This window comes from Anomaloglossus baeobatrachus, chromosome 2 (genome assembly GCF_048569485.1).
Source record: "Anomaloglossus baeobatrachus isolate aAnoBae1 chromosome 2, aAnoBae1.hap1, whole genome shotgun sequence".
Classification (NCBI taxonomy): Eukaryota; Metazoa; Chordata; class Amphibia; order Anura; family Aromobatidae; genus Anomaloglossus; species Anomaloglossus baeobatrachus.
This window is the reverse complement of record NC_134354.1, coordinates 610,821,182-610,893,270: the sequence shown is the minus strand read 5'-3', so window position 1 is coordinate 610,893,270 and position 72,089 is coordinate 610,821,182.

The following is a 72,089-nucleotide window of genomic DNA, read 5'->3' as shown; positions in this document are numbered from 1 at the left end:
ATAGAATTATAGGCTTGCACAAGTCTGGTTCATCATTGGGTGTAATTTCCAGATACCTGAAGGTGCCTCATTCATCTGTACAAATAATTATACTCAAACACAAACAAGAATGGAACGTCCAGCCATAATACTGCTCAGGAAGGAGATGTGTTCTGTTACCAGCAATGAATGTGCTTTAGTCAGACATGTGTATATCAACCCAAAAAGAAAAGCAAAAGACTTTGAGAAGATGCTTGTGGAAGCTGGTAAGATTGTATCCTTATCCACAATGAAACGAGCACTTAATCTTGCTGAAAGCAAGAACTCAAGACATCCGCCAGGAACTTAAAGCTTGTGTGGAAATGTGTCTTCCAAATTGGTAATGACTAGAGTTGAGCGCAGTTCGTGGTTCGTGGTTCTCCAGTTCACGGTTCGAGTGATTTTGGAGGGTGTTCTACTTAGAACTCGAACTCGAGCTTTTTGGTAAAAGTTCGGCAGTTCGAGTTACGTTTGAGAACGGTTCTATCAGCAAAAGCAGGGCTTTTTACAGCTACAGTGTGCAGGGAGCCATCGCTGGCAGCCTCCGGTAAGCTGGTAACCAAGATAAACATCGGGTATCCAAGCAAAGCGCTTTGTTTAGTAACCCGATATTTATCCTAGTTACGTGTGCAGGGAGCCGACACTTCCCCGCTGGGCTCCGTCCCCTCCTGCACTCGGCATGTAAACACACACACACTCACACTCACACTCACCTGTTCCCAGCCATGCAGTCCCTGGCACTGGCGTCCTCAGCGCACATGGCCCGCTAGGCTTCACCCACTTCACACTCCGCCGCTCGCACACGTGGCCCCGCTAAGCTCCACCCACTTTGCACTCCGCCACCCGCACACATGGCCCCGCTAGGCTACACCCACTTGCACTCCACACACATTACCCCACTTGGCTCTGCCCACCTGGCACTCTGCACACATGGCCCCGCTTGGCTTCGCCCACCTGGCACTCTGCACACATTACCCTGTTTGGCTCTACCCACCTGGGACTCTGCACACATTACCCCGCTTGGCTCCGCCCACCTCGCACTCCGCACACATGGCCCCGCTCGGCTTACCTGCGGTGATGAAGTCCCGCCCTCCCGACCTCAGCTGTCACTGTCCTCCATGGCCGCCGCTTGTCACATCTCCTCCTCTCGCTGCCGACCAGAGACTGTCACTAGAGGTGACATCACAGGCTCCCAGGATACTTGGCTGTAAAGGTCATTGAAGTCAGTGACAGGTCTGCTATCAGCAGTGCCGAGATCAGCACAGGTAATGTACCTCGCTATGCTCCTGACAGCAGCACTTGTCATGCCCTGCAGTGACCTGGGCTGACCTATTGATGTTAGCTCAGGTCACTGCATCCCAGCCAATGGGGAACATTCTGTTCTTCATTGACTGGGACAGGGACTATGGTATGGATCATCATGGGAACCGCTTGGATTACAGCAGACCTGGATTTGTTTTTCTTTCTAATAAATTGGTGAAAGAGCGAATGTTTTGGACAGTGTTTTTTCAAATAAAAATGTGTTTGTCGTCTATTTTTTTTTATTACTGACTGGGTTGGTAATGTCGAGTATCTGATAGACGCCTGACCTCACGAACCCCAGGGCTTGATGCCAGGTGACATTACACATCTGGTATTAACCCCATAGATTACCCCCTTTGCCACCACACCAGGGCATGGGATGAGCCATCTAATGGATTTGCCACTTCCGGGGCACCTGCGGTCTGCTATTTTTAGGCTGGGGAGAGTCCAATAACCATGGACCTCCCTAGTCTGAGAATATCAGACCCCAGCTGTCCGCTTTACCTTGGCTGGTGATCCAATTTTGGGGGGACCCCCACATGTTTTTTTTAAAAAAAATATTTATTTAATTTTAAATAACAGCGTGGAGTGCCCTCAGTTTTGGATTACCAGCCAAGGTGAAGCTGCCAGCTGTGGTCTGCAGGCTGCAGCCGTCTGCTTTACCCTAGCTGGCTATCAAAAATGGGGGGACCCAACGTCATTTTTTTTTTAAACTATTTTTTTAAATAAAAAAAATTAATGGGCTTCCCTGTATTTTGATTGCCAGCCAAGGTAACGCCAGGCAGATGGGGGTGGCAACCCGTAGCTGTCTGCTTTAACTGCGCTGAGAATCAAAAATACCGCGGAGCGCTATGTCATTTTTTTTAATGATTTATTTTTACAGCACTGTGATGTCAGGCAATCAAAATACAGGGAAGCCCTTTTTGTTTTTAGTTATTTAAATAACTAATTAAAAAAAAATATATACAGTTAGGTCCAGAAATATTTGGACAGTGACACAATTTTCGCGAGTTGGGCTCTGCATGCCACCATATTGGATTTGAAATGAAACCTCTACAACAGAATTCAAGTGCAGATTGTAACGTTTAATTTGAAGGTTTGAACAAAAATATCTGATAGAAATTGTAGGAATTGTACACATTTCTTTACAAACACTCCACATTTTAGGAGGTCAAAAGTAATTGGACAAATAAACCAAACCCAAACAAAATATTTTTATTTTCAATATTTTGTTGCGAATCCTTTGGAGGCAATCACTGCCTTAAGTCTGGAACCCATGGACATCACCAAACGCTGGGTTTCCTCCTTCTTAATGCTTTGCCAGGCCTTTACAGCCGCAGCCTTCAGGCCTTCAGGTCTTGCTTGTTTGTGGGTCTTTCCGTCTTAAGTCTGGATTTGAGCAAGTGAAATGCATGCTCAATTGGGTTAAGATCTGGTGATTGACTTGGCCATTGCAGAATGTTCCACTTTTTTGCACTCATGAACTCCTGGGTAGCTTTGGCTGTATGCTTGGGGTCATTGTCCATCTGTACTATGAAGCGCCGTCCGATCAACTTTGCGGCATTTGGCTGAATCTGGGCTGAAAGTATATCCCAGTACACTTCAGAATTCATCCGGCTACTCTTGTCTGCTGTTATGTCATCAATAAACACAAGTGACCCAGTGCCATTGAAAGCCATGCATGCCCATGCCATCACGTTGCCTCCACCATGTTTTACAGAGGATGTGGTGTGCCTTGGATCATGTGCCGTTCCCTTTCTTCTCCAAACTTTTTTCTTCCCATCATTCTGGTACAGGTTGATCTTTGTCTCATCTGTCCATAGAATACTTTTCCAGAACTGAGCTGGCTTCATGAGGTGTTTTTCAGCAAATTTAACTCTGGCCAGTCTATTTTTTGGAATTGATGAATGGTTTGCATCTAGATGTGAACCCTTTGTATTTACTTTCATGGAGTCTTCTCTTTACTGTTGACTTAGAGACAGATACACCTACTTCACTGAGAGTGTTCTGGACTTCAGTTGATGTTGTGAACGGGTTATTCTTCACCAAAGAAAGTATGCGGCGATCATCCACCACTGTTGTCATCCGTGGATGCCCAGGCCTTTTTGAGTTCCCAAGCTCACCAGTCAATTCCTTTTTTCTCAGAATGTACCCGACTGTTGATTTTGCTTCTCCAAGCATGTCTGTTATCTCTCTGATGGATTTTTTCTTTTTTTTCAGCCTCAGGATGTTCTGCTTCACCTCAATTGAGAGTTCCTTAGACCGCATGTTGTCTGGTCACAGCAACAGCTTCCAAATGCAAAACCACACACCTGTAATCAACCCCAGACCTTTTAACTACTTCATTGATTACAGGTTAACGAGGGAGACGCCTTCAGAGTTAATTGCAGCCCTTAGAGTCCCTTGTCCGATTACTTTTGGTCCCTTGAAAAAGAGGAGGCTATGCATTACAGAGCTATGATTCCTAAACCCTTTCTCCGATTTGGATGTGAAAACTCTCATATTGCAGCTGGGAGTGTGCACTTTTAGCCCATATTATATATATAATTGTATTTCTGAACATGTTTTTGTAAACAGCTAAAATAACAAAACTTGTGTCACTGTCCAAATATTTCTGGCCCTGACTGTATATGGGCTCCCGCTGCATTTTTTGTATTGCTAGCTAGGGGCAATCCAAGCAGCTACTGGCTGCTAACCCCCACTGCTTGGTGTTACCTTCACTGGCAAAATCCAGGGAAGCATTTTTTATTTTTTTTTGCCAAAAAACTACAGAAAAATGACGTGGGCTTCGCCATATTTTTGTATGCTAGCCAGGTACAGCAGGCAGCTACGGGCTGCCCCCAACCCCCGGCTGCCTATTTGTACCCGTCTGGGAACTACAAATATAGGGAAGCCCTTTTTTTAATTAATTCATGAATTTTATGAAATTAAAAAAAAAAAAAATGACGTGGGCTTCGCCCCATTTTTGTGTCCAGCCGGGTTCAACTAGGCAGCTGGGGATTGGAATCCGCAGCACAGGTTAGCCCGAGGTTTGTGGGCGCCTCTCCTGCGAATTGCAGTCCGCAGCCGCCCCAAAAAATGGCACTTTCATAGAAGCGCCATCATCTGTTGCTGTATCCAACTCTTCCAGCAGCCCTGAAGCCGGGTGGCTTGCTGGGTAATAACGGTTAATACTAGCTTTGTTTTACTAGATAGTATTAAGGAACAGAATGTGTCGTTGCTTACCAGTTGAATAGAGAATTAGCAAAGCAAAGGTATTAAAATTGTGGTCACAATTAAAATTTAACTTTTAATATATGAATTTTTAAAAAAAGGAAATTATACCACACACCATAAATGGTTGTAAAACCAACCAGCTAATAGGGCTGTTGTTCAAGCCCCTATTATTACCCAGTCAAGGACACTGTGTAACCAGTAATAGTGGTTCTACTGGAGTAACACCAATTGAGACAATTGTCCCATAAATGCACATATAGATTAATAATCCATAGCATAGACAGATACTAAAGTGGGTATAATCCCACCATAATATCGATATTAGAGACTAAAAGATGTTGTTGTCTCCACAATATTCTACAAAAGCTGCAATCTGCAGCAATCAGTAACCAACAGTATGGTCAATTGAAACAAAAACTTGTTTTTAGTTGTCCAGTACCAGGGGGGGGCGCACCAATCCGCCTCACAATACCCCTTGGTTGGCAACGATCTGACCTGATGTTTTCTTTAGACCTCCCGACGCGTTTCTTAATTAATCTTAATCCTCAGGGGACTGTGGTCAAGAAATAACAACTGTGAAAATAAACAATACAGTCAGGCTTCAAAACAATGCACGGATTCATCATCAAGTTCGCAAAGCATTCTCAAATAGGCTTCCCACATACCTTCATTGAAGAGACGGACAGCCAACATACTGTGTCCGGGCTGGTAGTAAGCACTGGGCTTTCAAACTTGCCGCCCTTAAATATCATGTGGGCGGGATGCCCAAATTATCATAATTACCACCCCTGTGCTGAGGACACCGTCCCTACACAAAGATTGATCGGTCAAAAGCCAATCATCTGATAGTGGGACCGCCCACCACCATATTTGGGCCACGACAATAGGTGGCCGTCACTGAGGGTTCACCCTCGTTGACCAATAGGTGTATTGGAAGGACGTCCCCCAATTACATCCCCATGTTTGGTGATCATGTGCTCTCTGACATCACCACCTATCACATTCTCGCCACTCATACCATGTGACCGGAACTACAGCATTTTGCCGGCGCACAGAGCGGCCGGAAGTCCCGCCCATGTGACGTCCGATCATCCATGTGACCGCAGGCCGGCGTCATCCGATCTGTCCTGCACCAAAGTATAACCGGGGCTATGCGGCACACATCTAAGCCCCTGACATCCTGCCTACAGTGCTAGTCTTATTAATATTTGTATTGCCGTATAGCCGGAAATACAACAACGGTCACATGATCTGCCCATGTGACCGTGGGACGACGTCAATCAAATAACCGGAAGTGCGCGGAACTACAACGCGCGCATCGCGTCAGCACAACACCAGGGCAACCTCTAATCACATGACCTATCATAGTACCATTGCCATAATACATTTCGAGCGCCCATAATTGTACATAGACCGGAGACGCACAAACAATATGCCTGCGTACTCCCTATTTGTCACATGGACTCAAGTTTATCACATGAAAGAAAGTATGATGGCGAGTTGTGTAGATTAGATGGGGAGAAGAGGGTGGAAGTTGGGGAGGGGGTGGGAGGAGGGGGGGGGGAGTTGCGTCAGTGGGAAGGATTGAGAATGCTAAATGTCCTAAAAATTAAAGGACACAAAATTGGATTCAGGCAGGTACCCACAACGGGCACAATCAACACGGGCACGAGGCAATTGGCAGAAAGAATACCCAAATACCCAGGTAGGATTTGACAGAGGGGGAGGGGAGGTTTTTTCCCGTGCGGAGGAGGATTGGGTGCCCTAATGCATACCCTATTCCGCCCTGTCTTCCCCCTACCTACCAACGGAGTGTAACAACACCTTAAAGTACCGGGTGCCCCCGCTCCACGGTGGCTGTCCCTAAAGGACCCTATCATGGCCCTAGGGGCTATAGGAAGCACCCGTAAGTAAGTGTCTCATTGAGACCCCACGGGGTTTGTGTCTTCAATGTATATATCCATTTACACTCCCGCTGGAGGATCAACCGATCCCAGTCTCCCCCTCGAGTCGGGTAATTGATGAGATCAATTCCCATGAAAGTTAACCCTGAAATGTCACTGTTATGCACAACTTCCATGTGTTTGGCTAGGGGAGTATCCCTCTTGTTGACTATATCTCTAAGGTGCTCCCCCACCCTTCTCCTGAACTCCCTTCTCGTCTTGCCTACATATTCTAGTCCACAGCCACATCTTGCTTTATAGACAACCCCCCTCGAACGGCAGTTTATGAAGTTCCTGATGTCAAAGGAACAACCAGTCGCAGAGCTGGAGAAGGTCCTCCCGGTCTCGATATGTGGACAAGCCACGCACCCCTTACATCGGAAACACCCCTTCAGCTCAGTTCGTAGCCAGGTGTTGTCTTTTGGGCGAATAAAGTGACTGTGGACTACTCTATCACCGATAGAGCGACCTCTCCTATAGGTACATTTTGGATGGTTACCTACCACATCACCTATGTCTACGTCCATCTCTAGAATTGGCCAGTGCCGTTCCAAGATCTTACGTATTGCGGCTGACCCATTGGTGAAGGTGGAGATGAAATGAAATTTCCCATCTGTTGTCTTGTTCTTGTTATGCGAGGGGACTAATAGGCTGGATCTTTCCCTAGATTGTGCCGCTTTGTAGGCTTTAGAGAGGACATGGTCAGGATATCCCCTCTCCCTAAACCGGCTGCGTAAATCATCCGCTTGTCGGGAAAAGTTTAAGGGGGTGGAGCAATTCCGTCGTGCCCGCAGATATTGTCCCTTGGGGATACCTGCCCTCAGGGGTAAAGGATGATTGCTCTCCCAGCGTAGGAGTGCATTGGAGGAGGTAGGTTTACGAAAGGTGTTAGTCGATAGGGTTCCATCAACGTTTTTTGTCACCAGAATGTCCAGAAAAGACAACTCTCTTTCGTCACATAGGGCCGTGAAACCTAGCCCTAAAGGATTGCGATTGATCTCAGAGACAAACTGTAAAAACGTCTCCTTGGTACCCCGCCATAGCACGAATACGTCGTCTATGTAGCGGGTCCATAATACAATCCTATCCAAATCATAAGGGGAATCCTCCCCAAAAATAAGGTTCTCTTCCCACCAGCCCAGGAGCAAATTGGCGTAAGATGGTGCGCAAGGACAACCCATGGCCGTGCCCCTGAGCTGGTGGAAGAAGAACCCATCAAAAAGAAAAAAATTTTTTGTGAGACAGAAAGAGAGTAGTCTAATCAACCACGCGTTGTGTCTTATAAAGTGACAGCCTCGTCCTTTTAAGAAGTACTCCACCGCTCTCAATCCATCCTCATGCACGATCGAGGAGTACAAAGCCTCCACATCAATCGAGCACAGGATGGTGTCATTATCAAGCACAACATCTTCAATCTTTCTCAAAAAATCAGTTGAGTCTAACGTAAATGAATTCAATGAACTCACGAACGGCTTGAGAATATGATCGAGATAGGTGCCGATGTTCTGACAAAGGCCTCCCACCCCAGACACAATTGGTCTACCTTTAAGGGGTGTGAGGCCTTTGTGCACCTTGGGGAGACAATAAAAAGTGGCCAATGTAGGAAACAGAGGGAACAGGAAGTCATATTCGTTTTTATCTATGAGTCTGGCTTCCAAACCTTCTAGTAGAAGTACCTTAAGTTCTGCTTTAAAATCATTAAGGGGATTGTTCTTCAATCTCTTGTAGTTGTCAGTATTATTGAGGATAGCCAGACACATCTTCCTGTAATCCTCCAGATCCTGCACCACTATATTGCCCCCTTTATCCGAACTTTTTATTACAATCGAGCGGTCTTGTTCCAAGGTACGCAAGGCCATCACTTCAGGTCTAGTCAGGTTGAACACTTTATGTTTTTTCTGGCGAGCCAAATTTTCAAGATCCTTTGAGACTTGTTCCACAAAAACATCCACTGTGGACTGATCAAACAGATTAGGAGGCATACGACGACTCTTGTTCTTAAGCGACGTAAATGGACCTTCGCCACTAAGGTTAGGGTCTGCGTCTGATAGATGGTAAAGTAGCCGTATGTCTCCCAAAAGAGCCTCAGGTACTCCCAGTTCTTTGCTCGTGCGTTTCTCTTCCTTTACAAAATGCTTATGCCACTTCAGTTTCCTAGCAAATAAATGTAGGTCTTTAATACTTTCAAACAGCTGGAAATCTGAAGTGGGAACAAAGGAAAGACCCCTGCTCAACACACACATCTCTTCCGTACTCAGAACCCGTGAGGACAGATTCAAGACCTGTGGTTGTCTGTCTGGTTGGGTGGGCGCGATTGACTTCTCAGGTAATATCCCTGGTCTAAAAAACGCACTCCTGGGTTATCGTTGTGGAACCCCCTACCTCTTCCTCTACCTCCTCTACCACGTTGCCTTCCTCTAGAGTTCTTGTTACGCTTTTCACTATCTGAGGCCTCAGTGTCCGTTGAAGAAAAATCGGTTTCAAGGCCAATAGGGGTGTTCCTGGGGGCAGAGAAAGTATATGCCCTCCTATCCCTGAATTCCTGTAGATCTCGAACAAAATATCTGTGCTTCCTTTCCTTCAAGTGGTACTGAAACCTCTCCAACTGACCTTGTAGAGACGCTTCCTTAGAAGAGAAATCTGATTCACCAGAAAATTTTTTAGTAATTTCGATCTGCTCCTTCAATTGAATCGAAAGAGCGGATAGTGTGGATCTCTCTTCCTCCAATAAAAGCTTCATAAATTGTACAGAGCTATTCGTGGCCTCCCTTTCCCATTTATCCAACAATGTTGAGTTCTTATATCTGAGGCCCGGAAGGAGGGAGATTCTCAGATGCCGGGGGACAATATCTGATTTTATATAACTTTCAAGACTTTGAACCTCCCACCAAGACGTAATTTGGTTCTTGTATACTCTAGTGAGCTCTTTGAAGGCAGCCGTGTAGGTAGGAGTGTATTTGGGTTGTAAAAAATCTTTCTCCGAAAAAATATCCTTGGCCTCTTGTGCCCAGTTACCCGTGTCGAGGCCAGCCGTAAGAAAACCTGCCATTCCAATGATTAATTTAAGGAACAGAATGTGTCGTTGCTTACCAGTTGAATAGAGAATTAGCAAAGCAAAGGTATTAAAATTGTGGTCACAATTAAAATTTAACTTTTAATATATGAATTTTTAAAAAAAGGAAATTATACCACACACCATAAATGGTTGTAAAACCAACCAGCTAATAGGGCTGTTGTTCAAGCCCCTATTATTACCCAGTCAAGGACACTGTGTAACCAGTAATAGTGGTTCTACTGGAGTAACACCAATTGAGACAATTGTCCCATAAATGCACATATAGATTAATAATCCATAGCATAGACAGATACTAAAGTGGGTATAATCCCACCATAATATCGATATTAGAGACTAAAAGATGTTGTTGTCTCCACAATATTCTACAAAAGCTGCAATCTGCAGCAATCAGTAACCAACAGTATGGTCAATTGAAACAAAAACTTGTTTTTAGTTGTCCAGTACCAGGGGGGGGCGCACCAATCCGCCTCACAATACCCCTTGGTTGGCAACGATCTGACCTGATGTTTTCTTTAGACCTCCCGACGCGTTTCTTAATTAATCTTAATCCTCAGGGGACTGTGGTCAAGAAATAACAACTGTGAAAATAAACAATACAGTCAGGCTTCAAAACAATGCACGGATTCATCATCAAGTTCGCAAAGCATTCTCAAATAGGCTTCCCACATACCTTCATTGAAGAGACGGACAGCCAACATACTGTGTCCGGGCTGGTAGTAAGCACTGGGCTTTCAAACTTGCCGCCCTTAAATATCATGTGGGCGGGATGCCCAAATTATCATAATTACCACCCCTGTGCTGAGGACACCGTCCCTACACAAAGATTGATCGGTCAAAAGCCAATCATCTGATAGTGGGACCGCCCACCACCATATTTGGGCCACGACAATAGGTGGCCGTCACTGAGGGTTCACCCTCGTTGACCAATAGGTGTATTGGAAGGACGTCCCCCAATTACATCCCCATGTTTGGTGATCATGTGCTCTCTGACATCACCACCTATCACATTCTCGCCACTCATACCATGTGACCGGAACTACAGCATTTTGCCGGCGCACAGAGCGGCCGGAAGTCCCGCCCATGTGACGTCCGATCATCCATGTGACCGCAGGCCGGCGTCATCCGATCTGTCCTGCACCAAAGTATAACCGGGGCTATGCGGCACACATCTAAGCCCCTGACATCCTGCCTACAGTGCTAGTCTTATTAATATTTGTATTGCCGTATAGCCGGAAATACAACAACGGTCAATCACATGACCTATCATAGTACCATTGCCATAATACATTTCGAGCGCCCATAATTGTACATAGACCGGAGACGCACAAACAATATGCCTGCGTACTCCCTATTTGGTACTATGATAGGTCATGTGATTAGAGGTTGCCCTGGTGTTGTGCTGACGCGATGCGCGCGTTGTAGTTCCGCGCACTTCCGGTTATTTGATTGACGTCGTCCCACGGTCACATGGGCAGATCATGTGACCGTTGTTGTATTTCCGGCTATACGGCAATACAAATATTAATAAGACTAGCACTGTAGGCAGGATGTCAGGGGCTTAGATGTGTGCCGCATAGCCCCGGTTATACTTTGGTGCAGGACAGATCGGATGACGCCGGCCTGCGGTCACATGGATGATCGGACGTCACATGGGCGGGACTTCCGGCCGCTCTGTGCGCCGGCAAAATGCTGTAGTTCCGGTCACATGGTATGAGTGGCGAGAATGTGATAGGTGGTGATGTCAGAGAGCACATGATCACCAAACATGGGGATGTAATTGGGGGACGTCCTTCCAATACACCTATTGGTCAACGAGGGTGAACCCTCAGTGACGGCCACCTATTGTCGTGGCCCAAATATGGTGGTGGGCGGTCCCACTATCAGATGATTGGCTTTTGACCGATCAATCTTTGTGTAGGGACGGTGTCCTCAGCACAGGGGTGGTAATTATGATAATTTGGGCATCCCGCCCACATGATATTTAAGGGCGGCAAGTTTGAAAGCCCAGTGCTTACTACCAGCCCGGACACAGTATGTTGGCTGTCCGTCTCTTCAATGAAGGTATGTGGGAAGCCTATTTGAGAATGCTTTGCGAACTTGATGATGAATCCGTGCATTGTTTTGAAGCCTGACTGTATTGTTTATTTTCACAGTTGTTATTTCTTGACCACAGTCCCCTGAGGATTAAGATTAATTAAGAAACGCGTCGGGAGGTCTAAAGAAAACATCAGGTCAGATCGTTGCCAACCAAGGGGTATTGTGAGGCGGATTGGTGCGCCCCCCCCTGGTACTGGACAACTAAAAACAAGTTTTTGTTTCAATTGACCATACTGTTGGTTACTGATTGCTGCAGATTGCAGCTTTTGTAGAATATTGTGGAGACAACAACATCTTTTAGTCTCTAATATCGATATTATGGTGGGATTATACCCACTTTAGTATCTGTCTATGCTATGGATTATTAATCTATATGTGCATTTATGGGACAATTGTCTCAATTGGTGTTACTCCAGTAGAACCACTATTACTGGTTACACAGTGTCCTTGACTGGGTAATAATAGGGGCTTGAACAACAGCCCTATTAGCTGGTTGGTTTTACAACCATTTATGGTGTGTGGTATAATTTCCTTTTTTTAAAAATTCATATATTAAAAGTTAAATTTTAATTGTGACCACAATTTTAATACCTTTGCTTTGCTAATTCTCTATTCAACTGGTAAGCAACGACACATTCTGTTCCTTAAATTAATCATTGGAATGGCAGGTTTTCTTACGGCTGGCCTCGACACGGGTAACTGGGCACAAGAGGCCAAGGATATTTTTTCGGAGAAAGATTTTTTACAACCCAAATACACTCCTACCTACACGGCTGCCTTCAAAGAGCTCACTAGAGTATACAAGAACCAAATTACGTCTTGGTGGGAGGTTCAAAGTCTTGAAAGTTATATAAAATCAGATATTGTCCCCCGGCATCTGAGAATCTCCCTCCTTCCGGGCCTCAGATATAAGAACTCAACATTGTTGGATAAATGGGAAAGGGAGGCCACGAATAGCTCTGTACAATTTATGAAGCTTTTATTGGAGGAAGAGAGATCCACACTATCCGCTCTTTCGATTCAATTGAAGGAGCAGATCGAAATTACTAAAAAATTTTCTGGTGAATCAGATTTCTCTTCTAAGGAAGCGTCTCTACAAGGTCAGTTGGAGAGGTTTCAGTACCACTTGAAGGAAAGGAAGCACAGATATTTTGTTCGAGATCTACAGGAATTCAGGGATAGGAGGGCATATACTTTCTCTGCCCCCAGGAACACCCCTATTGGCCTTGAAACCGATTTTTCTTCAACGGACACTGAGGCCTCAGATAGTGAAAAGCGTAACAAGAACTCTAGAGGAAGGCAACGTGGTAGAGGAGGTAGAGGAAGAGGTAGGGGGTTCCACAACGATAACCCAGGAGTGCGTTTTTTAGACCAGGGATATTACCTGAGAAGTCAATCGCGCCCACCCAACCAGACAGACAACCACAGGTCTTGAATCTGTCCTCACGGGTTCTGAGTACGGAAGAGATGTGTGTGTTGAGCAGGGGTCTTTCCTTTGTTCCCACTTCAGATTTCCAGCTGTTTGAAAGTATTAAAGACCTACATTTATTTGCTAGGAAACTGAAGTGGCATAAGCATTTTGTAAAGGAAGAGAAACGCACGAGCAAAGAACTGGGAGTACCTGAGGCTCTTTTGGGAGACATACGGCTACTTTACCATCTATCAGACGCAGACCCTAACCTTAGTGGCGAAGGTCCATTTACGTCGCTTAAGAACAAGAGTCGTCGTATGCCTCCTAATCTGTTTGATCAGTCCACAGTGGATGTTTTTGTGGAACAAGTCTCAAAGGATCTTGAAAATTTGGCTCGCCAGAAAAAACATAAAGTGTTCAACCTGACTAGACCTGAAGTGATGGCCTTGCGTACCTTGGAACAAGACCGCTCGATTGTAATAAAAAGTTCGGATAAAGGGGGCAATATAGTGGTGCAGGATCTGGAGGATTACAGGAAGATGTGTCTGGCTATCCTCAATAATACTGACAACTACAAGAGATTGAAGAACAATCCCCTTAATGATTTTAAAGCAGAACTTAAGGTACTTCTACTAGAAGGTTTGGAAGCCAGACTCATAGATAAAAACGAATATGACTTCCTGTTCCCTCTGTTTCCTACATTGGCCACTTTTTATTGTCTCCCCAAGGTGCACAAAGGCCTCACACCCCTTAAAGGTAGACCAATTGTGTCTGGGGTGGGAGGCCTTTGTCAGAACATCGGCACCTATCTCGATCATATTCTCAAGCCGTTCGTGAGTTCATTGAATTCATTTACGTTAGACTCAACTGATTTTTTGAGAAAGATTGAAGATGTTGTGCTTGATAATGACACCATCCTGTGCTCGATTGATGTGGAGGCTTTGTACTCCTCGATCGTGCATGAGGATGGATTGAGAGCGGTGGAGTACTTCTTAAAAGGACGAGGCTGTCACTTTATAAGACACAACGCGTGGTTGATTAGACTACTCTCTTTCTGTCTCACAAAAAATTTTTTTCTTTTTGATGGGTTCTTCTTCCACCAGCTCAGGGGCACGGCCATGGGTTGTCCTTGCGCACCATCTTACGCCAATTTGCTCCTGGGCTGGTGGGAAGAGAACCTTATTTTTGGGGAGGATTCCCCTTATGATTTGGATAGGATTGTATTATGGACCCGCTACATAGACGACGTATTCGTGCTATGGCGGGGTACCAAGGAGACGTTTTTACAGTTTGTCTCTGAGATCAATCGCAATCCTTTAGGGCTAGGTTTCACGGCCCTATGTGACGAAAGAGAGTTGTCTTTTCTGGACATTCTGGTGACAAAAAACGTTGATGGAACCCTATCGACTAACACCTTTCGTAAACCTACCTCCTCCAATGCACTCCTACGCTGGGAGAGCAATCATCCTTTACCCCTGAGGGCAGGTATCCCCAAGGGACAATATCTGCGGGCACGACGGAATTGCTCCACCCCCTTAAACTTTTCCCGACAAGCGGATGATTTACGCAGCCGGTTTAGGGAGAGGGGATATCCTGACCATGTCCTCTCTAAAGCCTACAAAGCGGCACAATCTAGGGAAAGATCCAGCCTATTAGTCCCCTCGCATAACAAGAACAAGACAACAGATGGGAAATTTCATTTCATCTCCACCTTCACCAATGGGTCAGCCGCAATACGTAAGATCTTGGAACGGCACTGGCCAATTCTAGAGATGGACGTAGACATAGGTGATGTGGTAGGTAACCATCCAAAATGTACCTATAGGAGAGGTCGCTCTATCGGTGATAGAGTAGTCCACAGTCACTTTATTCGCCCAAAAGACAACACCTGGCTACGAACTGAGCTGAAGGGGTGTTTCCGATGTAAGGGGTGCGTGGCTTGTCCACATATCGAGACCGGGAGGACCTTCTCCAGCTCTGCGACTGGTTGTTCCTTTGACATCAGGAACTTCATAAACTGCCGTTCGAGGGGGGTTGTCTATAAAGCAAGATGTGGCTGTGGACTAGAATATGTAGGCAAGACGAGAAGGGAGTTCAGGAGAAGGTTGGGGGAGCACCTTAGAGATATAGTCAACAAGAGGGATACTCCCCTAGCCAAACACATGGAAGTTGTGCATAACAGTGACATTTCAGGGTTAACTTTCATGGGAATTGATCTCATCAATTACCCGACTCGAGGGGGAGACTGGGATCGGTTGATCCTCCAGCGGGAGTGTAAATGGATATATACATTGAAGACACAAACCCCGTGGGGTCTCAATGAGACACTTACTTACGGGTGCTTCTGTGCACTAGACCAGTAGGGCCAGCTAGGGGACAGCCCGGTCAGTCTAGGGAGCACGTGAGTAGGGGCGTCTTTAGGGTGTTACACTCCGTTGGTAGGTAGGGGGAGGAGACTAGGGTCTGATTAGGGTATGCACTTACGGCAGCCAATCTCTCGCACGAAAAAACCCTCCCCTCTGTCAATCCTACCTGGGTATTTGGTATTCTTTCTGCCAATTGCCTCGTGCCCGTGTTGATTGTGCCACGTTGTGGGTACCTGCTGGATGTCCAATTTGTGTACTTTATTTTAGGACATTTAGCATTCTCAATCCTCAGAATCACTACCCACTGACGCACTACCAACACCCCCTCTCCCACTTAACTGCCAACTTCCACCCTCTTCTCCCCATCTAATCTACAACAACTCGCCATCATACTTTCTTTCATGTGATAAACTTGAGTCCATGTGACAATAGGAGTCGCAGGCATATTGTTTGGTGCGTCTCCGGTTATGGCGACAATTATGGGCGCTCGAAATGGTACTATGATTAGGTCATGTGATTAGAGTGTAGCCTGGTGTGTGCTGCGATGTCGCGCTGCGGGTTAGTGTCCGAGCACTTCCGGTTATTTGATTGACGTCGTCCCACGGTCACATGGCAGATCATGTGACCGTTGTTGTATTTCCGGCTATACGGCAATACAAATATTAAGTAAGACTAGCACTGTAGCAGGATGTCAGGGGCTCTAGATGTGTGACGCATAGCCCCGGTATACTTTGGTGCAGGACAGATCGGATGACGCCGGCCTGCGGTCACATGGATGATCGGTACGTCACATCGGCGAGTGCGCCGCAATCTGCGTTGTGCGCGGCACATGCTTGAGTCGGTCAGAATGGTGATATAGCGATGGTGATAGTGAGTCAGAGAGCACATGATCACCAAACATGGGGATGTAATTGGGGGACGTCCTTCCAATACACCTATTGGTCAACGAGGGTGAACCCTCAGTGACGGCCACCTATTGTCGTGGCCCAAATATGGTGGTGGGCGGTCCCACTATCAGATGATTGGCTTTTGACCGATCAATCTTTGTGTAGGGACGGTGTCCTCAGCACAGGGGTGGTAATTATGATAATTTGGGCATCCCGCCCACATGATATTTAAGGGCGGCAAGTTTGAAAGCCCAGTGCTTACTACCAGCCCGGACACAGTATGTTGGCTGTCCGTCTCTTCAATGAAGGTATGTGGGAAGCCTATTTGAGAATGCTTTGCGAACTTGATGATGAATCCGTGCATTGTTTTGAAGCCTGACTGTATTGTTTATTTTCACAGTTGTTATTTCTTGACCACAGTCCCCTGAGGATTAAGATTAATTAAGAAACGCGTCGGGAGGTCTAAAGAAAACATCAGGTCAGATCGTTGCCAACCAAGGGGTATTGTGAGGCGGATTGGTGCGCCCCCCCCTGGTACTGGACAACTAAAAACAAGTTTTTGTTTCAATTGACCATACTGTTGGTTACTGATTGCTGCAGATTGCAGCTTTTGTAGAATATTGTGGAGACAACAACATCTTTTAGTCTCTAATATCGATATTATGGTGGGATTATACCCACTTTAGTATCTGTCTATGCTATGGATTATTAATCTATATGTGCATTTATGGGACAATTGTCTCAATTGGTGTTACTCCAGTAGAACCACTATTACTGGTTACACAGTGTCCTTGACTGGGTAATAATAGGGGCTTGAACAACAGCCCTATTAGCTGGTTGGTTTTACAACCATTTATGGTGTGTGGTATAATTTCCTTTTTTTAAAAATTCATATATTAAAAGTTAAATTTTAATTGTGACCACAATTTTAATACCTTTGCTTTGCTAATTCTCTAGATAGTATTAAGCCAGAGATTCTTAATGTCAGGCAAGTTTGACCCGGCCATTAAGAATCTCCAATAAAGGGTTAAAAAAAAACACCAAACAGAAAAAAAATACTTTAATAGAAATAAATACACAGACACACTTAGGGACTCCATGTTTATTACCCCCTCTCAGCCCTCCATGATCCTGCTCTTCTGCCTTCTTTCTCAACACATGCAGCTCTGCTACATTAGACAGCAAGAGAGAAAGGACGCTGTGCTCCATGCAGAAATCACTCTGTGAGAGTGACCAAAGGCTCCCGGCTGTAAGCGACGGGTTGCCATAGCAACGCTGCTCCGATCACGTGATTCCGGTGCCGCTGCATGTGGTAGCGGTGACGTCATCGTCACCGCTACCAAGTGCGTTGCTATGGCAACGGTGATCTCCGTTATTGACTGGCTGTGTCAGTCGGTCAATAAGGGAATGGGGAAGCAGAACAGGGAGTCGACCGTGTGCTAGAGCATGTCGCCGGTACACGGCGATACACCAACGTGCACCATGTACCAGAGAGATGAAATGACAGGTCCTAGCATGACACGTCATAGTCATGTGACCAGTCTGTAGCCAATGAGATAATAGACACGTGACTGCTCACATGGCTATTTTGACGTCATAATAGGTCCTGCATCACTGCTGGTTACCGGGAAGACGCAGCAATTACTGATGGAAAAGCGGCAGGAGACAGAGTGCAGGATGCATCCCAGGGACAGGTAAGTGTTATGGCAATGTTTATTAACTGTATGTGAACATTTATAATGTGTTTTTATGTGTTTGTGATTGCCTCCAATTGTTTCCTATGGGTTTGAGTGGTTCGCCGAACTGAACTCGAACTAGACCTCCGTTCGGCGAACCAAGCTCAAGCCGAACCGCGACCGGTTCGCTCATCTTAACTAATGACCCAAAGCATACTGTCAAGCTGGTTACAAAAGTGGCTTAAGGATAACAAAGTTAATATTTTGGAGTGGCCATCACAAAACCCTGATCTTAATCCTAGTTAACATTTATGGTCAAAAGCTGAAAAGGCAGGTGCATCCAAGGTGACCTACAAACATGGCTCAATTACACCAGTTCAGTCAGGAGGAATGGGCCCAATTTCTTACCAACTATTGTGAGAAGCTTGTGGAAGGATATCCAAAAATTTCAACCAAGTCATACAACTTAAAAGGCAATTGTACCAAATACTAATGAAATGTATGTAAACTTTTGACTTTGCAGAAAGTAATAAAAATGCCTTAAAACATTCTCTCTCTCTCTTTATTCTAGTATTTGGCAAACGTAAATAATTTTGGTTCTTAATTGACCTAAAATGGAAAAAGTTTATTATGATTTCTTCATGTTAGATAGTGAGGAAAAACCTGCATATTTATCTTTTTAGATAGTGCATGTAAACTTCTGGTTTCAACTGTAAGTATATCTAATAAAATGAAAGCATATCTTGAAATCACACAAATGTTTTAAGTATTATTTAGTTTATCTTTGTTTTTATGACTATTGTCATTATCTTCTAGTATGTTTTTATTTTAGATATAGTCTGAATACGTACCTTTTGGCAACAATTTTATAACCTTTTCTGGCAGTGTAATTTATCAGTTATATGTTGGAGCCTGTGATATTGGAAAAAAATAGCAAGCTTTATAAATTTCTGAAAAGAGTAAGAGGCAAATGTTTCAATTAGTTTATGATAATGAAGGTAAATTGTTTTTTACTCAGCAGCTTTCATTACCACATATGGGATACCACTGGTACACTTTAACCTCACAACATGTTCCAACGGCATCAGTTAAACTAGAACATATAAATTAATGGTAAATTGTACCCATCTCACTGGATTTCAGTAGGGGATTTCTTCAGAGAGTCGGGTGCATTCAAGTATATAATGTATGTTAGCATCTCATCTTAGAGAACCTGACCTTAGATTAGTTCAAATATTCAAGAGAGGTATTAATGTCTTCTCTATTTCAAAGCTGTTTATCTGGCTTACAAATTCATCGCTTTATATTGGAACCTTTACATGTCTGGATAAATTCTGTTCCAATTGTTGTTTTGGCCACAAGTCAAAGCTAGCAGCTGTACACTTGTGGGTTCACTGAACTTTACGTGCTTGTTGGCTGCCTCGCTGACTATAGGGATTAACCAATAATTAGAACATTTCAGGTCATCTTGAGAAGAACAGAGTTTTCTCATATTCGCAAAGGTCAGATAACCCTTCTTTCTGATTTTCCCAAATGTGAAGCCGTCAAGCAGTGAGCATAGTGCTGCATAAACAAACTAGGAAGCAGAACAGTGCAATCAGCATAAGAAGCATGACTTAAAGATAAATGTATTAAAAATTTAGCATTTCTTTATATTGTTGTTTGAACAGTCTGAATTGAATTTAATTATAAATTTAAGTTAATTTTATTTTTATAATGCCTAGAGAACAGAAGTAAATAATTTTTGTTTTCACTAAATTGCAACTCAAAGCTGAGAAGAGATTGCTTGTATATTTGGTACTTTCTTACTGATGATTTTCCAAGGCAATATGAAAATTATTTTACTCCCTGAATAAAGGGGTTGCTTACTTAAGACAATCCTTTTCTGTCACACGGGTTGTATTAGGATCATCTGGTGACTCACTACTTGGATTCTCAGCAATCCACTGTAATTTGTTGAAACCATTAGCAAGAGTTTAGTTTTCCCAGTATCTTTGATGGTTTTTCATTAGGTTTGTGAAGCAAAGAATAGATTCTGCTAGAGCTACTGTTGTGACCACCCTGATAATTATCAGATTTGGTTAAGAATTACCATAATAAATACCCAAATAACACAATACACTAGAAAAACCCTTGATAGATGCAGATCATGTAACAATGAATAGATAGCATACAAAGGTATAGCATTGAGATCTCGTAACTAACCTAAAATCATGCTTCTTTTCAAAGCTGGTCATCTCCTGCCATTCAGCTCAGGATATATTGAATCAAGTGTCAATGTGAGGAAGGACACATTAATATTGCACATTTTTCCAAAGATATAACCTGAAACCCAAGAACAAAAGTTATTCTTTAAGTAGAATTTAAATTTAATGACCCTCCAGTCCAAAATGGAAATTGCACAATATGTTTCCAAAAGTCATTGTCTCAGAAAATTAGATTATTATATAAGACCAACTGAAAAAAATATTTTAAACGTTGGCCAAGAATGTACAGGAAATCCAATCAATACTTGGTTGGGGCTCCTTTGCATGAATTACTGCATCAATGCAATGTGGTATGGGGGTGATCAGGATGTGGCACTACTAAGGTGTTGTTGATGCCCAGGTTTCTCTGATAGCAGCCTTCAACTCATCTGCATTGTTGGGTCTGGTGTCTCTCTTCTTCCTCTTGACAATTTAGGTCAGGCGAGTATGCTGGCCAATCAAGCACAGTGATACTGTGGCTCTTAAACCAAGTACTGGTAATTTTGGCAGTGTGGACAGGTGCAAAGTCCTGCTTAAAAATGAAATTCCCATCTCCAAAAAACTTATCGGCAGAGGGAGGCATGAAGTGTTCTAAAATTTCCTGGTAGATGGCTGTGCTCACTTTGGTCTTGATAAAACACAGTGTACCTACACCAGCAGATGGCATGGCTTGCTAAACCATCACTGATTGTGGAAACTTCACAGTAGACCTAAAACAGCTTGGATTGTGCACCTCTCCACTCTTCCTCCAGACTCTGGGACCTTGATTTCCAAATAAAATGCAATATTTACTTTCATCTGAAAAAAAACCTTGGACCACTGAGCAACAGTCCAGTACTTTTTCTCCTTGGCCCGGGTAAGAAGCTTCTGGTGTCATCTATTGGTCATGAGTGGATCGACGAAGGATAGTGACAGTTATAACTAGAGATGAGCGAACCGGTCGCGGTTCGGCTCGAGGTCGGTTCGCCGAACGGAGCTCCCGTTCGAGTTCGGTTCGTCGAACGTTCGACGAACCGAACTCGAACCAATAGGCTATAATGGGAGGCAATCACAAACACATAAAAATGCATTATAAATGTACACATACAGTAAATAAACATTGCCATAACACTTACCGGCCCCCGCGATCCCTCCTGCACTCTGTCTCCTGTCGCTATTCCATCCGATGATCGCTGAATCCTCCCGGTGACCGGTACTGCCAGCAGAGAAGCAGGACCTATCGTGATGTCAAAATAGCCATGTGACCAGTCACGTGGCTATTATCTCATTGGCTACAGACTGGTCACATGACTATGACGCGTCATGTAGGACCTGCGAGTGCATCTCTCCGGTACACGGTGCACATTTGTGTATCGCCGTGTACCGGCGATATGCTCTAGCACACGGTCAACTCCCCATTCCGTTAGGGACCGGCTGACACAGCCGGTCATTAACGGAGATCAGCGTTGCCATAGCAACGCAGTTAGCGGTGACGTCACCGCTAACCGCGGCTCCGGGAGCACCGTTGCTATGGTAACGCGTCTGTCAGCGTTACCGCTGTTACCTCTAGCAGCACTGATCACTCACGGAGTGAAGGCTGCACGCTGCTTCCCGATTGTAGTAAGGATTGTAGTGAGGATGAGGTGCCCCAGCCCATCAAGTGATGGGCTGGGGCACCTCATCCTCACTACAATCGTCACTACTACTACACTAGTGAGGATTGTAGTGAGGATAAGGTGCCCCAGCCCCTCAAGTAATGGGCTGGGGCACCTCATCCTCACTACAATCGTCACTACTACTACACTAGTGAGGATTGTAGTGAGGATGAGGTGCCCCAGCCCATCAAGTGATGAGCTGGGGCACCTCATCCTCACTACAATCGTCACTACTACTACACTAGTGAGGATTGTAGTGAGGATGAGGTGCCCCAGCCCATCAAGTGATGGGCTGGAGCACCTCATCCTCACTACAATCGTCACTACTACTACACTAGTGAGGATTGTAGTGAGGATGAGGTGCCCCAGCACATCAAGTGATGGGCTGGGGCACCTCATCCTCACTACAATCATCACTACTACTACACTAGTGAGGATTGTAGTGAGGATGAGGTGCCCCAGCTCATCAAGTGATGGGCTGGGGCACCTCATCCTCACTACAATCGTCACTACTACTACACTAGTGAGGATGAGGTGCCCCAGCCCATCAAGTGATGAGCTGGGGCACCTCATCCTCACTACAATCGTCACTACTACTACACTAGTGAGGATTGTAGTGAGGATGAGGTGCTCCAGCCCATCAAGTGATGGGCTGGGGCACCTCATCCTCACTACAATCCTCATTACAATCCTGAAGTGCAGTTTCTTCAAATTCATTTAAAGGCACTTGGAACGCTGAAATTGCTGCTTATAATTTAAGCCTCTATTAAAAACCTCTTATCAGCGCTGGTTTATTGGGGATTTATTGGGCTGACAGGGGGTAATAAAGATGGAGTCTCTAATGTGTCTGTGTATTTATTTCTATTAAAGTATTTTTTCTCTGTGTGGTGTCTTTTTTTTTTCCCTTTATTGGAGATTCTTAATGGCCGGGTCAAACGTGCCTGACATTAAGAATCTCTGGCTTAATACTGGCTAGTAAAACAAAGCCAGTATTAACTCATGATTACCCAACAAGCCACCCGGCTCCAGGGCTGTTGGAAGAGTTGGATACAGCGCCAGATGATGGCGCTTCTATGGGAGCGCCATTTTCTGGGATGGCTGCGGACTGAAATTCGCAGCAGAGGCGCCCAGAAACCTCGGGCTAACTTGTGCTGCGGATTCCAATCCCCAGCTGCCTAGTTGTACCTGGCTGGACACAAAAATGGGGCGACGCCCACGTCTTTTGTTTTTTAATTATTTCATGAAATAAGTGAAATAATTAAAAAAAAACGGGTTTCCCTATATTTTTGGTTCCCAGCCGGGTACAAATAGGCAACTGGGGGTTGGAGGCAGCCCGTGGCTGCCTGCTGTACCTGGCTAGCATACAAAAATATGGCGAAGCCCACGTCATTTTTTTGGTGGGCAAAAAACTTCTGCATACAGTCCTGGATGGAGTATGCTGAGTAGAGATGAGCGAACCGGTCGCGGTTTGGCTCGAGGTGGTTCGCCGAACGGAGGTCTCGTTCGAGTTCAGTTCGTCGAACGTTCGACGAACCGAACTCGAACGTATAGGCTATAATGGGAGGCAATCACAAACACATAAAAATGCATTATAAATGTACACAAACAGTTAATAAAAATTGCCATAACACTTACCGGTCCTCGCGATCCCTTCTGCACTCTGTCTCCTGCCGCTATTCCATCCGATGATCGCTGAATCCTCCCGGTGACCTGCACTGCCAGCAGAGATGCAGGACCTATCGTGACGTCAAAATAGCCATGTGACCAGTCATGTGGCTATTATCTCATTGGCTACAGACTGGTCACATGACTATGACACGTCATGTAGGACCTGCGAGTGCATCTCTCCGGTACACGGTGCACATATGTGTATCGCCGTGTACCGGCGACATGCTCTAGCACACGGTCGACTCCCCGTTCCGTTAGGGACCGGCTGACACAGCCGGTCATTAACGGAGGTCACCGTTGCCATAGCAACGCAGTTAGCGGTGATGTCACCGCTAACCGCGGCTCCGAGAGCACCGTTGCTATGGTAACGCGTCTGTCAGCGTTACCGCTAGCAGCCAGCAGTGATCACTCACGGAGTGAAGGCTGCACGCTGCTGCACGATTGTAGTGAGCATTGTAGTGAGGATGGAGGTTCCCCAGCCCCAAGTGATGAGCTGGTGAATCTCATCCTTCCTCACTACAATCGTCACTACTACTACACTAGAAAGAAAGAAGACAGAAGAGCAGGGTCGTGGAGGGCTGACAGGGGGTAATAAAGATGGAGTCTCTAATGTGTCTGTGTATTTATTTCTATTAAAGTATTTTTCCTCTGTGTGGTGTCTTTTTTTTAACCCTTTATTGGAGATTCTTAATGGCCGGGTCAAACGTGCCTGACATTAAGAAACTCTGGCTTAATACTGGCTAGTAAAACAAAGCCAGTATTAACTCATGATTACCCAACAAGCCACCCGGCTCCAGGGCTGTTGGAAGAGTTGGATACAGCGCCAGATGATGGCGCTTCTATGAGAGCGCCATTTTCTGGGACGGCTGCGGACTTAAATCCGCAGCAGAGGCGCCCACAAACCTCGGGCTAACCTGTGCTGCGGATTCCAATCCCCAGCTGCCTAGTTGTACCCGGCTGGACACAAAAATAGGGCGAAGCCCACGTCATTTGTTTTTTAATTATTTCATGAAATAAGTGAAATAATTAAAAAAAAACGGGCTTCCCTATATTTTTGGTTCCCAGCCGGGTACAAATAGGCAACTGGGGGTTGGAGGCAGCCCGTGGCTGCCAGCTGTACCTGGCTAGCATACAAAAATATGGCGAAGCCCACGTCATTTTTTTGGTGGGCAAAAAACTTCTGCATACAGTCCTGGATGGAGTATGCTGAGCCTTGTAGTTCTGCAGCTGCTGTCTGCTCTTCTCCATACAGACAGACAGCAGCTGCAGAACTACAAGGCTCAGCATACTCCATCCAGGACTGTATGCAGAATTTTTTTGCCCCCTGAAAAAATTATGTGGGCTTCGCCATATTTTTGTATGCTAGCCAGGTACAGCAGGCAGGTACGGCTGCCCCCAACCCCCAGTTGCCTATTTGTACCCGGCTGGGAACCAAAAATAAAGGGAAGCCCTTTTTTTATTATTTCATGAATTTCATGAAATAATTAGAAAACAAATGACGTAGGCTTTGCCCCATTTTTGTGTCCAGCCAGGTACAACTAGGCAGCTGGGGATTGGAATCCGCACCACCGGTTGGCCTGAGCTTTCTGGGCCCCACTGCTGCGAATTGCAGTCTGCAGCCACCTCAGAAAATGGCATTTTCATAGAAGCGCCATCTTCTGGCGCTGTATCCAACTCTTCCAGCACCTGCCTGCTATACCTGGCTAGCATACAAAAATATGGCAAAGCTCACGTCCTTTTTTTGTAGTTTTTTGGCAAAAAAAATAAAAAATGCTTCCCTGGATTTTCCATTGCCAGTGAAGGTAACACCAAGCAGTGGGGGTTAGCAGCCAGTAGCTGCTTGGATTACCCTTAGCTAGCAATACAAAAAATGCAGCGGGAGCCCATATATATTTTTTTTAATTATTTATTTAAATAACTAAAAATAAAATGGGCTTCCCTGTATTTTGATTGCTGGACATCACAGTGCTGTAAAAATAAATCTTTAAAAAAATGACGTAGCGCTCCGCGGTATTTTTGATTCTCAGCGCAGATAAAGCAGACAGCTATGGGTTGCCACCCCCATCTGCCTGCCGTTACCTTGGTTGTCAATCAAAATACAGAGAAGCCCATTAATTTTTTCTATTTAAAAAATAGTTAAAAAAAAAAAATTACGTTGGGTCCCGCCATTTTTGATAGCCAGCTAGGGTAAAGCAGACGGCTGTAGCCTGAAAACCACAGCTGGCAGCTTTACCGTGGTTGGGGATCCAATGTGGAGGTCCCCTCAGGCTCTTTTTTATAATTATTTTATAAATATTAATAATTACACAATAAAAGTAGGGTCCCCCCCAAATTGGATCACCAGCCAAGGTAAAGCGGACAGCTGTGGTCTGGTATTCTCAGGGTGGGAAGGTCCATAGTTATTGGGCCTTCACAGCCTAAAAATAGCAGGCCGCAGGCACCCCAGACGTGGCGCATCCACTAGATGCGCCAATCCTGGCGCTTCACCCCAGCTCATCCCGTGCCCTGGTGCAGTGGCAAACGGGGTAATAAATCGGGTTGATACTAGCTGTAAAGTCACCTGAGATCAAGCCCAGCAGTTTGTGATGTCATGGCGTCTATTAGATACCCAACATCATAAACTGTCAGTACTAACAAAAACAAAAAATTGACAAAAGAAATTTATTTGAAAAAACAGTCCCCAAAACATTTCCTCTTTCACCAATTTATTGTAAGAAAAAAAATAAAGGGGTCCCACGACGACTCTGGACCGTCTAGAATATGGGGGGGAGACACTCAGGGAACGTATCCCCCATTTTCTAGGAGTGCGGACCCTTCATGTGAGGAGTGTGGGTGCAATGAATCTGCACTCACTCTCCCCGGGTCCACAGCAGCAGAGTCCATGTCGTAATGGTTGCTACCAAAGCTGCAATGCCCTGCTCATGAGGTAAGGGCATGCCTAATCAGGAGAACTACTGTAGAGGAAGCTCTGCTCACTGGCATATAGGTGCTCAGAGGTAATAATAGATAAAATTAGTGAGTAACCTCGGCACTCTAAATCTCCCAGACTAAGTCAGTAATGACGAGAAAAGGGGATGGCACCTCCTGTCCGTGTGACAACAAGATATTGGGGTGCACTTTAGGTTCCAAAGCCATAAAGTGAAAGATAGACAAGGCACTCCCAAAATGCTTTGCATGAAAATTTATTTATGTGCTTTAGAACGTTTTCGGTCCTATTTGGACCTTCATCAGTAGCACATATGTAGTGAACAAGGTGCACATGGGCTGTCAGGCGCGGAATCCACCGCTGCATGGGGGCTGCCCCATGAAAAAGTGGAGCATAAGAGGAGAAAAAGTGGAGAAAAAGTGGAGAAAAAGTGGAGAAAAAGTGGAGCATAGGAGGAGAAAAAGTGGAGAAAAAAGTGGAGAAAAAGTGGAGAAAAAGTGGAGAAAAAGTGGAGATTAAGAGGAGAAAAAGTGGAGAAAAAGTGGAGCATAAGAGGAGAAAAAGTGGAGAAAAAGTGGAGAAAAAGTGGAGAAAAAGTGGAGCATAAGAGGAGAAAAAGTGGAGAAAAAGTGGAGAAAAAAGTGGAGAAAAAGTGGAGAAAAAGTGGAGCATAAGAGGAGAAAAAGTGGAGAAAAAAGTGGAGAAAAAGTGGAGAAAAAGTGGAGAAAAAGTGGAGAAAAAAGTGGAGAAAAAGTGGAGAAAAAGTGGAGCATAAGAGGAGAAAAAGTGGAGAAAAAAGTGGAGAAAAAGTGGAGAAAAAGTGGAGAAAAAGTGGAGAAAAAGTGGAGCATAAGAGGAGAAAAAGTGGAGAAAAAAGTGGAGAAAAAGTGGAGAAAAAGTGGAGCATAAGAGGAGAAAAAGTGGAGAAAAAGTGGAGCATAAGAGGAGAAAAAGTGGAGAAAAAAGTGGAGAAAAAGTGGAGAAAAAGTGGAGCATAAGAGGAGAAAAAGTGGAGATTAAGAGGAGAAAAAGTGGAAAAAAAGTGGAGAAAAAGTGGAGAAAAAGTGGAGCATAAGAGGAGAAAAATTGGAGAAAAAGTGGAGAAAAAGTGGAGAAAAAGTGGAGCATAAGAGGAGAAAAAGTGGAGATTAAGAGGAGAAAAAGTGGAGAAAAAGTGGAGCATAAGAGGAGAAAAAGTGGAGAAAAAGTGGAGCATAAGAGGAGAAAAAGTGGAGAAAAAAGTGGAGAAAAAGTGGAGAAAAAGTGGAGAAAAAGTGGAGCATAAGAGGAGAAAAAGTGGAGATTAAGAGGAGAAAAAGTGGAGAAAAAGTGGAGAAAAAGTGGAGAAAAAGTGGAGCATAAGAGGAGAAAAAGTGGAGAAAAAGTGGAGAAAAAGTGGAGAAAAAGTGGAGAAAAAGTGGAGCATAAGAGGAGAAAAAGTGGAGATTAAGAGGAGAAAAAGTGGAGCATAAGAGGAGAAAAAGTGGAGAAAAAGTGGAGAAAAAGTGGAGCATAAGAGGAGAAAAAGTGGAGAAAAAAGTGGAGAAAAAGTGGAGAAAAAGTGGAGCATAAGAGGAGAAAAAGTGGAGAAAAAGTGGAGCATAAGAGGAGAAAAAGTGGAGAAAAAAGTGGAGAAAAAGTGGAGAAAAAGTGGAGAAAAAGTGGAGCATAAGAGGAGAAAAAGTGGAGATTAAGAGGAGAAAAAGTGGAGCATAAGAGGAGAAAAAGTGGAGAAAAAAGTGGAGAAAAAGTGGAGAAAAAGTGGAGAAAAAGTGGAGAAAAAGTGGAGAAAAAGTGGAGCATAGGAGGAGAAAAAGTGGAGAAAAAAGTGGAGAAAAAGTGGAGAAAAAGTGGAGCATAAGAGGAGAAAAAGTGGAGAAAAAGTGGAGAAAAAGTGGAGCATAAGAGGAGAAAAAGTGGAGAAAAAAGTGGAGAAAAAGTGGAGCATAAGAGGAGAAAAAGTGGAGAAAAAGTGGAGAAAAAGTGGAGCATAAGAGGAGAAAAAGTGGAGAAAAAAGTGGAGAAAAAGTGGAGAAAAAAGTGGAGAAAAAGTGGAGAAAAAGTGGAGAAAAAGTGGAGATTAAGAGGAGAAAAAGTGGAGAAAAAGTGGAGCATAAGAGGAGAAAAAGTGGAGAAAAAGTGGAGAAAAAGTGGAGAAAAAGTGGAGCATAAGAGGAGAAAAAGTGGAGAAAAAGTGGAGAAAAAAGTGGAGAAAAAGTGGAGAAAAAGTGGAGCATAAGAGGAGAAAAAGTGGAGAAAAAAGTGGAGAAAAAGTGGAGAAAAAGTGGAGCATAAGAGGAGAAAAAGTGGAGAAAAAGTGGAGAAAAAAGTGGAGAAAAAGTGGAGAAAAAGTGGAGCATAAGAGGAGAAAAAGTGGAGAAAAAAGTGGAGAAAAAGTGGAGAAAAAGTGGAGAAAAAGTGGAGAAAAAGTGGAGCATAAGAGGAGAAAAAGTGGAGAAAAAAGTGGAGAAAAAGTGGAGAAAAAGTGGAGCATAAGAGGAGAAAAAGTGGAGAAAAAGTGGAGCATAAGAGGAGAAAAAGTGGAGAAAAAAGTGGAGAAAAAGTGGAGAAAACGTGGAGAAAAAGTGGAGAAAAAGTGGAGCATAAGAGGAGAAAAAGTGGAGAAAAAGTGGAGAAAAAGTGGAGCATAAGAGGAGAAAAAGTGGAGAAAAAAGTGGAGAAAAAGTGGAGAAAAAAGTGGAGAAAAAGTGGAGAAAAAGTGGAGAAAAAGTGGAGATTAAGAGGAGAAAAAGTGGAGAAAAAGTGGAGAAAAAGTGGAGCATAAGAGGAGAAAAAGTGGAGAAAAAGTGGAGAAAAAGTGGAGCATAAGAGGAGAAAAATTGGAGATTAAGAGGAGAAAAAGTGGAGAAAAAGTGGAGCATAAGAGGAGAAAAAGTGGAGAAAAAGTGGAGAAAAAGTGGAGCATAAGAGGAGAAAAAGTGGAGAAAAAAGTGGAGAAAAAGTGGAGAAAAAGTGGAGAAAAAGTGGAGCATAAGAGGAGAAAAAGTGAAGATTAAGAGGACAAAAAGTGGAGAAAAAGTGGAGCATAAGAGGAGAAAAAGTGGAGAAAAAAGTGGAGAAAAAGTGGAGAAAAAGTGGAGCATAAGAGGAGAAAAAGTGGAGAAAAAGTGGAGAAAAAAGTGGAGAAAAAGTGGAGAAAAAGTGGAGCATAAGAGGAGAAAAAGTGGAGAAAAAAGTGGAGAAAAAGTGGAGAAAAAGTGGAGCATAAGAGGAGAAAAAGTGGAGAAAAAAGTGGAGAAAAAGTGGAGAAAAAGTGGAGCATAAGAGGAGAAAAAGTGGAGAAAAAGTGGAGCATAAGAGGAGAAAAAGTGGAGAAAAAAGTGGAGAAAAAGTGGAGAAAAAGTGGAGAAAAAGTGGAGCATAAGAGGAGAAAAAGTGGAGAAAAAGTGGAGAAAAAGTGGAGCATAAGAGGAGAAAAAGTGGAGAAAAAAGTGGAGAAAAAGTGGAGAAAAAAGTGGAGAAAAAGTGGAGAAAAAGTGGAGAAAAAGTGGAGATTAAGAGGAGAAAAAGTGGAGAAAAAGTGGAGCATAAGAGGAGAAAAAGTGGAGAAAAAGTGGAGAAAAAGTGGAGAAAAAGTGGAGAAAAAGTGGAGCATAAGAGGAGAAAAAGTGGAGATTAAGAGGAGAAAAAGTGGAGAAAAAGTGGAGCATAAGAGGAGAAAAAGTGGAGAAAAAGTGGAGAAAAAGTGGAGCATAAGAGGAGAAAAAGTGGAGAAAAAAGTGGAGAAAAAGTGGAGAAAAAGTGGAGAAAAAGTGGAGCATAAGAGGAGAAAAAGTGGAGATTAAGAGGAGAAAAAGTGGAGAAAAAGTGGAGAAAAAGTGGAGCATAAGAGGAGAAAAAGTGGAGAAAAAGTGGAGAAAAAGTGGAGAAAAAGTGGAGAAAAAGTGGAGCATAAGAGGAGAAAAAGTGGAGATTAAGAGGAGAAAAAGTGGAGCATAAGAGGAGAAAAAGTGGAGAAAAAGTGGAGAAAAAGTGGAGCATAAGAGGAGAAAAAGTGAAGAAAAAAGTGGAGAAAAAGTGGAGAAAAAGTGGAGCATAAGAGAAAAAGTGGAGAAAAAGTGGAGAAAAAGTGGAGAAAAAGTGGAGCATAAGAGGAGAAAAAGTGGAGAAAAAAGTGGAGAAAAAGTGGAGAAAAAGTGGAGCATAAGAGGAGAAAAAGTGGAGATTAAGAGGAGAAAAAGTGGAGCATAAGAGGAGAAAAAGTGGAGAAAAAGTGGAGCATAAGAGGAGAAAAAGTGGAGAAAAAAGTGGAGAAAAAGTGGAGCATAAGAGGAGAAAAAGTGGAGAAAAAGTGGAGAAAAAGTGGAGAAAAAGTGGAGCACAAGAGGAGAAAAAGTGGAGAAAAAAGTGGAGGAAAAGTGGAGAGAAAGTGGAGAAAAAGTGGAGCATAAGAGGAGAAAAAGTGGAGATTAAGAGGAGAAAAAGTGGAGAAAAAGTGGAGCATAAGAGGAGAAAAAGTGGAGAAAAAGTGGAGCATAAGAGGAGAAAAAGTGGAGAAAAAGTGGAGAAAAAAGTGGAGAAAAAAGTGGAGAAAAAAGTGGAGAAAAAGTGGAGCATAAGAGGAGAAAAAGTGGAGAAAAAAGTGGAGAAAAAGTGGAGAAAAAGTGGAGAAAAAGTGGAGCATAAGAGGAGAAAAAGTGGAGAAAAAGTGGAGAAAAAATGGAGAAAAAGTGGAGAAAAAGTGGAGCATAAGAGGAGAAAAAGTGGAGAAAAAGTGGAGCATAAGAGGAGAAAAACTGGAGAAAAAGTGGAGAAAAAGTGGAGAAAAAAATGGAGAAAAAGTGGAGAAAAAGTGGAGAAAAAGTGGAGAATAAGAGGAGAAAAAGTGGAGAAAAAGTGGAGAATAAGAGGAGAAAAAGTGGAGAATAAGTGGAGAAAAAAATGGAGAAAAAGTGGAGAAAAAAATGGAGAAAAAGTGGAACACCCTTTGGTACCTTTCATGTGGCACTAAGGGGTGCTTAGCTTTGTATTTAGCCAAAAAAATGAAAAAAAAATGACGTAGGGTTCCCCCTAGTTTTGTAGCCAGCTAGGGTAAAGCAGACGGCTGCAGCCTGCAAACCACAGCTGGCAACCTCACCTTGGCTGGTAATCCAAAACTGAGGGCACCCCACGCTGTTATTTTAAATTAAATAAATAATTAAAAAAAAAACCACGTAGGGGTCCCCCAAAATTGGATCACCAGCTAAGGTAAAGCAGACAGCTGGGGCCTGATATTCTCAGACTAGGGAGGTCCATGGTTATTGGAATCTCCCCAGCCTAAAAATAGCAGGCCGCAGCCGCCCCAGAAGTGGCGCATCCATTAGATGCGCCAATCCTGGTGCTTCACCCCAGCTCATCCCGCTCCCTGGTGCGGTGGCAAACGGGGTAATATATGGGGTTAATACCAGATGTGTAATGTCACCTGGCATCAAGCCCTGGGGTTGGTGAGGTCAGGCGTCTATCAGATACCCGACATCACCAACCCAGTCAGTAATAAAAAAAATAGACGACAAACACATTTTTATTTGAAAAAACACTCCCCAAAACATTCCCTCTTTAACCAATTTATTAGAATGAAAAACAAATCCAGGTCTGGTGTAATCCAAGGGGTTGCCATGACGATCCACACTGTCCCAGTCAATGAAGAGCAGAATGTTCCCCATTGGCTGGGAGAGCAATGCAGTGACCTGAGCTAACATCAATGGGTCAGCCCAGGTCACTGCAGGGGATGACAAGTGCTGCTGTCAGCGAGGTACATTACCTGCGCTGATCTCCAGCACTGCCGACAGCCCCTGTCACTGAGGTCAATGACCGGCGCCTTCACATCAAGTATCGCGAGAGGTCCGTGACGTCTCGGGTGGGAAGCGAGAGGTGATGTGACAAGCGGCGGCCATGGAGGACAGTGACAGCGCTGAGGTCTGGATGGCGGGACTTCATCACTGCAGGTAAGCTGAGCGGGGGGGGGAGGGGGGGTGCGTGTGTGAGAGTGTGTGTGTGTATATATGTATGTATACATGCCGCGGGCAGGAGGGGGCGGAGTGAGCTGAGCGGGAAGTGTGGGCTTCCTGCACGTAACTAAGATAAACATCGGGTTACTAACCAAGCGCTTTGCTTGGATACCCGATGTTTATCTTGGTTACCAGCTTGTGGCAGGCTGCCAGCGATGGCTCCTGCACACTGTAGCTGGGGGGGGGTGTGCGTGAGTGAGAGTGTGTGTGTGGATATGTATGTATACATGCCGCGGGCAGGAGGGGGCGGAGTGAGCTGAGCGGGGAAGTGTGGGCTTCCTGCACGTAACTAAGATAAACATCGGGTTACTAACCAAGCGCTTTGCTTGGATACCCGATGTTTATCTTGGTTACCAGCTTGTGGCAGGCTGCCAGCGGTGGCTCCTGCACACTGTAGCTGGGTAGCTGGGGGGGGGGGTGTGCGTGAGTGAGTGTGTGTGTGTGTGTGGTTATGTATGTATACATGCCGCGGGCAGGAGGGGGCGGAGTGAGCTGAGCGGGGAAGTGTGGGCTTCCTGCACGTAACTAAGATAAACATCGGGTTACTAACCAAGCGCTTTGCTTGGATACCCGATGTTTATCTTGGTTACCAGCTTGTGGCAGGCTGCCAGCGATGGCTCCTGCACACTGCAGCTGTAAAAAGCCCTGCTTTTTGCTGCTAGAACCGTTCTCGAACGTTTCTAGAACTATCGAGCTTTTAGCAAAAAGCTCGAGTTCTAGTTCGATCTCGAACAGCCCAAAAATCACTCGAGCCTAGAACTGGAGAACCACGAACCGCGAACCGCGCTCAACTCTAATGCTGAGCCTTATAGTTCTGCAGCTGCTGTCTGCTCTTCTCCATACAGACAGACAGCAGCTGCAGAACTACAAGGCTCAGCATACTCCATCCAGGACTGTATGCAGATTTTTTTTGCCCCCTGAAAAAATTATGTGGGCTTCGCCATATTTTTGTATGCTAGCCAGGTACAGCAGGCAGGTACGGCTGCCCCCAACCCCCAGTTGCCTATTTGTACCCGGCTGGGAACCAAAAATAAAGGGAAGCCCTTTTATTATTATTTCATGAAATAATTAGAAAACAAATGACGTAGGATTCGCCCCATTTTTGTGTCCAGCCAGGTACAGCTAGGCAGCTGGGGATTGGAATCCGCAGCACAGGTTGGCCTGAGCTTTCTGGGCCCCACTGCTGCGAATTGCAGTCTGCAGCCGCCTCAGAAAATGGCATTTTCATAGAAGCGCCATCTTCTGGCGCTGTATCCAACTCTTCCAGCACTTGCCTGCTATACCTGGCTAGCATACAAAAATATGGCAAAGCTCACGTCCTTTTTTGTAGTTATTTGGCAAAAAAAATAAAAAATGCTTCCCTGGATTTTCCATTGCCAGTGAAGGTAACACCAAGCAATGGGAGTTAGCAGCCAGTAGCTGCTTGGATTACCCTTAGCTAGCAATACAAAAAATGCAGCGGGAGCCCATATATATTTTTTTTAATTATTTATTAAAATAACTAAAAACAAAATGGGCTTCCCTGTATTTTGATTGCTGGACATCACAGTGCTGTAAAAATAAATCTTTAAAAAAAATGACGTAGCACTCCGCGTTATTTTTGATTCTCAGCGCAGATAAAGCAGACAGCTATGGGTTGCCACCCCCATCTGCCTGCCGTTACCTTGGTTGGCAATCAAAATACAGGGAAGCCCATTAATTTTTTCTATTTAAAAAAAAGTTAAAAAAAAAATGACGTTGGGTCCCCCCATTTTTTATAGCCAGCTAGGGTAAAGCAGACGGCTGTAGCCTGAAAACCACAGCTGGCAGCTTTACCGTGGTTGGGGATCCAATGTGGAGGTCTCCCCAGGCTCTTTTTTATAATTATTTTATAAATATTAATAATTACACAAAAAAAGTGAGGTCCCCCCCAAATTGGATCACCAGCTAAGGTAAAGCGGACAGCTGTGGTCTGGTATTCTCAGGGTGGGAAGGTCCATAGTTATTGGGCCTTCACTGCCTAAAAATAGCAGGCCGCAGGCACCCCAGACGTGGTGCATCCACTAGATGCGCCAATCCTGGCGCTTCACCCCAGCTCATCCCGTGCCCTGGTGCAGTGGCAAATGGGGTAATAAATCGGGTTGATACTAGCTGTAAAGTCACCTGAGATCAAGCCCAGCAGTTTGTGATGTCATGGTGTCTATTAGATACCCAACATCATAAACTGTCAGTACTAACAAAAAAAAATCGACAAAAGAAATTTATTTGAAAAAACAGTCCCCAAAACATTTCCTCTTTCCCCAATTTATTGTAAGAAAAAAAATAAAGGGGTCCCACGATGACTCTGGACCGTCTAGAATATGGGGGGGAGACACTCAGGGAACGTATCCCCCATTTTCTAGGAGTGCGGACCCTTCATGTGAGGAGTGTGGATGCAATGAATCTGCACTCACTCTCCACGGGTCCACAGCAGCAGAGTCCATGTCGTAATGGTTGCTAACAAAGCTGCAATGCCCTGCTCATGAGGTAAGGGCATGCCTAATCAGGAGAACTACTGTAGAGGAAGCTCTGCTCACTGGTATATAGGTGCTCAGAGGTAATAATAGATAAAATTAGTGAGTAACCTCGGCACTCTAAGTCTCTCAGACTAAGACAGTAAGTCACAACGGATAGTAATGCAAAATCACTCTTTATTGGTTCGTATTAAGAAAAAAAAAATTTTCATAAGCATATATGTTTTTGTCCAAAACAAGTTACAAATGACGTTTCGGCCTGAGCCTTCGTCAGATTGGACTTATCTGCATGTAATCCTAAAAAATGACAATAATCAGTATCACATAAGAGTGAGAGAACAATAACATAAACTCGAACAATGTAGAGGTACAATTGGGATGCAGCAAAAAAATTGCAACACAGCAAGAAATGAAACACATGATACAAATGTCATAATACAGTACAAGGACAATATAGTAATGACAAATATGGGGTCAGAGTAGGCTTAGACAGCTCTGGTACGAAAGAGATGTCAATAAAAAAGTAACATGTGCAGTAGGTGTAGAGCTACACTATGCATGGCAGAGCTAATGGGTAGACCGACCATAGAAAAAGAACGGAGAAAAAGAGGAGAAAAAATGGAGAAAAAGTGGAGAAAAAGTGGAGAAAAAGTGGAGAAGTGGAGAAAAAGTGGAGAAAAGTGGAGAAAAAGTGGAGAAAAAATGGAGAAAAAGTGGAGAAAAAGTGGAGAAAAAATGGAGAAAAAAATGGAGAAAAAGTGGAGAAAAGGTGGAGAAGAAGTGGAGAAAAGGTAGAGAAGTGGAGAAAAAGTGGGGAAAAAATGGAGAAAAAGTGGAGAAAAAGTGGAGAAAAAGTGGAGAAAAGGTGGAGAAAAAGTGGAGAAAAAGTGGAGAAAAAGTGGAGAAAAGGTGAGAAGAAATGGAGAAGAAGTGGAGAAAAAATGGAGAAAAAGTGGAGAAAAAGTGGAGAAAAAGTGGAGAAAAAATGGAGAAAAAGTGGAGAAAAGGGGGAGAAAAAGTGGAGAAAAAGTGAAGAAAAAGTGGAGAAAAAGTAGAGAAAAAAATGGAGAAAAAGTGGAGAAAAAGTGGAGAAAAAAATGGAGAAAAAGTGGAGAAAAAGTGGAGAAAAAGTGGAGAAAAAAATGGAGAAAAAGTGGAGAAAAAGTGGAGAAAAAGTGGAGAAAAGGTGGAGAAGAAGTGGAGAAGAAGTGGAGAAAAAGTGGAGAAAAAGTGGAGAAAAAGTGTAGAAAAAGTGGAGAAAAGGTGGAGAAAAAGTGGAGAAAAAGTGGAGAAAAGGTGGAGAAGAAGTGGAGAAAAGGTGGAGAAGAAGTGGAGAAAAAGTGGGGGAAAAAATGGAGAAAAAGTGGAGAAAAAGTGGAGAAAAAGTGGAGAAAAGGTGGAGACAAAGTGGAGAAAAAGTGGAGAAAAAGTGGAGAAAAGGTGAGAAGAAATGGAGAAGAAGTGGAGAAAAAATGGAGAAAAAGTGGAGAAAAAGTGGAGAAAAAGTGGAGAAAAAATGGAGAAAAAGTGGAGAAAAAGTGGAGAAAAAAAAGGAGAAAAAGTGGAGAAAAAGTGGAGAAAAAGTGGTGAAAAGGTGGAGAAGAAGTGGAGAAGAAATGGAGAAAAAGTGGAGAAAAAGTGGAGAAAAAGTGGAGAAAAAAATGGAGAAAAAGAGGAGAAAAAGTGGAGAAAAAAATGGAGAAAAAGTGGAGAAAAAGTGGAGAAAAAGTGGAGAAAAAAATGGAGAAAAAGTGGAGAAAAAGTGGAGAAAAAGTGGAGAAAAGGTGGAGAAGAAGTGGAGAAGAAATGGAAAAAAAGTGGAGAAAAAGTGGAGAAAAAGTGGAGAAAAAGTGGAGAAAAAGTGGAGAAAGAGTGGAGAAAAAAATGGAGAAAAAGTGGAGAAAAGGTGGAGAAAAAGTGGAGAAAAAGTGGAGAAAAAGTGGAGAAAAAGTGGAGAAAAAATGGAGAAAAAGTTAAGAAAAAGTGGAGAAAAAAATGGAGAAAAAGTGGAGAAAAAGTGGAGAAAAAGTGGAGAAAAAAATGGAGAAAAAGTGGAGAAAAAGTGGAGAAAAAGTGGAGAAAAGGTGGAGAAGAAGTGGAGAAGAAATGGAAAAAAAGTGGAGAAAAAGTGGAGAAAAAGTGGAGAAAAAGTGGAGAAAGAGTGGAGAAAAAAATGGAGAAAAAAATGGAGAAAAAGTGGAGAAAAAGTGGAGAAAAAGTGGAGAAAAAAATGGAGAAAAAGTGGAGAAAAAGTGGAGAAAAAGTGGAGAAAAGGTGGAGAAGAAGTGGAGAAGAAATGGAAAAAAAGTGGAGAAAAAGTGGAGAAAAAGTGGAGAAAAAGTGGAGAAAAAGTGGAGAAAATATGGAGAAAAAGTGGAGAAAAAGTGGAGAAAAAGTGGAGAAAAATGGAGAAAAGGTGGAGAAGAAGTGGAGAAGAAGTGTTTGTTCATGCCAGATGGGAGATAAATAATTTTTTACCGGCGCTGTCATTTACTGTAACGTGATCATCGGTGTACGGTGTATACCTGTGATCACGTGAGCGGGGACCGGAAAAACCATCCTGAATCATGATCTCCAGGGTCTCAGCTAGCCCTGAAACCCCGGAGATTTTCTGACGCCGGGGGGCGCTATTCACTAATTTCTGCCTGCTGTTTATAAACGGCAGATCAGAATAAGGCTACATTAACACGACCGATCCATTTTTGCGGTCTGCAAAAAACAGTCCGTTTTTTTTCACGGGTGCATCCGTGTGGCATCCGTTTCCGTTCCGTAGACGATTCGTATGTCATCTGTTTGTCATCCGTGTGCTTTCCATTTTTTTTGTGTACTGCAAAAAAACTGAAGGAGGGTAAATGCATAAATTTACCCAGGATCCATAGCTTCATCCTACATGAGGCGGTCACATGTTCACTCCAGTGCCATTTTCTACTGCTTTTCACAGCGTAGTTCGCTCTGGTGATTTTCTTGTGCTTGTGCACTTCATATCAGTCTTTTCTGTCATTATAATGGCAGAAAGACACATAATGTTCCACTCTCCTGCATTTTGTAATTTTGCACCCTTTGGTGCCTTTCATGTGGCACTAAGGGGTGCTTAGCTTTGTATTTAGCCAAAAAAATGAAAAAAAAAAAATGACGTAGGGTTCCCCCTAGTTTTGTAGCCAGCTAGGGTAAAGCAGATGGCTGCAGCCTGCAGACCACAGCTGGCAACCTCACCTTGGCTGGTAATCCAAAACTGAGGGCACCCCACGCTGTTATTTTAAATTAAATAAATAATTTAAAAAAAAAAACACGTAGGGGTCCCCCCAAAATTGGATCACCAGCCAAGGTAAAGCAGACAGCTGGGGTATGATATTCTCAGACTAGGGAGGTCCATGGTTATTGGACTCTCCCCAGCCTAAAAATAGCAGGCCGCAGCCGCCCCAGAAGTGGCGCATCCATTAGATGCGCCAATCCTGGTGCTTCGCCCCAGCTCATCCCGCGCCCTGGTGCGGTGGTAAACGGGGTAATATATGGGGTTAATACCAGATCTGTAATGTCACCTGGCATAAAGCCCTGGGGTTGGTGAGCTCAGGCGTCTATCAGATACCTGTCACGCTCCCCGGGTCCCCTGCGATGCCCCCCGGCTCACCTGTCACGCTTCCCGGCTCCCCTGCCTCGCTTCCCGGTTCCTCGGTCCGGTCACCGCCGCTCCCCGCTCTCCAGCATCCATTGCCGGCGCATCCCCGGCATCCTGGTCCCCGCTCCCGGCGCCCGTCGGCTTCTCAGCCCCAGCCCGGCCCTGCTGCTTTCTCCTCTCAGCTTCCTGCCCTGGCTTCTGGCACTCGGGCCGCGCGCATGCGCATTAGGGCGCGCGCGCGGTCATTGACCCTTTCTTAAAGGGCCAGCGTCCATTAACAGGAAATGATGCAAACAGGTACAGGGTATAAAGGGGTTTAATGTCCAAGTGGGCGGGGCCTGATCTTCGTGTTTCTCAAGCTAGGAGTCAGGTCTCCTTGTGTTCCTGAGATACTCACCTCTCTCTCTTCCTAGAGCCGAGCCTGCCTCGCCATCCGGTCCTGCCGAATCCCGAACCCCGAACTCTGCCTATCTGCCATCCTGACAGTCCGTACCATCTCGGATCCCTGCGGTGACCCGTCATCTGGCTCCAAAGGTTCCGGACCCCGCCTGACATCTTCTCGGCTTCCGAACCTGAGCTCCGTCACCCGGACCACCATCAGTGACTCCGTGGTCCCAGGGACTTCTCCGTTATACTCTTGTGCATGGACTGTTCTGCTACTTGTAGTGCTCCAGCTACCGGACCCCTTACCATCATCAAGGAGTTCGGCCCAGTGGATCCACCTCCTGGGTCTGCCCGTCCACCTGGCCCTAACAGTAAGATCAGGCCATGGATCCCGCTGAAGCACTAGCAGCCGTACAGGAGGAACTCCAACGCCAGCGTGAGACTCAGACCCGCATGCTGCAATTCATGTCTTCTGTGGACGCCCGTCTGAACACGCTACAAGCGGCAGTTACGTCTTCAGCATCCCGGGCTTCCACTAGTCAATCCACGGCTCCAGCTCCCGTGGCGACTTCTTCGGATGCTTCCAGACTTCGTTTGGCCTCACCACCCCGGTACGCCGGAGACCCCAAGACCTGCAGGGGATTCATAAACCAATGCTCCCTCCACTTCACGCAGCTGCCGCATTTGTTTGCCTCCGACCAAGCCAAGGTCGCCTTCATCATGTCCCACCTAGAGGGTGAGGCACTGGCGTGGATGAACCCCTTGTGGGAGAAGAGGAATCCTGTGACCACGAACATCCAGGAGTTCCTGCAGGCATTCCGTGGCACCTTTGACGAGCCCGGACGCGCCTCCGCGTCTGCTTCATCCCTCCTCCGGTTACGTCAGGGGACTCTGACGGTGGGTCAATACGCAATCCGGTTTCGCACCTTGGCTTCGGAACTCGGGTGGAACAACGAGGCCTTAACCGCCGCCTTCTGGGAAGGACTCTCGGGGCGAATTAAAGATGAGCTGGTGGGTCGCGACGTACCGTCCACCCTGGATGCCCTGATTACCCTAGCGACTCGAGTGGACATTCGCTTTCAGGAGCGATCCAAGGAAGTGTCCCGTGAGAGACGTCCGGTACGGCATTCCCCTCCTCCGCAGAAGCCCTCCGTACTGTAGTCAACCGCATCTGGGGCCCCCGTCCACGAGCCCATGCAGATCGACCGAGTGCGGCAGTCTGAACAACGTCGAGCCGAGCGGCTCGCCAAGGGCCTCTGCTTTTACTGCGGAGAAGGCACACACCTGCTACGCTCCTGTCCAGAGAGGCCGGGAAACTCCAAAGCCTAGGGTTGGTAGGAGAGGCCACCCTAGGTGCTGGGACTCTCTCAGACCCGGTTACGTGGACTGTACAAGTGACAACGGGAGAGACGCGGTTCACGGCTGAGGCGTACCTCGATTCTGGGGCCGCAGGCAATTTCATCCAGCAGGCCACGGTGGACAAGTACCAGGTGCAGGTTACTCCACTCGACAAGCCCCTCGTTATTGCCTCTGTGGATGGGAGACCCCTCTCTGACACCATCTCCTGGATTACCAGGCCGGTCAAACTGCGTATCGGTGCCCTGCACACCGAGAACATCGCTCTCTACGTCCTCCCACACATGTCCCATCAAATCTTGCTGGGACTTCCCTGGTTACGGACACACGAACGAGCAGTCAGCTGGGGCACTGGTGAAATCACCCGATGGGGCTCTTCGTGCCATGATAAATGTCTGAAGACCATACAACCCATCCGACGACCGCCGGTTCCAGAGAACCTACCGGGACTGCCCTCGGCCTATTGGTCCTTCGCGGACGTCTTTGATAAGAAGGAATCTGAGGTTCTTCCGCCACATCGTCCTTACGATTGTGCCATCGACCTGCTCCCGGGAACAACACCACCTCGAGGACGGATATATCCATTGTCTCCAGCCGAAACAAGGGCCATGTCTACTTACATCACAGAGAGCCTGGCAAGGGGATTCATTCGGAGATCCTCCTCTCCTGCTGGAGCAGGCTTCTTCTTCGTGAAGAAGAAAGAAGGCGACTTACGCCCATGTATAGACTACCGGGGATTGAACCAAATCACCGTGAAGAACAAGTACCCTCTGCCGCTCATCCCCGAATTGTTTGACCGGCTTAGAGGAGCTCGTGTGTTCACCAAGTTGGATCTTCGGGGTGCCTACAATCTAGTCCGCATCCGCTCTGGGGACGAGTGGAAGACCGCGTTCAATACTCGCGATGGGCACTATGAATACTGCGTGATGCCCTTCGGTCTGTGTAACGCACCAGCAGTCTTTCAAGAATTGGTGAACGATGTTTTCCGGGACCTTCTCTACGTCTGTGTGGTGGTGTATCTGGATGATATCCTTGTCTTCTCTCCGGACCTCCAGACCCACAGAGAGAACGTGCAGCTGGTTCTGCAAAGACTGAGAGAGAATCGTCTGTACGCCAAGTACGAGAAGTGTGTCTTTGAGCAGTCTTCTCTCCCCTTTCTGGGTTACATCATCTCCGATACCGGACTGCAGATGGATCCAAAGAAGGTCTCCTCCATTCTCAACTGGCCTCCCCCTTCGGGACTGAAGGCAATCCAACGCTTCCTGGGGTTCGCCAACTACTACCGCCAGTTCATCCCTCACTTCTCTGCTCTGACTGCTCCTCTCTCCGCCTTGACTAAGAAGGAGGCTAATCCAAAGGACTGGTCACCTGCGGCCGACGCCGCATTTGGCTCTCTGAAGCGGGTATTTGCCTCCTCTCCTGTGCTCCACCGTCCGGAGTTAAACCGCCAGTTCACCTTGGAGGTGGATGCCTCCTCTTCGGGAGCCGGAGCAGTGCTCATGCAGAAGTCCTCCTCCGGGAAGATGGTGACTTGCGGTTTCTTCTTTAAGAGCTTCTCAGCGCCTGAACGCAACTACACCATCGGTGACCGAGAGTTATTGGCAGTCAAACTGGCTCTGGAGGAATGGCGCTACCTTCTGGAAGGAGCAGTGTACCCCGTGATTATTTACACGAACCACAAGAATCTGGAATACCTGCGGTCCGCTCAGCGACTGAACCCATGGCAAGCCAGGTGGTCCTTATTCTTTGCCAGGTTTGACTTCCAGCTCCATTTCCGACCCGCGGACAAGAATGTACGCGCAGATGCCTTGTCCAGGTCATTCATGCCCATGGAGCAGGAGGAGGAGACTACCCAACCCATCATCTGTCCTAGCAAAATCATTCCGGTGGCCCCTTTCACCCTGGCCCAGATACCGCCCGGGAAGACCTATGTCTCTGAGACTGACAGGCAAAAAGTGTTACACTGGGGACATGCCTCGAAAACAGCCGGTCATGCTGGTCAGAAGAGAACATGGGGTGCGATTGTACGTCATTACTGGTGGCCATCCCTTCGCACGGACGTCGCTGCTTTTGTCTCTTCCTGCTCCTCTTGTGCCAGGAACAAGACGCCCAAACACCTGCCATATGGCCGTCTTCTGCCTCTGCCGATACCCTCAGTTCCGTGGCAACACATAGCGATGGACTTTATTACGGACTTGCCATTGTCCTCCGGACACACAGTCATATGGGTCGTGGTGGATCGGTTCTCTAAAATGGCTCATTTCGTCCCTATGGCTGGATTGCCCTCTGCCCAGGAACTCGCGGACGCCTATATACATCACATCTTCCGCTTGCATGGCTTTCCATCACACATCGTATCCGACAGAGGAACTCAGTTCACCTCCCGCTTCTGGAGGACTCTATGCAAACATCTGGGAGTGACTCTGGACTTTTCTTCTGCCTACCATCCTCAGTCTAATGGCCAAGTGGAAAGGGTCAATCAAATCTTGACCTCCTTCTTACGTCACTACGTCAACGCCCATCACGACGACTGGTCCACGCTTCTTCCTTGGGCTGAATTCTCCCATAACCACCACATCAGTGAGTCGTCCTCCAGCTCTCCCTTCCATGTCGTTTACGGACTTAAGCCCTCCGTCCCATTGCCTGTATCCCCTTCTTCGGACGTCCCTGCTGCTGATACTGTAGCCCGTGACTTTGCAACCATTTGGGACTCTGTCAAGGCGTCCCTTGGGCGTGCTTCCCTGCGGATGAAGAGACACGCAGACAAGAGACGTCTGGACCCTCCGTGTTTCTCTCCTGGAGATCTCGTCTGGCTTGCTTCCAAGTACGTCCGATTGAAGATACCATCCTACAAGCTGGGTCCTCGCTACATCGGGCCGTTTAAAGTCCTCAACAAGATCAATGAGGTCTCCTACAAGCTACAGCTCCCGGCCACGATGAGGATACCCAACTCATTCCACGTCTCCCTGCTCAAGCCGGTTGTCCTTGGTCCCTTCTCCGCTGCTGCCAGTTCGGCTCCTCCTCCTATTGCCGATGACGACATCTATGCGGTAAGAGATATCGTGGCCATGAAGACCGTACGGGGTCGACAGTTCTTCCTAGTGGACTGGGCAGGGTATGGCCCTGAGGATAGGTCCTGGGAGCCCCGGGAGAATGTGGGTACTCCGCTGATCCGTGCCTTCCTGTCTCGATTGCGGGGAGTGGGCGTGGGGGGGGTACTGTCATGCTCCCTGGGTCCCCTGCGATGCCCCCCGGCTCACCTGTCACACTTCCCGGCTCCCCTGCCTCACTTCCCGGTTCCTCGGTCCGGTCACCGCCGCTCCCCGCTCTCCAGCATCCATTGCCGGCGCGTCCCCGGCGTCCTGGTCCCCGCTCCCGGCGCCCGTCGGCTTCTCAGCCCCAGCCCGGCCCTGCTGCTTCCTCCTCTCAGCTTCCTGCCCTGGCTTCTGGCACTCGGGCCGCGCGCATGCGCATTAGGGCGCGCGCGCGGTCATTGACCCTTTCTTAAAGGGCCAGCGTCCATTAACAGGAAATGATGCAAACAGGTACAGGGTATAAAGGGGTTTAATGTCCAAGTGGGCGGGGCCTGATCTTCATGTTTCTCAAGCTAGGAGTCAGGTCTCCTTGTGTTCCTGAGATACTCACCTCTCTCTCTTCCTAGAGCCGAGCCTGCCTCGCCATCCGGTCCTGCCGAATCCCGAACCCCGAACTCTGCCTATCTGCCATCCTGACAGTCCGTACCATCTCGGATCCCTGCGGTGACCCGTCATCTGGCTCCAAAGGTTCCGGACCCCGCCTGACATCTTCTCGGCTTCCGAACCTGAGCTCCGTCACCCGGACCACCATCAGTGACTCCGTGGTCCCAGGGACTTCTCCGTTATACTCTTGTGCATGGACTGTTCTGCTACTTGTAGTTCTCCAGCTACCGGACCCCTTACCATCATCAAGGAGTTCGGCCCAGTGGATCCACCTCCTGGGTCTGCCCGTCCACCTGGCCCTAACAATACCCGACATCACCAACCCAGTCAGTAATAAAAAAAAATAGACGACAAACACATTTTTATTTGAAAAAACACTCCCCAAAACATTCCCTCTTTAACCAATTTATTAGAAAGAAAAACAAATCCAGGTGTGGTGTAATCCAAGAGGTTGCCATGACGATCCACACTGTCCCAGTCAATGAAGAGCAGAATGTTCCCCATTGGCTGGGAGAGCAATGCAGTGACCTGAGCTAACATCAATGGGTCAGCCCAGGTCACTGCAGGGGATGACAAGTGCTGCTGTCAGCGAGGTACATTACCTGCGCTGATCTCCAGCACACTGACAGCACCTGTCACTGAGTTCAATGACCTTCACAGCCAAGTATCGCGAGAGGCCCGTGACGTCACCGCTAGTCAGTCCGGGTCGGAAGCGAGAGGTGATGTGACAAGCGGCGGCCATGGAGGACAGTGACAGCGCTGAGGTCGGGATGGCGGGACTTCATCACCGCAGGTAAGCCGAGCGGGACCATGTGTGCAGATTGTGTGTGTGTGTATGTATGTGTACATGCCGCGGGCAGGAGGGGGCGGAGCGAGCTGAGCGGGGAAGTGTGGGCTTCCTGCACGTAACTAGGATAAACATCGGGTTACTAACCAAAGCGCTTTGCTTGGATACCCGATGTTTATCTTGGTTACCAGCTTGTGGCAGGCTGCCAGCGATGGCTCCTGCACACTGTAGCTGTAAAAAGCCCTGCTTTTTGCTGCTAGAACCGTTCTTGAACGTATCTAGAACTATCGAGCTTTTGCAAAAAAGCTCGAGTTCTAGTTCGATCTAGAACAGCCCCCAAAATCACTCGAGCCGCGAACTGGAGAACCACGAACCTAGAACCGCGCTCAACTCTAGTTATAACCCATGTCCTGGATACATCTGTGCGTGGTGGTTCTTGAAGCACTGACTCCAGCAACAGTCCACTCTTTGTGAATCTCAGCCAAATATTTGAATGACCTTTTCTTAACAATCCTATCAAGACTGCGGTTGCTTGTGCACTCTTTTCTACCACACTTTTTCCTTCCACTCAACTTTTCATTAATATGCTTAAATACAGAACTCTGTGAAAAGCCAGCTTCTTTAGCAATGACCTTTTGTGGCTTACCCTCCTTGTGGAGTGTGTCAATAACTGCATTCTGGACATCTGTAAAGTCAGCAGTCTTCCCCATGATTGTAGAGCCTACTGAACTAGACAAAAATACCATTTTAAATGCTTAGGGATACTTTGCAGGTGTTTTGTGGTGATTGTTATAATTTTCTGAGATAATGACCTTTGTATTTTCATTGACTGTAAGCAATAATCATCAACATTAACAGAAATAAACACTTGAAATAGATCACTCTGTTTGTAATGACTTTATATAAGGAGTTTCCCTTTTTGTATTGAATTACTGAAATAAATTAACTTTTTGATGATATTCTAATTTGTTGAGATGCACCAGTAGTAGAGTGTTTTCAGAATAAACTTTGCTGCACAGGCATAAAATCTGTCTGAACCCAAAACATACCTACACCTAAGAATTCTACTCAAATAATAAGTCTGTCTACTAGAATTCTTCAATGCAAAGTGGTTGTAAACTAGAGAACAAGCTATATGCATAGTATGCGTAAGTCTTTGAAACCAAATCAGGATTGGACTTTTGATCCATTTCAGACAAACACCTTTTTGAGTTTTTTTTCATACATGCAGCTTAAAGACTTGTAAAAATGTTTTCTCTTTTGGATTTTCTGATCTTAAAGCACGACTAAAATACATTTAAAACTTTCATTTATCTTTCATATTGTGCTCCCCATATAGCCATAAAATACCTTTAGGAAGTATTTTAACTTCTTTACCACTAATATTCCATTTTTTGTTTTCATTTTTCGTTTTCGTTTTTTCCTCCCCTTCTTACAAGAGCCATAACTTTTTATTTTTCCTTTAACGTAGCCATTTGAGGGCTTTTTTGCAGGACAAGTTGTATTTTTTGAAAGAAACTATTCATTTTACCATATAGTGTACTAGAAAATGTAAAATATTCCAAGTGCAGTGAAATCAAATAAAAAGGTGAATCCACAGTTGTTGTTTTTTTTATTATTTAACATGTTCCCTATATGGTAAAACTGACCAGGCAGTATTATTCTCTAGGTTAGTATGAGTATGTAGATATCAAACATGTATAGTTTTTCTTTTAAGTAATTAAAAAAAGATCAGAAGATTGCAAAAAAAAACAAAAAAAAAAAACATGCTGTTGGTGCCATTTTCCAATACTCGTTACTAGAGTTGAGCGCGGTTTGTGGTTCGTGGTTCTCCAGTTCGCAGTTCGAGTGATTTTGGGGGCTGTTCTAGATCAAACTAGAACTTGAGCTTTTTGCTAAAAGCTCAATAGTTCTAGTTACGTTCGAGAACAGTTCTAGCAGCAAAAAGCCAAGCTAATTACTAGTTGGCTTTTCGCTGTAATAGTGGCATCCTAAAAGTGGCTGTTGGACTTCCTTTAATGTCCCACTGCTGCAAAGATATTTGCAGCACCTCTGCATTGCACACTCAAGCTCATTGTTACTAAGCCATTATACTAGCAAACACTGAGGAAACTTAGTGACATCCTAAAAGTGGCTGTTGGACTTCCATTAGTGTCCCACTGGTGCAAAGATATCTGCAGCACCTCTGCATTGCACACTCAAACTCATTGTTACCAAGCCATTATACTAGCAAACACTGAGTAAACTTAGTGGCATCCTAAAAGTGGCTGCTGGACTTCATTAGTATCCCACTGGTATCAAGATATTTGCAGCACCTCTGCATTGCACACTCAAACTCATTTTTACTAAGCCATTATACTAGCAAACACTGAGGAAACTTAGTGGCATCCTAAAAGTGGCTGTTGGACTTCATTAGTGTCCCACTGGTGCAAAGCTATTTGCAGCACCTCTGCTTTGCACACTCAAACTCATTTTTACTAAGCCATTATACTAGCAAACACTGAGGAAACTTAGTGGCATCTTAAAAAAAGGCTGTTGGACTTCATTAGTGTCCCACTAGTGCAAAGATATTTGCAGCACCTCTGCATTGCCCACTCAAACTCATTTTTACTAAGCTATTATACTAGCAAATACTGAGGAAACTTAGTGGCATCCTAAAAGTGGCTGTTGGACTTCATGAGTGTCTCACTGGTGGCAAGATATTTGCAGCACCTCTGCATTGCACACTCAAACTCATTTTTACTAAGCTACTATACTAGCAAACACTGAGGAAACTTAGTGACATCCTAAAAGTGGCTGTTGGACTTCCATTAGTGTCCCACTGGTGCCAAGATATTGGCAGCACCTCTGCATTGCACAGTCAAGCTCATTATTACTAAGCCATTATACTATCAAACACTGAGGAAACTTAGTGGCATCCTAAAAGTGGCTGTTAGACTTCATTAGTGTCCCACTGGTGCAAAGATATTTGCAGCACCTCTGCATTGCACACTCAAGCTCATTTTTACTAAGCCATTATCCTAGCAAACACTGAGGAAACTTAGTGGCATCCTAAAAGTTGCTGTTGGACTTCATTAGTGTCCCACTGGTGCAAAGATATTTGCAGCACCTCTGCATTGCACACTCAAACTCATTTTTACAAAGCCATTATCCTAGCAAACACTGAGGAAACTTAGTGGCATCCTAAAAGTGGCTGTTGGACTTCATTAGTGTCCCACTGGTGCAAAGATATTTGCAGCACCTCTGCATTGCACACTCAAACTCATTTTTACTAAGCTATTATACTAGCAAACTGTGCTGCCAGTTTAAGGACCATAGTTGCATTGTCCGGGACAGTTATTGTTGTTTATTCTGCTGTAAAGAAAGGTAGACCACCGCTGCAATCTACACCACCTCTCAATTTTTACTAACACATTTTAAGTGCACAATCTTTTCGCAATATAAATGAGTGGCAAAATGACAGATGCTGGTGGAAAGGGGAACAGGCGTTTTGGAAAAGGAAAAAAAGATTGTGTCCGTGGGGAAGGTGGCAAAGCTCCATTAACATCTGCTGAAGATAGGCCATCTTCCAGCAAAAGTAAGATGTCTACTACTTTCTGTGGACAATCAGATGTGCTCCCTTTTTTACGAACACGAACAACTGGAACAAAGGTAGATGATGGCCAAAAAAAGAAAATGCTTGAATGGATCTCAAGTGGTCCAACAAGTGCCCTCTCCGCCACCTCAACTACCGCATCCAAAAAACACCAGTCCTCGGAGTTGTCATCCCAATCACACTTGCTTTCTCCCAGCTCTCAAGTCTCCATCCGCCCTGCACAGCATGGTGGAACAGAGATGGCTGAGTCTGCAGAGCTGTTCAGTCACACTATAGCCTAAGAATCAGAGGTCTGCTCCCAAGCTACAGTGAGTACAGACCAGGAAATGGTCTGCAGTGATGCCCAGAACCTTTGTGACTCAGATTCAGGCCATGATGACCAGGTTTCTGAGCATAATGTTGACCCTTATTTACAAACTGAAACACCTGTTGTAATAGACAATGAGGAACATACTGATGACGATGAGACGCAGATACCAGATTGGGATGACAACTTAAATATTCATTCAGGGCAGGAAGAGGCTCGGTTGGAATGGGAGAGGAGTGCAAACACATAGCTTAATGAGGAAGTTCTTGATACCACCTACTGTCAACATTCAGGCACTCGAGGAGGTCAACAGAGGCGGTGGAGGAGGATGCTACTGACGACGAAGTTACCTTGCGCTTTCCTGGACAGAGGAGGAGTACTGGTAGCACATCTACAACTGCATCCTCAGCCACCACTCTGCCTCTGAGCACTCGTCCGGGGGGGCTCAGCAGGTCACATGCCCTCTAAGCCTTGCCTAGCCTGGTCCTTTTTTGACCTTGCAAAGGATCGCCCAAATCATGTGATCTGTAAAATTTGTCGGGAATCTGTTAGTAGAGGCCAAAACCTCAGAAGTTTGACAACTTCTTCCATGAATCGTCACATGAATAAATATCATATGTCCCAGTGGGAAGCTCACCGTACTGCAATGCGGCCTAGCGGAGCGAACCATCCAGTGCATCCGTGCGCTCTTCATCTTCTAGGACTGTGGGGGCAGCTGTCACACCTGGTTTTCCACGCACAACTTCCACCACTGTAACCGCAACAGGCAGTTTGCTTGGTATGTCAGTTGGTTTGGAAAAGGAAACAAGTGCGTGTGTACAGCTCTCTCAGACATCGATAGCATCAACGTTGGATGAAGGCAACATGTCTACGCCTGCACTTTCCTCACAAACCTGCATTTTGTTAGGGACACCCTACTCACCACCGTCTACACACAGCAGCCAGATCTCTGTCCCTCAGATGTGGACAAATAAAAGGCCATTTCCTGCGACCCAAGACAAAGCTAAGAGGTTGACTTTATCCCTCTGTAAGCTCTTGGCTACCGAAATGCTGGTGGACACACAGGATTTTAGAGACCTTATGTCTGTCGCTGTGCCCCAGTACCAGATGCCCAGTCGCCACTACTTCTTAGGATTTTAGAGACCTTACAGTTAGGTCCAGAAATATTTGGACAGTGACACAATTTACAATTTTCGCGAGTTGAGCTCTGCATGCCACCACATTGGATTTGAAATGAAACCTCTACAACAGAATTCAAGTGCAGATTGTAACATTTAATTTGAAGGTTTGAACAAAAATATCTGATAGAAATTGTAGGAATTGTACACATTTCTTTACAAACACTCCACATTTTAGGAGGTCAAAAGTAATTGGACAAATAAACCAAACCCAAACAAAATATTTTTATTTTCAATATTTTGTTGTGAATCCTTTGGAGGCAATCACTGCCTTAAGTCTGGAACCCATGGACATCACCGAACGCTGGGTTTCCTCCTTCTTAATGATTTTCCAGGCCTTTACAGCCGCAGCCTTCAGGTCTTGCTTGTTTGTGGGTCTTTCCGTCTTAAGTCTGGATTTGAGCAAGTGAAATGCATGCTCAATTGGGTTAAGATCTGGTGATTGACTTGGCCATTGCAGAATGTTCCACTTTTTTGCACTCACGAACTCCTGGGTAGCTTTGGCTGTATGCTTGGGGTCATTGTCCATCTGTACTATGAAGCGCCGTCCGATCAACTTTGCGGCATTTGGCTGAATCTGGGCCGAAAGTATATCCCGGTACACTTCAGAATTCATCCGGCTACTCTTGTCTGCTGTTATGTCATCAATAAACACAAGTGACCCAGTGCCATTGAAAGTCATGCATGCCCATGCCATCACATTGCCTCCACCATGTTTTACAAAGGATGTGGTGTGCCTTGGATCATGTGCCGTTCCCTTTCTTCTCCAAACTTTTTTCTTCCCATCATTCTGGTACAGGTTGATCTTTGTCTCATCTGTCCATAGAATACTTTTCCAGAACTGAGCTGGCTTCATGAGGTGTTTTTCAGCAAATTTAACTCTGGCCTGTCTATTTTTGGAATTGATGAATGGTTTGCATCTAGATGTGAACCCTTTGTATTTACTTTCATGGAGTCTTCTCTTTACTGTTGACTTAGAGACAGATACACCTACTTCACTGAGAGTGTTCTGGACTTCAGTTGATGTTGTGAATGGGTTCTTCTTCACCAAAGAAAGTATGCGGCGATCATCCACCACTGTTGTCATCCGTGGACGCCCAGGCCTTTTTGAGTTCCCAAGCTCACCAGTCAATTCCTTTTTCTCAGAATGTACCCGACTGTTGATTTTGCTACTCCAAGCATGTCTGTTATCTCTCTGATGGATTTTTTCTTTTTTTTCAGCCTCAGGATGTTCTGCTTCACCTCAATTGAGAGTTCCTTAGACCGCATGTTGTCTGGTCACAGCAACAGCTTCCAAATGCAAAACCACACACCTGTAATCAACCCCAGACCTTTTAACTACTTCATTGATTACAGGTTAATGAGGGAGACGCCTTCAGAGTTAATTGCAGCCCTTAGAGTCCCTTGTCCAATTACTTTTGGTCCCTTGAAAAAGAGGAGGCTATGCATTACAGAGCTATGATTCCTAAACCCTTTCTCCGATTTGGATGTGAAAACTCTCATATTGCAGCTGGGAGTGTGCACTTTCAGCCCATATTATATATATAATTGTATTTCTGAACATGTTTTTGTAAACAGCTAAAATAACAAAACTTGTGTCACTGTCCAAATATTTCTGGACCTAACTGTATGTCTGTCGCTGTGCCTCAGTACCAGATGCCACTACTTCTCTAAGAAAGGTGTGCCTGCGCTACACCAGCATGTCGCACACAACATCACCGCTTCCTTGAGAAACTCTATGTGTGAACGGGTGCATTTCACCACCGATACTTGGACCAGTAAGCATGGACAGGGACGTTACATGTCACTGACTGGGCACTGGGTAATTATGGTGATAGATGGTGAAGGGTCTGCTGCACAAGTCTTGCCGTCCCCGCGACTTGGGCGTCAATCCTCTGTCTGTCCAAGTTCCTCCACTGCTTCTGCTTCCTCAACCTCGTCTGGGTCCTCCACCTCCGCCCCATGCTTGCCTGGTCAGGCCACCAGCGTTGGAACTGCGCAGAAGGAATCATGCACCCCTCATTACTATGCTGGCAGTAGAGCGCAACGGCATCAGGCGGTCTTTGTCTTGAAATGTCTTAGAACTAAGAGTCACACAGCGGCTGAGTGATGGGCAGTTCTGGAGACTGAGTTTGGTAAATGGTTGTCTCCACTCCACCTGAAGCCTGGTAAGGCCGTGTGCGACAATGCTGCTATCCTGGGTGCGGCCCTTCGCCTGGGCAAGGTGACACACGTGCCTTGTATAGCTCACGTGTTGAACCTTATTGTCCAGCAATTTTTAACACACTATCCTGGCCTTGATGGCCTTCTGAACAGGGCACGAAAACTGTCTGCTCACTTCCGCCGTTCAACCGCCGCAGCTGAGCGACTTGCATTGCTCCAGAAGTCTTTCGGCCTGCTGGTTCATCGCCTGAAATGCGATGTGCCGACACGCTGGAATTCGACTCTCCACATGTTACAGCGACTGTGGCAGCACCGCCGAGCCCTGGTGCAATACGTCATGACGTATAGCCTGGGCTAACGAGATGCAGAGGTGGGGCAGATCACCCTGATGGAGTGGTCTCAGATCAAGGACCTATGCACCCTTCTGCACAGTTTCGACATGGCGACGAATATGTTTAGCGCTGACAATGCCATTATCAGCATGACAATTCCAGTCTTTTACATGCTGGAGCACACACTAAACACTATTCGGAGTCAGGGGGTGGGACAACAAGAAGGGGAGGAACTACAAAAGGATTCATATGCGCAAGGGACAACAACATCACCAAGGTCCAGACGTTCATCATCACCAAGGCGGCAGGCATGGGATCATGGGGGACAGGGATCAACAAAAGAGCATGGTAGCAGGCGAAATGTTGAGGAAGGTGCAGGAGAACATGAAGAAATGGAGGACGAACTGTTCATGGACATGGAAGACTCAGCAGATGAGGGAAATCTTGGTCAAATTTCAGTTGAAAGAGGTTGGGGGGAGATGTCAGAGGAGGAAAGAACGGTTAGCACCTCTATGCCACAAACACAGCATGGACTTGGTCCGCATGGCTGCGCCAGACACATGAGCACCTTCTTGCTGCACTACCTCCAACATGACCCTCGTATTGTCAAAATTAGAACTGATGATGAGTACTGGCTTGCCACACTATTAGATCCCCGGTACAAGTCCACATTTTGTGACATAATTCCAGCCATAGAAAGGGACACACGTATGCAGGAGTTTCAGCAAAAGCTGTTACTCGATCTTAGCTCAGCTTTTCCACCAAACAACCGTGGTGCACGGAATAAATCTCCCAGTTTTAACTTGACAAACATGGGACGGTCTCGTCATCTTCAACAGTATACCCGTACCAGCAGCACCGTATCTGGTGCTGGTAACAGCAATTTTATTGAATCTTTTCATAATTTTTTTAGACCATCCTTTGCAAGGCCACCAGAGACAACAAGTCTGACACATAGTCAACGGCTGGAGCGGATGATACAGGAGTATCTCCAAATGAACATCGATGCCATGACTTTGCAAATGGAGCCTTGCTCATTTTGGCTTCAAATCTTGAAAAATGGCCAGAGCTCTCCATTTACGCCTTGGAGATTTTGTCATGTCCAGCTGCCAGCGTTGTCTTTGAATGTGTCTTCAGTGCTGCTGGGTGTGTGCTGATAGATAAGCGCACGCGTCTGTCCAGTGACAATGTGGACAGACTAACGTTCATCAAAATGAACAAGTCATGGATCCACAAGGAATTTACTACCCCTGTGTCATCCTGGGGAGAGTAAATGCTTGTGTATTTTGAATGTGCTTGATGCAAATCTACCTGTGAAGTGTACAACTGGGGTACAAGTGCTGCCACTGAAGGGGTGGGTGTCTGTGTGGCCCAATTTTTGGAAAAAAGGGAGACTCCACTTGGAGTAACCCTTGCTTGCTGTGTTTTTAAAAAGGAGCCAAGATGAACAAGTCATGGTTCAGCAAAGACTTTGCTACCTACCCCGGTGCCATCCTGGGGACAGTTAAGGATAGCGTATTTTTGAATGTGCTTGATGCAAATCTACCTGTGAAGTGTACAACTGGGGCACAAATGCTGCCACTGAAGGGCTGGGTTTCTGTGTGGCCCTATTTGTGGAAAAAAGGGAGACTTAGCTTGGAGTAACCCTTGCTTGCTGTGTTTTTAAAAAGTAGCCAAGATGAACAAGTCATGGTTCAACAAAGACTTTGCTACCTACCTCGGTGCCATCCTGGGGACGGTTAAGGATGGCGTATTTTTGAATGTGCTTAATGCAAATCTACCTGTGAAGTGTACAACTGGGGCACAAGTGCTGCTACTGAAGGGGTGGATGTCTGTGTGGCCCAATTATTGGAAAAAAGGGAGACTCCGCTTGGAGAAACCCTTGCTTGCAGTATTTCTAAAAATGATCCAAGATGAACAAGTCATGTTTCAGCAAAGACTTTGCTATTTACCGCGGTGCCATCCTGGGGACGGTTAAGGATGGCGTATTTTTGAATGTGCGTGATGCAAGTCTACCTGTGAAGTGTACAACTGGGGCACAAGTGCTGCCACTGAAGGGTTGGGTGTCTGTGTGGCCCAGTTTATGGAAAAAAGGGAGACTTAGCTTGGAGTAGCCCTTGCTTGCTGTGTTTTTAAAAAGGAGCCAAGATGAACAAGTCATGGTTCAGCAAAGACTTTGCTACCTACCCCGGTGCCATCCTGGGGACGGTTAAGGATGGCGTATTTTTGAATGTGCTTGATGCAAATCTACCTGTGAAGTGTACAACTGGGGAAGAAGTGCTGCCACTGAAGGGGTGGGTGTCTGTGTGGCCCAATTTTTGGAAAAAAGGGAGACTCTGCTTGGAATAACCCTTGCTTGCAGTATTTTTAAAAATGATCCAAGATGAACAAGTCATGTTTCAGCAAAGACTTTGCTACCTACCCCGGTGCCATCCTGGGGACGGTTAAGGATGGCGTATTTTTGCATGTGCTTGATGCAAATCTACCTGTGAAGTGTACAACTGGCGCACAAGTGCTGCCACTGAAGGGGTGGGTGTCTGTATGGCCCAATTTTTGGAAAAAAGGGAGACTCCGCTTGGAGTATCCCTTGCTTGCTGTGTTTTTAAAAAGGAGCCAAGATAAACAAGTCATGGTTCAGCAAAGACTTTGCTACCTACCCCGGTGCCATCCTGGGGATGGTTAAGGATGGCGTATTTTTGAATGTGCTTGATGCAAATCTACCTGTGAAGTGTACAACTGGGGCACAAGTGCTGCCACTGAAGGAGTGGGTGTCTGTGTGGCCCAATTTTTGGAAAAAAGGGAGACTCTGCTTGAAGTAACCCTTGCTTGCTTGTTTTTAAAAAGGAGCCAAGATGAACAAGTCATGGTTCAGCAAAGACTTTACTACCTACCCCGGTGCCATCCTGGGGACGGTTAAGGATGGTGTATTTTTGAATGTGCTTTATGCAAATCTACCTGTGAAGTGTACAACTGGGGCACAAGAGCTTCCACTGAAGGGGTGGGTGTCTGTGAGGCCCAATTTTTGGAAAAAAGGGAGACTCAGCTTGGAGTCACCTTGCGGTGTTTTACATGATTTTAGAAGGGCATGCTATGCCTATATCTGTGTCTCGCCCTCTTTTTCCTCGTTACGCTGTTTTGTTTTTGCATGAGAATTTGTTCTTGTCACTTTTCCATGTGTTTGTGTTGTGAGTTGTTTGTCACCTTTTGGACACCTTTGAGGGTGTTTTCTAGGTGTTTTTATGTGTTTGTGATTGCCTCCCATTGTTTCCTATGTGGTTCGAGCGGTTCGCAGAACCGAACGCGAACCAGACCTCGGTTCGGCGAACCAAGCTCGAGCCGAACCGCGACCGGTTCGCTCATCTCTACTCGTTACGTTTGCATTTTTCAGAATCTGGGGAAGTGTGATGCCTTACTTTTTGCTCACTAAGCTGATGTTTTTACTGGTATCATTTTTGAGCAGATGCAGCCAACATATGCAGGGAATGGTTTAGGTTTTGCATGCAAGCCCTTATCAAAGGCAAGGACATGACCTATGACAATCCAATATGTCATAGGTCGTAAAGGGGTTATTATTTATTTTTTTAATTTTTTATTTCCTCTTTAACTGTTGCTGCTAATTTAGACTCAGTTTCAGTGGATATGCAACCTCCTGGCTACATAGTAGAGCTGACTGCATATATTAGGACCCAGCCACACCTGTTCTTTCCCTAGACCCAGCGATCGCATGACTGCTGGGTCAAGAGGTGGAAGTACATTAGCACTTTCTATATGCTGCATATAGAGCCCTTAGTGAGTATACCATGGTAAAAAAGGCATAGTCATCATAAACCACCCCTGCTTTCTCTAAGGGTAGCTCAATTGTGTTTGACAGCTAAGGTATGTATGTAAAAGTTTGTGCTACATTACTGTTATTGTGAACAGTTAAGCAAGTTGAAGATGAAATGATCTCTAAAAAGCATAAAGGTAAAGATGACACATTTAGTTTGTATTCAAAGATAAAAAATAATATTTTACTATTTTACATTTTAAAATGATTAAAAAAGTAAAATAGGAAGGTGCAAAAGTTTGAGCACGTTGCATTGTTAGTAGGTAGTAGCACTCCCTTTGGCAAAGTATCACAGCTTGTAAATGTTTTTTGTAGCCAGCCAAGAGTTTTTAAATTTTTGTTTGAGGGATTTTCATCAATTCTTCCTAGCAAAAGTCTTCCTGTTCTTTGAGATTCATGGGTTGTCTTCCATGCACTGTTCTTTTGAGGGCTACCCACAGATTTTCAGTGATGTTCAGAACAGGGGACTGTGAGGGCCATTGCGAAACCTTCAGGTTGCACCTTTTGAGGTAGTCTATTGTGGACTTAGACATGCACTTAGGATCATTATCAATTTGTAGAAGCTATCCTCTTTTGATTTTCAGCTTTTTTACAGATGGTATTATGTTTGTATAAACAAATTGTTGAAATTTCATTTCATTGATTCTTCCCTCTAACTGTAAAATGTCATCAAAGCCTTGGCTGCAACACAACCCCAAAACATGATTGATCCACACATGCTAAATTGTTGGTAACATATTCATTCCCTTAAATTCTGTGCCCTTTTTTCTCCATACATACCTCTGATCATTGTGGTAAAAGAGTTGTATTTTATCCTCATCAATCAACAGGACTTGTTTCAAAAATATATCTTACTTGTCTAGATGTCCTTTTGCATACTTCTGATGCTGAATTTTAGGATGAGGTGAGGATCAAGATGTATTCTTCTGATGACCCTTTCATGAGGGCCATATTTGTACAGGTATCTCTGAACAATAGTACCACAACTCCAGAGTCTGCTATGCAGGGGTTCTGATTTGCCTCTCTAGCAATCCTATGAGCAACTCTCAGAAATTTTGCTTGGTCTTCCAGACCTTATGTTGACTTTCACTCTCCTTGTTAACTGCCATTTCTTAATTACATTTCAAAGGGAGAAGATCACTACTTGAAAAATCTTTGATATATTCTTATTGCCTTCTCCTGCTTTGTGGGCCTCCACCATTTTTATTTTGAAATTCCTAATATCCACTTAGAAGAACCCATGGCTGCTGTTTTGTTGCTCAAGGATGAAGAGGCTGGGAAATTTGCATTACCTGGCCTTTCATAACGATGATAGTAAAGAAGCCATAACCATAACAGGCAAATTAAGGTCTGAAACCTTGGTCAAAGTTATCTAAGCACCAAAATCTACAAGGGTGCCCAAACGTTTGCATCAGCTTATTTTCCTTTTTGCATTTTTTCAAATGCAAAAATGAAAATTTGTAATGCCTAAAGTATACAAAAAATGTGTCATCTTTAATTTCAACTTGCTTAAAGAAGTGGTTCACCCATATTTATTATTTGCTAGATCGATATTATGTTAATAAACTATGTTTCTCTCAAATACCTTATGTTGGCAACAGTGCCTATGAGCAACGTTATTGCAGTCCACTCTTTCCCATTTTTTGACTCCTGGGCTCCGTGACCTTGGGGATCCGGTCTTGTCATGTCAACTTCTTAATCACGTGACATCATTGCGGCCAGCCTAGTCCTCCTAAGTCACTGGGCTGTGGGCGGTGTTTCACCGCTCATCACAGCCCAGCTTGTCACCTGCTTGCAGCGCTTTGCTGTGAGGGAGGAGGGAGCAGAGAGCTGATTGGCTTGTCACGCTGGGCTGTGCTAAATGGTGAAACACCGCCCACAGCCAATCATTCATGGAGACTGGCCGCGGTGATGTCAGATCAGCAGGAAGTTGACGTGACATCACCGGATCCCCGAGGTCACGGAGACCGTGGGTCAGGAGATGGGGAAGAGCAGTTCGCAATAGCGCCACTCACAGGTACTATTGCCAACATAAGGTATTTGAGAGAAACATTGTTTCTCAACATAATATCAATCTAGAAAATTAAAAATATGCGTGATCCACCCTTTTAACTGTTCACAATAACAGTAATTTTGACTAGGGTACCAAAACTTTTACATGCCCCTTAAGCTCCTAGCTCTTTCAGATGCAGAATTGTGTGCATGTACTCGGATTGTTAAAGTCTATGCTGGCCTGGATATCCACTAAACAGTATATTTTATGCTCTAGGTGCAGAAATGCCCTTAAATGTAGCAGCTTTTAAAATATAATTTTCCAAAGGTGCTATAATTTCTGTGCAATACCACGGTGACTACCAATTAGTGTCTGCTGCCAATTTAAAGCTTACTAATTTGTAAAAAAAACTTTCAATTTTGTGTTGTTTCCTTTTAACTAAATATTTAGGAAAACATTTTGTTTAAGACAACTATAAATATTTTTAACAGATCAATATCTTATATAAAAAGGTGATTATTCACTATGCAATTCCTGCAATTTCTTTAAATTATGGTGGTTTCCAGGATGAAAAAGGGTACATTTTACTTTTTCAAGAGACTGCACCACTGTTTTCCAGGCCAAAGTATAGATTAAAAACTCAACCTTATTTAATTTAATTGAGATAAACCTTTAAAAGAAAAAAAGCTGCAGCTTGTGTTAAACACAACAGGCCTATATGTGATATTATTTACATGGCAATCTCATTCACCTGATTGTAATGCATTAAAATTGCAATACTATTGAGGAAAAGCCATGGAATTATGAGAATTACAGGAATGACAGACATGTTAATGAAATGGTATTGATGAAAAAATGGAAATAAAATCTTTGCATTTTTCAAACTATTCAGTATTACTTGTGCCACTTGCAGAGTACTGTCACTTGACATGTTATTAAATAAGTTTTTAATGCAGTTCTGGGTGTGCTATGCCTTATGTACTTGGGCACCCAACTTATCATGGTCCGCTGCTGGCAGCTCTATATGCAATAGGTAACTGATGACATCCCTGAAGGGAGGCACTTTAGGACTACGCACTATTGTTTGAAGCTGACCAGATAACATGGGAAACTCCATGAAGTGGGCTTCACGAGAAACATCACACATGTCATGCTTCTAAGATTAGAGTGTGATCCGGTTTTCCGGGATGTGGAGAACATAAAAAAAATTCTATTTCTTCTCCATCTTTTCAGTCTGTGAAAATTGTACTGCACTTGGATGTCATCCACGTGAGGTCCGATTTTTTATACTGACCCATTGACATCAATGGCCAAGTGCGAAATTTATGGAGGCAACTCAGGCAGGATGTGACTTTTCCTTGGACAGACTCAGTCTAAGGAAAAAAATCAGACTTGTACACGGCTCCATAGAAAAACATTGGTCCTAGTGAGATCCAATGTTTTGTTTCATTGCACTTGGAACAAAAATACGGTTGTCAACATGGGCACTTATTTTGCTTTGTTCATGGAATCAGTGTTATGGCCTTGTTCTCTAAAATATTACAGGACACGTTTTTTAACACAACACCAAATAGCATGTTGTTCATGCTTCTATGAGCAGCCTTCATGAATCATGACCTAAATGTGCTAACATTGCCTGTAGCATCTCCGGATGTTTCTTCTATCAAGCACATTTGGGACATTATTGATAAACAATTTCAAAGAGAGCTACCAGCTACTGGTATGTTCAGCATGTCAAAACATTCTTTGGACAACCATTATCAACCTCATTGATAGCATGGCTAGGCATGTAAATGCGTGTAGATCTACATGTGGAAATCATACTCTATATTGAATAAATCAAGATGTTTTGAAAGTTTAGTTTCTTTTTTTATTATTTTCTTATCATTAATAGGGATGTACGAATACCCTAATATTCACTTTGCCGAATATCTGGCGAATACCTCGCCGATATTCGACTATTCACAAATACTCAACCCCCAATTTAAGTCTATGGGAAACCAAAATAATTTTACGTTGGACCCAACGGTGACCTGGGTGACTGAGACAAAGGCTGAAATCGATGGGAAAAGGCTGAAACAATGTGGGCACAGCCTGTAGAAGGTGCCTGACTGTAGTTCTAGTGTCTTTGAATAACGTGCTCATAGCAGCACGCGGCATTTACGTAGTCGCAAGAACAGCTCTCAAACCAAAGTAAAAGAGGGGAAATTGCTAAGAAACAGTTTGAGGTGCCTAATCACTGTAATAAAACATCAAATCAAGCCCTGATCTCCAAAAAAACACTTTAGCATATGTTCACATGTTTTGTTTTTTAAATTTTTTCTTCTTTTTCGATTAGAAAGGGCTGTAACTTATACATTATATTGGTGTCTTTCTCACACCTCCTTTTTTGGGACATATTTGACAGCACTTTAAAAGGTCAGCTGCAATGTGCCCGTTGGGATGTTGGCCTTGCCCTCCTCCTCCACCAACACCACCGGCTCCAGTGGCCCTCAATTCAAATTATATTCATATTATTCAGTAATGTTTTATGGACATCGAAGCTCATGTCGTTGATGATGACTGCATCTGACCAAAAGCAGGTTGGGAGAAGGAGGCATCATCGCCTGCTTCCTAGACCGCAGTTTGTGAAGCATGCAGCACCGTGGAAGTGGCACTTGTTTCACTCTGGAACTCAGGCTTTTTACCTCTAGCTAACACTGAGGATTTAAAAAAAAAAAAATCAGTTTCCCCAGGGGAAATGTTCAAACACCATGTAGCACAGCATCAGAAGGTACTCCCAACAGCTCCCAACAGATTTTTTTTTTAAATATTGGTAGGATAAGCAACAGGACATAACATGCCAAGGAGTTTAATCAATTCAGTTTCCCCAGGGGATTAATGGTTCAGACACCATGGAGCACAGAAAAAAATAGGTACTCTCAACATCTCCGAACAGCTTTTTTTTAAAAAAATTGGTAGGATAAGCAACAGGGCATAACATGCCAAGGAGCTAAAAAAAAAAATTCTGATTCCGCAGGGGGCCATGTGTAACACACCGTGGAGCACAGCTTGAATAAAGAACACAAATAGAGACTGCTTGACCAATTGTTATAGACAGTGTAGCCTCAACAGTGGTTGTGCCAGTGCTTAGTGTACAAAGACTTGAAAAATATTGCCCTGGGTGATTAGTCATGCGGTGTCACTTGATGATATAAGACAAAATAGTCTTGAAGGAGAAACAATGGAACTTATTTGAAATTAAGAAATACAAATTTTGAGGCTACACTTATTATTGGGTCTTCTTAACAGGCGGCTTGAGATACTCTGGGGCAATCCATCTATGGTTCATTTTGATCATCGTCAAACTGTCTGCACTTTCCGTGGATAGTCGTGTGCGAGTATCTGTAATTATTGACGCCGCTGAGCTGAAAACACGCTCAGACAACACAATCACAGCAGGGTAAACTAGCACTTCCAAAGCATATAAGGCGAGGTCTGGCCAAGTGTTAAGCTTGTAAACCTAATAGTTAAAGGGAACCTACATAGTCCCTCACCATCTTGCTTAAGTGTTTCCTCCTTTTCATCGTTCTCCCAACCGGTATCTGATTCGCAGTTGATGGTTTGTGAAAAATGGACCAGTTTTGGTACATTAGTCCCCCGCCTGTGTTGATCCTACTATGCATAGCCCTCTCTTGTAATCCTGTTGCATGAGATGACATGCTACCTCTGACGCCAGCATGATCTGAGGGTAATCGTTTTATCAACTGCTCCACTACAGCCCTCTTGAATGTTTCCATAGTACAATCCTATTTGCCTCGACAAGTAGCGAAGCAAATTTGTCTTTGTAAAGTGGGTCAAGGAAGGTACATAACCAGTATTTGTTGTCTGCCAAAATATGGACTAGCCGACAGTCATGAGAAAGGCAGTGTGACATGAACTGTGCCATGTGTCACAGAATCCGAACTGGAAACCTTTGTGTGTCACTGCTAATAATAAATTCTGTCTCCCTTAACCTCCTCTCCTCCTCAGTCTCTCTCTCCTCCTCCTGCTCCTCCTCAGGTTATCCATGCTGGACAGCCCTGATGCTTGGGTTGTCAATCCCTTGGTTACCAACTTCAAAGCATTCCTGTTCTTCATCATCCTTCTCATCCTCATGATGCTGACCAAAGGTGGCCTGAGCCTGTTGGCCGAGGTTGTGAGGATTACTAGCAACCATTGTGTAGTCTGGATCCACAGACAACTTGGGTGCATTAACACTTTGGTCAGTCAGACCATCCAGAGAGCGTTTCAATAAACAAATCAGTGGAATGGTAATGCTGATAAGAGCATCAGAACTGCTCACAATGTTGGTACAGTAATGAAAATTCTCTAGGACCTGACAATTGTCTGCAATCCACACCCACTCTGCAGTGCTTATGTCTAGCAACTGCGTCTGACGGGCAAGTTCCAGCTGAAATTGGGATACTGCCCTCTGCTGTTCATGGATCCTGGCCAACATATGATAGGTTGAATTCCATTTCGTAAAGAGGTCACATATTAGTCTGTGGTGAGGCAAGTGTGAGCACTGCTGCAGCACTGCCAGGCCAGCAAAAGAGGGATATGACTTGCGGAAATGGGAGCTAATACATCGTACCTTGGTAAGTAGGTCTGGTATGTCAGGGTATTTTTTGAGAAAGTGCTGAACTACTAAATTTACAACATGGGCCATACAAAGAACGTGTACAAGCTTTCCAAGCTTTAAAGCCGCCACCAGATTACGACCATTATCGCACACTACCATCCATAGATGGAGGTCTAATGGTGCAAGTCTCTCATCTGTCTGCTCAGTTATTGCTTTCAAAAGGTCAGGTGCCGGGTGCGATTTGTCACTGATACAGATGAGCTTTAGTAGAGCGTGTTGACACTTAGCCAAGGCAGTGCTGCCGAGATCCCAGCTGGGGAATGATGTCGATGGTTGGACACCGGCGGATGTTGAGGAGGATTCACAAGAGCCAGATGAAGAGTAGGAGGAGGAGGTAGTTGTTGCTGTGTAGGAGGCTACTGAAACACTTATTGCTATTGTGGAGTGGCCAAAGATTATTACCTTATATTCCATCTGTTACCCAGAATTTCTTGTTTATAATTGTTTTACTGTGTATTTCCACAGCTCATTCTATGGGACAGATGGACACAGCACGTGAAAGCACGTGGCAAAATAAATTGGAGCAGGTTTTTAATGATGACCCAGAAAATGTTGTGACGCATATTTCTAGAGAGACAGACATATTGATTGAGAGGCTGAAATTCTCGTTGAACCAAAAGACACGGGTGTGGTGGAACAAGGCGTTCATGGAGAGATACCTGGCTAAGGGTCTTATACCCAGGGGATTGCGGATCCAAGTATTCCCATCCTTTTAAGTGGAGAATGACGGGATTAAAAAGGAATGGGAGGAGTTTGCGACTAATTGTTCCAGGGGTTTCATGAACCTCTTGGTATGAATTAATGAAGAAACACTTGTCCAACTTGATGGTGCGATCGAGGAGTTGAAAAAAGACCTGTCCTCCAAATTATCGGATGATTCCCTAAAAAACTTAAATGAGGAGTTGGAGAAATCCTTTTCCAAATGGGAGAAAGAGATTATTGATGTAAAAAACAGAAAATATAAGAGAGATTCAGGTGATTTTAGGAGCAACTCTAAAAAAAACCCCAACAAAACATGATGAGGCTTCATGTATACAGTTTGTGGCACAGACTTGGAAAAACCTTCTGGGATAATGGGTAGAATAGCGGCCGCTTTCTGCTTCGGTTGTGTCGGGTCCATTGGTTTCTGAAATATAACGTTAACTCGCGTGTCACTGCCAGTGCTCAGCAGACTAGGCCGGAGAGACATCAGCCTGAACTTTCCCTGAAATGAGAAAATCCATATCTAGCATTTTATATTAAGGAAAATTACTGAAATTAGTAGGAAACAAAAACAATTGTAAATGGTTAGATTACATTAACCAAACCACATTTTTGGGTCTATGAAATGGCTGAATTAAGTATTTTCGACTACTCAATTCGTACCTTCAACAGTCCCCCCTTGACTCACTTCTGCCATCTCCAAATACTAAGGGTACCGTGTTCCCTTAGGAAAAGAGGAAGAAACATCTGTTGGGAAATCCTGCCTGACTGAACGTTGAGGCATGAGTTGAGAGGGGAATGGAATTTCTTCACCGGTTTGAGACCAAGGACCCCTAGGCGAATCCTCACCCTTTGTAGTTGGACTTTCCCATGTCTCAAGGTTCTCTAAGTCCTCTCTTCTAACGGTTTCGGCAATGATGGCTTGGGACTGTACAGGTTTTTTTGTAAAGGATAAATATGAGCAGGACGCTCAGTGCAGCTCCGGTGGATCGACCCTTCTGCAATGCGGGGCGTGAATCCATGTTGTCCTGCCATTGAGCTTTATCGAAATTTCCGTGTCCTTTTAGGATTAATCAGACTCCTAACCGAAAACCATATACTACTAACTCTGATTTAGGATCTGGAATTAGAAAATACACTTGATTATTTCTCTAATTAGTCAATCATATGAAATTTATACATGCTTTGCGCTAGACCAAAGAAAAACATTTTACATTGGAACCTGTTTAATACTAAAGAAAAACACATCACACACTAAAGAGAAACAAAACACACATTGATTTACAACTTATTAGTTTGTTGCGTTTTTTTTACATGCCACTTGCATTATGTGGATTTTCAGCAATGACGTCGTTTTCTGCACTGGAAAGCCTCTGACCAGACCTGGAAAGAAATCTACACAACACGCACAGACTTGCATACAAAGTGCTCATGATAAACATCTATAATCAGTTTGCAGTCTCTAAGAATGGGTAGAGCAGGTGCAGGGTGTTTCTACGGACTCTTTACAGTTTTTCCTCATTGTTTTAAAAACGTGCTTCACAAGACCGGGTGAGTTTGCCTACCTGGGTACTGAACCCTGGCGTCACCAAAGCGCACACTGATATCCAACTTTCACAGATGTTAGTCCATGTTACTTGGGCCATCATTAAGAAGAGATCTCATGGCAGAGAAAGCTTACCGCCCTTCATCCACAGACCTTCCTCAGTCAGCCGGCTCCCTGCATCTCGCACTCCACTCCTTATTGGTTCACCTGATCCTGTAGGGATTTAAGAACACAAGGAGTGACAGAAGTCACTGACGTGACAGATGTCACCGAGGCATGGTCTTTATGCATGGTAAAGGAGTCCTCAACTCTATGCCCGTTCACTGCTTCTTGGTCAGCTGCACCTGTGCGGGGATCTCCATCCGATTCAATCAGCTCAGATCTAGACTTTCTTTTCGGCATACCTAGCTTATTTGACAACAGGAAATATCTACATCCTACATACATTTTGACTATCTTACCTACCTCTGCTCCACCCATCTAGAGAGGCACTTACGTCACTTCCTGCTGTACCGATAGGAGGGGAGGGAGTGGCCTAAATTTAGATTACCTCATGTTGTGTAAACTGTGGCATATCCAGTGCAGAATCGACCACCATCTGGTTTCATCTATAAAAACAAAGACTAAAAGAAATATAGATTAGATCATTCCTATAATAGACATATATTCCTACATTCATAATAATCCAATAAACATGACATAACTGTTGCAAAAGAAAGGCCAGCTTTAAAGCCTGCTTTAAAGCCTATCCAATATGTCTGCTGCTGGAAAAATGCAATAGATATCTACTTCCTCCCTTTTTATATACTACTTTGGCAAAATATATAGATCTATAACAGTAAACAATATGATTAACCAACCAATAAATATAACTTATACTCTACTGGGAAATTTTGAAACCTTACAACAGGGTTCATAGATATTCTGTATCTACAAAAGAAAAGGAAAGTAATCAATATTGGCAGTTTGTATGCAAAAATAATACAAAACAAAAACATAAATATAAAAACAAAAAACCTAATTTGTACATTTTAAAAAATATAATTTTCCCTGCAAAATTAATTTAATTATTTAAATAGCAGCAGAATACTATTGATAATCTCCTATGAAATTTTGAACTCTAAGGATTAAACAAAATCCACTCCACCAGCCGGAAAAAGCACTTGTTAGTACATAAGACAGAAACAGCTTTGTAAATCTGCTGAAGCTACCTTTTTTCTTTTACAACTTGTGATAACTAGCAGCGTACTGTATACCCTCCCACACATCCCTGCAGGAGTGCGAGAGCATCATTAAATTAGATGGCTTGGACTGGAAATCACTGCAACAAAAACAAGCAGTCCGGGGCTCCCCCCTGTGTCACGAGGGAAGGTTGGGGCAGACTCCTGGGTGCAGCCGGACTGTGGGCAGTATCTTGGGAAATCTCCTGGGACTGATTTAAAGGGATGCTGTGATACTCTGGGAAAAGGCACACCTGGCTTCAGGTAGATCATTACTGAATCTACAGGGAACACTTTTATTGTATATTTGGGAGTTGCAAGTTTTGGTTACGGTTTTGAGGGTACCTGGCCAAACACTGAGATTTGGGGGTGTGACACTTTCTTTGATAGTGACCAAACAAACTGACCACAACGCCAACAATTCCGTTGCTGGCTCTGCTGGTTTTGTTGATTGGGAGCTACGTATATGGGGTTTGGGCCCTGTCGGGGCATGGGCTGTAGTGGGGGCTGCACCGGCGCGGTTGTATACACAAATTGATCTTGAGCCCATCTTTTTAAAGCGGCACAATACTATTGTCCACTTTGGAAAATGGTATCAGCAGTGCCTGGGGGCATTGGGAGATGGGGCTCCATTAAGGGCCAAAAACTGTCTCCTGCTTTTATCTTGGTGAGGTTAACAAGGTCCTTCCGAGCAGCTGAATATAACTGGTGGACCTGTAGCATCTTCCTATAAAATCGCATAGGGTTAATGTCGGGATCTGGCAGGTAGGGGATTTATGCTGCTGACTGGATAGGGTTGAAAGGGACATATTTAAATGAGGGCTGTTGCTCGTCAGGTTCGGGGTAAAACTCACTATATGTCCTAAGGGAAAAAAGGGGGATCCAAGGGGAGGGGATTGGTAATTGGGGAGTGTGACGTCAGATTGGCCGGTGAGGGGAGAGACGGCATTGCAGGTATGGGAGGGACCAGGGGTATGGGTGTGGAAAGGGTTAAGGGATGCTGTCTATTGACTGCAGCATCTGTGAATATCTCCGGGACAGTGGAATAGAATGGGGATCAGGTTGTGGGCAGCAACAAAACAACCTGTCGGAGGACCCTCAGATCTGTCCTCAGACTCGGGTAACATATAGAAAAACACAACATCTCCTCGCTCATCCTCTTCTTTGACCTCAATATATCTTTCTGATAGCAATATCTGCGTTATTCTGCTAAACAATTCAGCATCAATCAACAAGTAATACTCTGGAAATCTCCGGTGCATGATGCACATCTGAACTGTCTCCAGCACGTGCTCCTCCCTAAGGAATGCTTACTAAATCCACTGTGAATCCTCCGCTTTTTTAACCTTGTCTTCTCCGTTCTAAACATTTTTGCTATCTTGGTGGTGTCTGGACCACACTAATATGACTATGCGGCGTACGTTAAAGCCCGGCCGGAACTTAAGGCTACACCTCTATACTAGCTGCTCCCTCAGCTATATAGTAATAAGGGTATCCCATGATATGGAGGAGGGGTACAAAATGTATTCCCTCCGGACTTGATCAGCTGCACCAAAATTAATGTCCTAATCCCTATCTTCAGCCACGGGAACCCCCTAATAAGGGTATCTCGTGATATGGAGGAGGGGTACAAAAGGTATTCCCTCCGTACTTGGTCAACTGTATCAAAATTAATGTCCTAATCCCTATCTTCAGCCACGGGAACCCCCCTGCGTCTTTAATTACAGACCGGGTCAGTCTAACTAGCTATATCCAGCCACCACCGTCTTTCCTGCCCTAACAACCATCCTCTGGATCCCGTGTGACACTCGATCCACACCTCCGGGCTGGGATCGTGCTCTGAGCTCCAGCGGGCACTACCCCTGAGTCACAATCAGGTACCTTTTAACACCGATATGGACACACAGCCCGTCACTCCCTCCTCTCCAAAACCAACCACAACGGTAGTGAATACACAGTATGTAACACTTACCCGTGGGGTCGGAGGTGATCAGCCTGTTTGGAGGAGAGGGAGATCTCAGTCCGCGACGTCCAAACCATCGGTATCTCCAGGTCGGGAATGCGTCCTTGAAGGATCTCCACGCTGGTGCGCCAAACTGTCAAGGGAGGAATTTGCGTTGAAGACTGCTAATGGAGTCCTCATTTGGGATATCCAGAGACGATGCCATATTTGCTGTGTATCAGTGCCAATATATATATATATATATCAATGTATATAAGACAAAGAACACAGACATGCTCTCTTTTCAGCTAGCGTCACCAACTGACTCGTTTAATAAGATAGATCCAATTATACCGTAAGCATGAATAACCTTGAAGCTAACAAGGAGTGCTTTCACTCCCCATTTTCTCACATCACATTTCCTGCCTCCCATACATTCCTTCTATGTGAACATTACTGATAACACTTCTTACAGCTTCACATTCTGGCTTCATCTTTGGTTAACTCCTTCATGATTATACAACTTTGAATTATACTATAGGTCTGTGCAATGGCTACATAGACAGACAGATAATTATGCAACTACATTTTCATTATTTATATGCACAGATATTCTTATTACGTTTAAACAAACATACTACAGCTCAGGTGACCTCCACAACAGTAAAATCAAACAAGTGGGTCTGACTTCCTCTAAGAGGAAGATTACTCCTCCTGAACCAGTGGAGAAAAAAAGGAAAAATAAGGATGACAATCTTGAGGTGATTAACCTTTCTGATATCTCATTGTCCAAACCCCAATTGGAGGTTTTGGAATTAGGACTGTCTTTTGTGCCTAATACGAAATTCGATTATTTCACAGCACTAAAAGACTTGAACTTATTTTCGCGGAAATTGGTCCTTCAGAAATTGCATGCCCAGGAGGAAATCGGATGGAGACATTTCCAATGGATATGGGAACATTGGAGGAGTTGGATGATGATCTTCCCTCGACGTCTGGAGGTAAAATTCCCTATTCTATTTGCCCTCGATCGACCACGTTCCCCCCTTTTTCACTTTGTCCTGTGGTTGACATATTCCATAAATTGGTCTACAGTGACTTTAAAGCACTGGAGGGTAGAAGATCGGGCAGGGACAACCTAACCCTGGATCAGAGGAATGCTCTGAGGGAATTGGGGTCCCTGCCCGATGTCATTATTAAACCTGCTGACAAGGGGGGGGGAATGTGGTCGTGTGGCCTGTCAAAATGTACGAGCGGGAAGCCTTCAGGCATCTGAGGGACAAATCATCTTATTCTACCCTGACATCCAATCCAACTGATAGATTTATGGCCACTCTCTTTGAGATAGTGGACCGGGCCTTACAGTTGGGTTTGATACCTAAAAAGGTTATGGAGGGGTTGTTGACTAAGGATCCTAAAATTCCGACTTTTTACCTACTCCCTAAAGTCCACAAAGATCGCCTTGTCCCCCCGGGGCGTCCGGTAGTGTCCGGCATTGGGGGGCTGTCTGAGCCGGTATGCAGGTTTATTGAATTTTACCTGCATTCACTGGTTCAGACCTTGCCCTCCTATGTCGGGGACTCTACTGACGTCCTGAGGCAGATCGATGGGATCTTTGTGGACCCTGGCGTTATCTTGGCCACTGTAGATGTTGAGTCTTTGTACTCATCCATTAAACACGAATTTGGACTTCAAGCAGCTAGGTTTTTTCTGGAGACGAGCGGTCTGGATGCACTGATGATTGAATTAATTTTGGAATTACTTTAATTTATTTTAACGCACAATTATTTTCTTTTCAAGGATCGATTCTTTTTACAGGAGCGCGGCACTGCGATGGGCGCGGCGTGCGCGCCTTCATACGCAAACCTCTTCCTAGGTTACTGGGAGAGGGAGGTTTTCGGCGAGGGCGTGCCCGCCGCGTCTCAAGCGCAGTGCTGGCTCCGTTTAATTGATGATGTTTTGATTTTTTGGAACGGCACCGATTTTTAATTTTTTCAATTTATTTCTGATTTAAATTCTAATGGCTATGGCATTAAATTAACATCTAAATGTCATGATGTTGCCATTGATTTTTTGGATATTCATATATCTGTGCATCCCGACCGCTCAATCCAGACTACCATACATCACAAGGAGACTTCAGTTAACAGCCTCCTCCATGCTTCATCTGCGCACACTCCCTCCACAATCTCCGCCATACCAATTGGCCAATACTTAAGAGCCAAACGCGTATGCTCCAATGACAATCTGTTTGAAGAACAGACTAAAGATCTTCAGGAGAGATTTCTATCTAGGGGATACAGTGGGAGGAGTGTGCGCAGAGGGTATCGACGGGCTCGTAGTACACCACGGAATGAGTTACTTGTTTCTAAAAAGAAAGTGGAGACAGCTCCTGTTGCTCGGTTCATCTCCACCTACAATGATAAATGGCAGGATATGCGAACAATCTTAAAACGCCATTGGCATGTACTTAAGACTGAACCTTCCATTGGGGCATTTTTACCATCCAATCCACCTATGACAGCAAGGAGGGCCTCTAATTTACGTGACTCACTGGTTAATAGTCATTATGTGGCTAAGGTGCCTCGTATGTTTGGTGTTGGTGAGCCACGACGTGGCTTTTTCCCTTGTGGCAATTGTATTGCCTGTCGCAATATGACGAGAGCCACTACATTCTCTTCTGCTGATGGCAGTCGTGAATATGAGATCTGCCACCACATTACTTGTCGCACAAGTAATGTGGTCTACTATGCCACTTGTGGGTGCAACCTAGTCTATATAGGACTGACTACACGTGAACTGCGCCTACGAACACGTGAACATGTCAGGAATATCTCTGCGGCATCCGAGCTGGATTTGGATGATCCTTGTCTTACCACACTACCCCGTCATCACAAGGTGGAGCACGGATGTGACCCAACCCTTTTTAGGGTGAGGGGCATTGATGTGGTCCATCTTGGGATGAGGGGTGGTAATTATGGCAAAATGTTGGCACAAAGGGAATGTGCTTGGATTGTCCGCCTTGGTACCATCACACCCAAGGGTCTCAACGAGAAACTCAGCTTCTCTCCATTTTTATAATACTATTGTGGATTTTCTGTCTCTCTAGGGGCAATTCATAGGTGTTTTCATGTATGTTTTGTTTTTAATTGATTTTAATTACCTCCCTTCTTTTTCTATTTTTCTCAGTGCTTATATGTCTTTTTGTGGCCTATACGATGGATTTTTATGACACAGGAATGAAGCCTTCAAGAATATGATGCATATATGCATTGTTACTGATGTAAACGTCCTATGATATGTCTTCTATATTTGAATGTACTTTTCAATTCCTGTTGTGATTATTATTATCTTTTAGTCCCCTTATACACCTGTTAATACAGTGGTGCTATCGCTGGTCCGATATATACACAATTTTACATCAGGGGATATTCAATGCCGTCACATTGAATTACCTTCATACTGGCGTTTCAGCTCCCCCTTTTTTGATTATTCGTTGTGTGAAATGGACTTGTGGTGACACCACGAAATGCTGTGCTCCGTGTGGTATAGTGAGTCTGGGGACGCCCTTTCTCCTGCCCACACTTGAGATGGCCGCGGCGCATGTCTCTTGCCATTCCCCACTTCCGCCCATGCTGAGGAGCCTTGATGCGGTGGGAGGGGACTCTGTTGTGGCGTCACTTCCGCCGAGGAGACCTGGAAGCGATGGGCGGATGGGGAGCGCTGACGCGATAAATGCGGCACAGGTGACGGTGATCTCCGGTAATATACAGGTGTATTTAGGGGTACTTGGCCACATATGATTCATGCATTGC